The sequence below is a fragment of the Arachis hypogaea genome, chromosome 5, assembly GCF_003086295.3.
Source record: "Arachis hypogaea cultivar Tifrunner chromosome 5, arahy.Tifrunner.gnm2.J5K5, whole genome shotgun sequence".
Classification (NCBI taxonomy): domain Eukaryota; kingdom Viridiplantae; phylum Streptophyta; class Magnoliopsida; order Fabales; family Fabaceae; genus Arachis; species Arachis hypogaea.
In genome coordinates this window covers 78,937,251-79,009,339 of record NC_092040.1, presented here as the reverse complement: position 1 = coordinate 79,009,339, position 72,089 = coordinate 78,937,251, and positions in this window count along the sequence as shown.

Here is a 72,089-nt window from a genome sequence, read left to right as displayed (position 1 = left end):
CTAATCTTGCAAGATTGTCATCGAGTGATAAAGAATTTAGACATGTAAAACTAGGAGGTGAGTGATGGGGCAGAAATTGGTAAATTAAAAATTATTAAAATATATGCGTTGCAAGTATAGTTCTTAACTCACCAGAATTCCACTTAGCAATTTAGAAAGGTGTCACAGAAATTTAAAATTAAAATACTGGGAGTATGAATCCCAGGTCGTCTCCCAACGAGTTGCAAAAAAGTGTGCTATTTTATTAATCAGATGTTTTCAAAAAGGTTTGAGTTGAGTAAACAGGAAATAAAATTGGAGAATTTGAATAATGTAAATAAAAGCCTTGACTGGGAGTTGATTAGTTGGAAGTCCCGCTGTTGTTGGATTACTCTCTAGATTAATTGATAATTAAAGGTTATCCTGTTTAGTTATCTCTTACTAGGTAAGGGAAAGTCAAACAGGTTGGAATGCTATGTCCGTTCACAAGTTGCAACCCACTTAATTAAAAGGGGTTGGTGTTAGTGACTAGAGGGCAATCTAACAATAAACCCAATTACAATCTTTCTTTTAAGCCTTCCAACTTAATTGGTTCCTTTCAATCAACTCCCCATCAAGTTAGGGAACTACTCGCTCATTGTTAATGTAAAATTCATAACATATGAAAAGGAATTAAAGAAAGACATTGTAAATAAAAATCAAAATAATCAAATAAAAATAAAAGTAATCCTTGTATTAAATAAATCCTAATAATATTCCAATGGTAAAATTAACAAAGCAAAGGACATGGAAGAGTAAAGCCAAGTAAAGAAAACGAACTAGAATGACGAAGTCTTGATGAGGTAATAACTCTTCTCAATATCCCAATGCAAAAAGTGATAGAAAAATAAAAGCCTAAAAACTATGAATGTCTAGAGAGAAAAACCTAGAGGAGGAGTAAACATAGATCTAAAACTAAAACTGTGTAGAATGAATGTTGTCTCTGGTTTCTGCATGTTCTCTGGCTCTAGTCTGCTGTTCTGGGCCAAGAACTGGGTCAAAATAGGGCCCAAAATCACACCCCGCGAAATCTGCAGATTATGCAGATCGCGCACATCACGCGATCGCGTCACTTCTCGCTGGTTATCTCCTCAATTTCTTGTGTTCCTTCCATTTTTGCTAGCTTCTTTTCCAATCTCCAACTCATCCATGCCCTATAGAGCCTGAAACACTTAACACACAGATCACGGCATCGAATGGGATAAAGGAGAACTAAAATGCATAATTAAAAAGTCTCTAGGAAGCAGTTTTCAACCATGTAATAATTTCAGGAAGGAAATATAAATGCATGCTAAATTAATGAATAAGTGGGTAAGGATCATGATAAAACCACACAATTAAACACAATATAAACCATAAAATAGTGGTTTATCAGGAACCGTGTCTTGCTTTGAATTTTGAATGAATCTTGAATGCTTGAAGATTATGGAGGCAGTGATGAATGCGTATTTGATTGCGAGAAAACAGTGATTGAGAATGTTCATGGATTTGGAGATGTTTATTTTTCGAAAAGATTAATCCGTATGATTATCTATTTTAATGCATGCAAATATATTTTCACGAAAAATCATATATAATTGAATTCCAATTCCTTAGTAATTCAATTTCTCTTTAGTAACCGATTTTCAATTCCTTGGCTCCTTAGTATCTTAAGCATTAATTAGTCGTCAATTAATTAATCAAGAGATTAAGTACAAAAATTGATTTTAGATTCAAATAAGATTGAAATTAGTCCTTTGGTCGAATTATATATTACGTATTCAAGCTAGTCCTATTTATTTAAATCTAAAAAGAAAACATAATTTTCAAAAGTTATTCTAATCCGATGTATTCAAAATTAGAGTGATTGAGAATCATTTATATGTCGCACACTAATTGAACTAGTATTCCTAGCCAAATTCAAAGAGTCATGTGGAGGAGTTTTCAAACTTTAATTCAAATATCAAATTTTTCAATTATAATAAAAGAATTCAAAAGAGATTAGCATACCTTTCAATAATACTAAACCGAATGAAGAACATATAACTCAATCAGGAAATAGATCAATGCAAAACTTTAAAATAAAATAAACATAGATTAATAACCCATAGAAAACATAAAAGAACTCCTAACCCTTTGATAGAGAATTAGTTATCTATGGAAAAATTAAAGAAAAATAAGAAGAAATGATTACGGAGGAGCTGGATGTCCCTCCTTGTGAACAAGGTTCACGTATTTATATCTTAATTCTAGAATTCAGATTTCAAACTAAACTAATCTTATCCTTCGGAGAGGAAGATAAGATAGCTATCCTAATCTTATCAAAAGATAAGCTAACTAATTACTGACTTATGAATTCAAATTCAAAATAATAATTCAAATTCTAAAGGAACCAAATCCCTTATATTTCTAGAAAGAATTAATAACTAATTGATGAGCGGATCTTTTATACGCTTTTTGGTATCATTTTCATATAGTTTTTAGTATGTTTGTTTAAGTTTTATTAAGTTTTCATAGTTTCTAGTGCAAAACTCACATTTTTGGATTCTACTTTGAGTTTGTGTGTTTTTATGCAATTTCAGGTATTTTCTAGCTTAAATTGAGGAGCTCGAGCTAAAGTCTGATTCAGAGGAAGACAAAGCACTACAGATGCTGTTAGGATCTGACCTCTTTCCACTTAAAAAGAGCATTTCTGGAGCTTCATAAGTCCAAATGGAGCGTTCTCAATGACTATGGAAAGCTAACATCTAGTGCTTACCATAAATGTATAATAGTCCATACTTTGCTTCAGAATTGAAGGCCCAAAACTGGCGTTCAACACCAGCCAACAGCCTTATTCTGGCGTCCAACGCCCAAGGGAGAAGAGGCCAACGTCCAAACGCCCAAAAAGGACACCCTAGCCAGTGATCAACACCCTAAAGGCCTCCTAGCATGTGGATCTCAATCAAGCTAAGCCCAAACACTCACCAAGTGGGTCCCAAAAGTGAATTTTAGCACTAAAAGACTGTTTTACCCTTCTTATGTAATCCTTAGTCATTAGTCTAGTATTTATTTGAGAAATTTTATGCTTTTAGGGGATTCGAACACAGACCTTGGACACTTTACACGTTTACATTGCATTTCTATCAGTATGAGTTTCTAAACCTCCTAGGTTGAGGGGAGGAGCTCTGCTGAGTTTTATGGATTAATAAAGTATTACTATTTTATCTTCAATTCATGTTTGATTCTCTATTCTAAGATGTATCTTCATTCTTCATCCTTATGAATGCATTGAACTGGCATAAGGTTATCTCATTCTACATAGGTTTAGAGTGAGTCTTTTATCAGACAATGATGAACCACTAGCTTGATTATACATCTCTTAGACGGCTAATCCAAGACTTCATTAGGGATTTTTCGAGACATCAATTCAGACGAGGTATAGGGAGATTAGGGTATTTGTGGTAAAGGCTAGAACCAAAGGTACAACATTCTCTGATCCAGAAGATTCGACCTTGTCTGTGGCATTTTGAGTAGGATCACTAAGGGTAATGGACTGCAGAAGCTTCACCCTCAATCAGACTGGATCTGCACTAACCTTGGGGTTTAGATCTGGAGGAGCATTGGCGACTGATGCCTAGGCATCTTTGGCTAGTTTCACAAGCCATTTTCATTAGTTTTTACTTGGTTTCATGCATTTTCTTAGGCAATAAGCAAGCATTTGGATGAGTAATGTTTGCTTATCTTGATTCAATCAAACATTGTTAATTACAAACATTTTCATGAGATTGATGCAAGAATTACTTGATGCAATGAATGGTGCATTATCTTGTGATTATTGCAAAGCTTTGATGCATTTGTTTGGTTGATGATTGGTAAGGAGAAGCAAAGGAGAGGCAGAGAAGAAGCAGAGGTTGTGGCGTTAGTGGGCAAAGTTAGCCCACTAATGCCATGATTAATGTTGGCTCTACAAGGGGAAGCTGGAATTAGTGGCCAAGTTAGCCCACTAATGCCATTACTAACGTTGCCAAGGAAAAGAACCTGGCGTTAGTGGCCAAGTTAGCCCACAAACACTAGTGTTAATGCCATTCAAGAAGAGAGGCAATGTTAGTGGCCAAAGTTCGCTCACCAACGTGGGTCAAGGAAGAAGGAGGCAATGTTAGTAGCCTAAGTTAGCTCACTAACACTACCACTAATGTTGCCAAGGATGAAAGGTAGCATTGGTGGCCTAAGTTAGCTCACCAATTTTACTACACAAGGAGAGGTGCCAACGTTAGTGTGCTAACGCTACCTCAAGTTAGAACACTAACGTCTTCGACAAATTCACAAGTTGGAGCTGGAAAATTTGCTAGTGTGCGTACGCACAAGAGAAAAATTTGCTAGTGTGCGTATGCACGATGCAATATGCGTACGCACAACAAGCAAAACGTTAATGGCCCCATTAGTGTGCTAACGCCAGTGGCAACGCTTTGGTAGACTTTGGAAGCAACGTTAGTGCTTGGTGCACGAAATTGCAATCACACTTTTGCAACTCCGCACAACTAACCAGCAAGTGCACTGGGTCGTCCAAGTAATACCTTGCGTGAGCAAGGGTCGATCCCACGGAGATTGTTGGCTTGAAGCAAGCTATGGTTATCTTGTAAATCTTAGTCAGGATATCAGAAATTATCAGGATTGATTGTGAAAAGCAAAAGAACATGAAATGGTTACTTGTTTTGCAGTAATGGAGAATAGGTTGAGGTTTTGGAGATGCTCTGTCCTCTGAATCTCTGCTTTCCTACTGTCTTCTTCATCAAACACGCACAGTTCCTTCCATGGCAAGCTGTATGTAGGGTTTCACCGTTGTCAATGGCTACCTCCCATCCTCTCAGTGAAAATGTTCCTATGCTCTGTCACAGCATGGCTAATCATCTGTCAGTTCTCGGTCAGGCCGGAATAGAATCCAATGATTCTTTTGCGTCTGTCACTAACGCCCCGCCTGCTAGGAGTTTGAAGCACGTCACAGTCATCCAATCATTGAATCCTACTCAGAATACCACAGACAAGGTTTAGACCTTCCGGATTCTCTTGAATGCCGCCATCAGTTCTAGCTTATACCACGAAGATTCCGGTTAAAGAATCCAAGAGATATCTACTTAATCTAAGGTAGAACGGAGGTGGTTGTCAGGCACACGTTCATAGTTGAGAATGATGATGATTGTCACGGATCATCACATTCATCCGATTTAAGAACAAGTATTATCTTAGAATGGAAGCAAGCATAATTGAATGAGAAACAGTAGTAATTGCATTAATCCATCAAGACACAGCAGAGCTCCTCACCCCCAACCATGGGGTTTAGAGACTCATGCCGTGAAAAGTATACAAAGAAACGTGTAAAGTGTCATGAGGTCCAGATACAATGTCAAAAGATCCTATTAATAGTAAACTAGTAACCTAGGGTGTACAGAGATGAGTAAATGACTTAAAAATCCACTTCCGGGACCACTTGGTGTGTGCTTGGGTTGAGCAATGAAGCATTTTCGTGTAGAGACCTTTTCTGGAGTTAAACGCCAGCTTTCATGCCAGTTTGGGCGTTTAACTCCAAGTTTTATGCCAGTTCCAGCGTTAAACGCTGGAATTTCTGAGGCTGATTTGCCACGCCGGTTTGGGCCATCAAATCTTGGGCAAAGTATGGACTATTATATATTGCTGGAAATCCCAGGATGTCTACTTTCCAACGCCGTTGAGAGCGCGCCAATTAGGCTTCTGTAGCTCCAGAAAATCCACTTCGAGTGCAGGGAGGTCAGAATCCAACAGCATCTGCAGTCCTTTTTGGTCTCGGAATCAGATTTTTGCTCAGGACCCTCAATTTCAGCCAGAAAATACCTGAAATCACAGAAAAACACAGAAAATCATAGTAAAGTCCAGAAAAGTGAATTTTAGCTAAAAACTAATAAAAATATACTAAAAACTAACTAGATTATACCAAAAACATACTAAAAACAATGCCAAAAAGCGTATAAATTATCCACTCATCACAACACCAAACTTAAATTGTTGCTTGTCCCCAAGCAACTGAAAATCAAAATAGGATAAAAAGAAGAGAATATACTATAGACTCCAAAATATCAAGGAAACATAGCTCCAATTAGATGAGCGGGACTGGTAGCTTTTTGCCTCCGAACAGTTTTGGCACCTCACTCTATCCCTTGAAATTCAGAATGATTGGCATCTATAAGAACTCATAACTCAGATAGTGTTATTGATTCTCTTAGTTGAGTATAATGATTCTTGAACATAGCTAGTGTATGAGTCTTGGCTGTGGCCCAAAGCACTCTGTCTTCTAGTATTACCACCGGATACATACATGCCACAGACACATAATTGGGTGAACCTTTTCAGATTGTGACTCAGCTTTGCTAAAGTCCCCAATTAGAGGTGTCCAGGGTTCTTAAGCACACTCTTGTTGCCTTGGATCACAACTTTATTTCTTTCTTTTTTCTTTTTCTTTTCTACTTTTTTTTTCGAAAATTTTTTTTTTGTGTCCACTGCTTTTTCTTGCTTCAAGAATCAGTCTAATGATTTTTTAGATCCTCAATAACAGTTCTCTTTTTCCTCATTCTTTCAAGAGCCAACAATTTTAACATTCTCAAAACAACAAATTCAAAAGACATATGCACTGTTCAAGCATTCATCCAGAAAACAAAAAGTATTGTCACCACATCAAGCTAATTCAACTAGTTTCAAGGATAATTTTCGAAATCCTGTACTTCTTGTTCTTTTGTGATTAAAGCATTTTTCATTTAAGAGAGGTGATGGATTCATAGGATATTCATAGCTTTAAGGCAGAAAATTTCAATTTTATTAATTATGAATTAAGAGCAAGACTCAAAGATAGATATAGGATGAGACTAATAAAAATAGAAAACAAAACAAAAGAACAAAAACGCAAAAAATAGGCTCCTAATGATAGAGGTTTTCACAGAGTTAGGACTCAACAACCTTGATTTTGAGAAGTGGATGCTCCCTCAACTTGAGAAGAGAGCTTTTGGCGTTTCAACTCTTGGAGTTCACGCCCCTGCTTCTCTTGTTCCTTCAGCAATTTGCAGAGCATGCAGTTCTGATTCTGCTGTTCTTCCTTCAGTTGCTCCATAGTCTCTTGCAACTTGGTGATAGATGCTTCTAGGCTGGTCCAGTAGTCAATTCTTGGGAATTCAGGGAGGAATTCCTGCGCCCTCCTCTTGATAGAGTTGTCTTGCATTTGTCCTTCCATTGACTTCTTGGTGATTGGGTGTTCAATGGGTATGAACTCATCTACTCCCATCTTCACCCCAGCCTCTTTACAGAGCAAGGAGATCAAGCTTGGGTAAGCCAATTTGGCTTCAGTGGAATTCTTATTTGCAATTGTGTAGATCTCACAAGCAATCACATGATGAACCTCCACTTCTTTTCCAAGCATAATGCAATGAATCATCACTGCTCTCTTGATGGTGACCTCAGAACAGTTGCTAGTGCGCAATATGGAACGCCCAATAAAGTCTAGCCAACCTCTTGCAATTGGTTTGAGGTCTCCCCTCTTGAGTTGGTTTGGGACACCCTTTGAATTGGTTATCCACTTAGTTCCAGGGAGGCATATGTCCTCTAGAACTTGATCCAACCCTTTATCTGCTCTCACCATCCTCCTATTGAAGGAATCAGGATCATCTTGCAGTTGAGGTAGTTTGAAGATTTCTCTTATTTTGTCCAGATGGAAGTACATAACTTTCCCTCTGACCATGGTTCTGTAGGTATGGTAAGCAGTTCCAGTCATTCTCTGCTTATCTGTTAGCCACAGATTAGAGTAGAATTCTTGAACCATGTTCCTTCCAACCTTTATTTCAGGATTGGTCAGAACTTCCCATCCTCTGTTTCGAATTTGCTCTTGGATCCCCGGATATTCATCTTCTTTCAGATCAAATTTAACTTTTGGGATCACTGACCTCAGACCCATTATTTTGTGATAATGGTCTTCATGTTCTTTGGTTAAGAACTTCTCTTGATTCCAAAGATTTTTTGGATTATTCTCTTTCTTTCCTCTTGAATTGGTTTGTTTTCCCTTAGGAGCCATGATCTTGATGAATATTGGCTTAGTGATCACGGAAAAGCACACCAAACTTAGAGGTTTGCTTGTCCTCAAGCAAAAGAAAGGAAAGAAGAGAGAGAGAGGAAGAGGAAATTCGAATGGTGTGATGGGAAGAGGGAGCCAAACGTGTATTTATAAGGTGGGGAAGGGAGTTTTCGAAAAAAAGAAATTTTGAAAAGAGATTTGAGAAGATATGGAAAGAAATTGAGAGAAAGGTGAGTTTTTTTTTTGAACAAAATTTGGGACTGATTTGAAAGATTTGAAGAATGATTTTAGATATTTGAAAATTTGAAAGTGAATGATGAGAGATTGAAATGTATTTTTGTGGAAAAATATGGGTGAGAAAAGGAAAGTTTGAAAAAATCTGATTTGAAAACAAAATTGTGGTCCCCCCACCTTACTGGCGTTAAACGCCCAGAATGGCACCCATTCTAGCGTTTAACGCCCATTGGATGCCCCTTTTGGGCGTTTAACGCCCAGCCAGGTGCCCTGGCTGGCGTTAAACGCCGAAATCCTTTATCACTGGGCGTTTTTTCGAACGCCCAGGATGCTGCACACCTGGCGTTAAACGCCCAGAATGGTGCCCATTCTGGCGTTTAACGCCCAAAATGGCACCATTCCTGGCGTTAAACGCCCAGAATGGTACCCATTCTGGCGTTTAACGCCAAAAATGCCCCTTACTGGCGTTTTTTCGCCAGTAAGCTCTTTTTCTCTGCTTTTTGAGCTGAATCCTTCTGTAACTCTGTGAATCCCTTCATTTTTGATACTTGCCTCTGTAAAATCAAAACATATAACCTCCTAATGACTGGGTTGCCTCCCAGCAAGCGCTTCTTTACTGTCTTTAGCTGGACCTTCACTGAGAATCATTCAAGTCTCAGTTTTGAGCATTCCTGCTCAAAATTGCCTTCAAGATAATGCTTGATTCTCTGTCCATTAACAATGAACCTTTTGTCAGAATCAATATCCTGAAGCTCAACATATCCATATGGTGATACTCCTGTAATCACATACGGACCCCTCCACCGGGATTTAAGTTTTCCTGGAAACAGTCTGAGCCTAGAGTTGAAGAGCAGGACTTTTTGTCCTGGCTCAAAGACTCTGGTTGACAACTTCTTGTCATGCCATTTCTTTGCCTTTTCCTTATAAATTTTTGCATTTTCAAAGGCATTGAGTCTGAACTCCTCTAGCTCATTTAGCTGGAGCAGTCTTTTTTCACCAGCTAACTGTGCATCCATGTTTAGGAATCTGGTTGCCCAGTAGGCTTTATGTTCCAGTTCCACAGGCAGATGACAGGCCTTCCCATACACCAGTTGGTATGGAGAGGTTCCTATAGGAGTCTTGAATGCTGTTCTGTATGCCCACAGAGCATCATCCAAGCTCTTTGCCCAATCCTTTCTTCGGGCCATTACAGTCCGTTCCAGGATTCTTTTTAGTTCTCTGTTAGAGACCTCAGCTTGCCCATTTGTCTGTGGATGATACGGAGTCGCCACCTTGTGGCTAATTCCATATCTAACCATAGCAGAGTATAGCTGTCTATTGCAGAAATGAGTGCCTCCGTCACTGATTAGTACTCTGGGAATACCAAATCTGCTGAAGATGTGTTTCTGGAGGAATTTCAGCACGGTCTTGGTATCATTAGTGGGTGTAGCAATTGCTTCTACCCACTTAGATACATAGTCCACTGCCACCAGAAGTAAGTGTTTGAGTATGATGGTGGGAATGGCCCCATGAAGTCAATTCCCCATACATCAAACAATTCAATCTCTAATATCCCTTGTTGAGGCATGGCATATCCATGAGGTAGGTTACCAGCTCTTTGGCAACTGTCACAGTTACGCACAAACTCTTAGGAATCTTTATAGAGAGTAGGCCAGTAGAAGCCACATTGGAGGACTTTAGTGGCTGTTCGCTCACTTCCAAAATGTCCTCCATACTGTGATCCATGGCAATGCCATAGGATCCTTTGTGCTTCTTCTCTGGGTACACATCTGCGGATCACTCCGTCAGCACATCTCTTAAAGAGATATGGTTCATCCCAGAGGTAGTACTTGGCATCTGAAATTAATTTCTTTCTTTGCACTCTACTGTACTCCTTGGGTATGAACCTCACAGCTTTATAATTTGCAATATCTGCAAACCATGGAGCTTCTTGAATGGCAAAGAGTTGCTCATCTGGGAAAGTCTCAGAGATCTCAGTAGAAGGGAGGGACGCCCCAGCTACTGGTTCTATTCGGGACAGATGATCAGCTACTTGGTTCTCTGTCCCTTTTCTGTCTCTTATTTCTATATCAAACTCTTGCAGAAGCAACACCCATCTTATAAGCCTGGGTTTTGAATCCTGCTTTGTGAGTAAGTATTTAAGAGCAGCATGGTCAGTGTACACAATCACTTTGGATCCCACTAGATAGGATCTAAACTTGTCAATGGCATAGACCACTGCAAGTAACTCTTTTTCTGTGGTTGTGTAATTCTTCTGTGCGTCATTTAGAACACGGCTGGCATAATAAATGACGTGCAGAAGCTTGTTATGCCTCTGTCCCAATACTGCACCAATGGCATGGTCACTAGCATCACACATTAATTCAAATGGCAATGTCCAATCTGGTGCAGAGATGACTGGTGCTGTGACCAGCTTAGCTTTCAGGGTCTCAAATGCCTGCATACACTGTGTGTCAAACACAAATGGTGTGTCAGCAGCTAGCAGGTTACTCAGAGGTTTTGCAATTTTTGAAAAATCCTTTATGAACCTTCTGTAGAATCCTGCATGCCCCAGAAAGCTTCTGATTGCCTTAACATTGGCAGGTGGTGGTTTTTCAATTACCTCTACCTTTGCCTTATCCACCTCTATTCCCCTGCTTGAAATTTTGTGCCCAAGGACAATTCCTTCAGTCACCATAAAATGACATTTCTCCCAGTTTAAAACCAGGTTAGTCTCTTGGCATCTTTTCAGGACAAGTGCTAGGTGATTAAGACAGGAGCTAAATGAATCTCCATATACTGAAAAGTCATCCATGAAGACTTCCAGAAATTTCTCTACCATATCTGAGAAGATAGAGAGCATGCACCTCTGAAAGGTTGCAGGTGCATTGCACAGACCAAAAGGCATCCTCCTATAGGCAAACACGCCAGAAGGGCAAGTGAATGCTGTTTTCTCTTGGTCCTGAGGATCTACTGCAATTTGGTTATAGCCTGAATAGCCATCCAAAAAGCAGTAATAGTCATGCCCAGCTAGTCTTTCTAGCATTTGGTCTATGAATGGTAAAGGAAAATGATCCTTTTTGGTGGCTGTATTGAGCCTTCTGTAGTCAATACACATACGCCACCCTGTGACTGTTCTTGTAGGAACCAGTTCATTTTTTTCATTATGAACCACTGTCATGCCTCCCTTTTTGGGAACAACTTGGACAGGGCTCACCCAGGGGCTATCAGAAATAGGATAAATAATCCCAGCCTCTAGTAATTTAGTGACCTCTTTCTGCACCACCTCCTTCATGGCTGGATTTAGCCTCCTCTGTGGTTGGACCACTGGTTTGGCATTATCCTCCAATAGGATCTTGTGCATGCATCTAGCTGGGCTAATGCCCTTAAGGTCACTTATGGACCACCCAAGAGCTGTCTTGTGTGTCCTTAGCACTTGAATCAGTGCTTCCTCTTCCTGTGGATTTAAAGCAGAGCTTATAATCACTGGAAAAGTTTCACCCCCTCCCAGAAATGCATATTTCAGGGATGGTGGTAGTGGTTTGAGTTCAGGTTTGGGAGGCTTATCCTCCTCCTGAGGAATTTTCGAAAATTCCTTTACTTCCTCTGGTTCTCCTTGATCAGGTTGAGCATCTTTGAAGATGTCCTCAAGCTCTGATTCTAGGCTTTCAGCCATATTGATCTCTTCTACCAGAGAGTCAATAATGTCAGCGCCTATGCAGTCATTGGGTGTGTCTGGATGCTGCATGGCTTTTACAGCATTTAACTTGAACTCATCCTCATTGACTCTCAAGGTTACTTCCCCTTTTTGTACATCAATGAGAGTTCGTCCAGTTGCTAGGAAAGGTCTTCCTAGAATGAGAGTTGCACTCTTGTGCTCCTCCATTTCCAGCACCACAAAGTCAGTTGGAAAGGCGAATGGCCCAACCTTGACAATCATATCCTCTATTATGCCTGATGGATATTTAATGGAGCCATCAGCAAGTTGGAGGCATATCCGGGTTGGTTTGACTTCTCCAGTCAACCCAAGCTTTCTGATAGTAGATGCAGGTATTAGATTGATGCTTGCTCCAAGATCACATAGAGCTGTCTTGGTGCAAGCACCTTCTAATGTGCATGGTATCATAAAGCTTCCTGGATCTTGAAGCTTTTCTGGTAAGCTTTTTAATATGACTGCACTGCATTCTTTAGTGAGAAACACTTTTTCAGTTTCTCTCCAATCCTTCTTATGACTTAAGATTTCTTTCATGAACTTAGCATAAGAAGGTATTTGCTCAAGTGCCTCTGCAAACGGAATCTTTATTTCAAGAGTCCTTAGATAGTCTACAAAGCGGGCAAATTGCTTATCCTGCTCCGCTTGGCGAAGTCTTTGAGGATAAGGCATCTTGGATTTATATTCTTCAACCTTAGATGCTGCAGGTTTATTCCTTACAGAAGTGGTTGAAGAAGCCTTGTTAGAGGGATTACTGTCAGCACTTTCAGGTGTCTGATCATCCCTTGGCGTATGAACGCCAATAACATTCCTCTCTGGGCTCTTACTGTCCTCAGAGGGATTTTGCACAGTGGTTTGGTTGTCCTCTGTCAATTGTTCCTTGTTTGGCTTTTTGCTCTTCTGAGCAGTGTTATTCAGTGTCTTCCCACTCCTCAGTTGAACTGCTTGACATTCCTCTATTATCTGTTTAGATATTTGCTGTTTTGCTTGATTCAACTGCAGTTCTATGCTCTTGTTAGCAACTTTAGTTTCATGGAGCATCTCTTTAAAGTCTGCTAACTGTTCTGTCATTAGGAGCAATTGTTGATTAAGCTCAATTATCTGTTCTTGAGGATTAGGGTCATTGACTACTGCCATGACTTCCTCTTTTGGAGAGAACTCATTGCTAGAGTACAAATATTGGTTTCTAGCAACAGTGTCTATAAGCTCTTGAGCTTCTTCAATTGTCTTCCTCATGTGTATAGATCCACCAGCTGAGTGGTCTAAAGACATCTGAGCTTTTTCTGTAAGCCCATAGTAGAAAATTTCTAACTATACCCACTCTGAAAACATTTCAGAGGGACATTTCCTTAGCATACCTCTATACCTCTCCCAGGCATTGTAAAGGGATTCATTATCCTCTTGTTTAAAGCCTTGGATGTCCAGCCTTAGCTGTGTCATCCTCTTTGGAGGGTAAAAATGATTCAGGAATTTGTCTGACAACTGTTTCCATGTCTTTATGCTTGCTGTAGGTTGGTTATTCAACCACCTCTTAGCTTGATCTTTTACAGCAAATGGAAACAGTAATAGTCTGTAGACATCCTGATCCACCTCTTTATCATGTACTGTGTCAGCAATTTGTAAAAATTGTGCCAGAAACTCAGTAGGTTCTTCCTGTGGAAGACCGGAATACTGGCAATTTTGCTGCACTATGATAATGAGTTGAGGATTTAGCTCAAAGCTGCTTGCTTTGATGGGAGGTGTACATATGCTACTCCCATATGCAGCTGTAATGGGGTTAGCATATGACCCCAGAGTCCTTTTGGACTGATCAATCCCACTTAGATCCATAATGGGTTGCATATAGATATATTTTGTTGTTTTTTTTTTGGATTAAACGAAAAAATAAAACAAAATAAAAGAAAATTAAAGTGAAAATTCGAAAATGAAAAAGAAAATAAGATCAAAGCAAATTGAGAACTGAATCAATTAGTTGATTAAAAAAATTTTGAAAACAGCAATTAGAAAGATATGATTGAAAAATTTTTTATGAAGAAGATTTGATTTTTGAAAAGAGGAAAGAGAAAAACAGCAAAAAGACACCAAACTTAAAATTTTTAGAAAATCAAACACTAATTTTCGAAAATTTTTAAGGGAAAAACACAAAGAGGACACCAAACTTAGAATTTTTATGAATCAAAAAGGAACTAAGAACATGCAAAATCGAAAATTAAAAGAAAAACAAAAGCATGCAATTAACACCAAACTTAAAATATGAAACTAGACTCAACTAAAAGACTCTAAACCAACAAAAATAAAACGGTCCTAATCTAAGCAACAAGATAAGCCGTCAGTTGTCCAAACTCGAACAATCCCCGGCAACGGCGCCAAAAACTTGGTGCACAAAATTGAAATCACACTTTTGCAACTCCGCACAACTAACCAGCAAGTGCACTAGGTCGTCCAAGTAATACCTTGCGTGAGCAAGGGTCGATCCCACGGAGATTGTCGGCTTGAAGCAAGCTATGGTTATCTTGTAAATCTTAGTCAGGATATCAGAAATTATCAGGATTGATTGTGAAAAGCAAAAGAACATGAAATGGTTACTTGTTTTGCAGTAATGGAGAATAGGTTGAGGTTTTGGAGATGCTCTGTCCTCTGAATCTCTGCTTTCCTACTGTCTTCTTCATCAAACACGCACAGTTCCTTCCATGGCAAGCTGTATGTAGGGTTTCACCGTTGTCAATGGCTACCTCCCATCCTCTCAGTGAAAATGTTCCTATGCTCTGTCACAGCATGGCTAATCATCTGTCAGTTCTCGGTCAGGCCGGAATAGAATCCAATGATTCTTTTGCGTCTGTCACTAACGCCCCGCCTGCTAGGAGTTTGAAGCACGTCACAGTCATCCAATCATTGAATCCTACTCAGAATACCACAGACAAGGTTTAGACCTTCCGGATTCTCTTGAATGCCGCCATCAGTTCTAGCTTATACCACGAAGATTCCGGTTAAAGAATCCAAGAGATATCTACTTAATCTAAGGTAGAACGGAGGTGGTTGTCAGGCACACGTTCATAGTTGAGAATGATGATGATTGTCACGGATCATCACATTCATCCGATTTAAGAACAAGTATTATCTTAGAATGGAAGCAAACATAATTGAATGAGAAACAGTAGTAATTGCATTAATCCATCAAGACACAGCAGAGCTCCTCACCCCCAACCATGGGGTTTAGAGACTCATGCCGTGGAAAGTATACAAAGAAACGTGTAAAGTGTCATGAGGTCCAGATACAATGTCAAAAGATCCTATTAATAGTAAACTAGTAACCTAGGGTGTACATAGATGAGTAAATGACTTAAAAATCCACTTTCGGGCCCACTTGGTGTGTGCTTGGGTTGAGCAATGAAACATTTTCGTGTAGAGACCTTTTCTGGAGTTAAACGCCAGCTTTCATGCCAGTTTGGGCGTTTAACTCCAAGTTTTATGCCAGTTCCAGCGTTAAACGCTGGAATTTCTGAGGCTGATTTGCCACGCCGGTTTGGGCCATCAAATCTTGGGCAACGTATGGACTATCATATATTGCTGGAAAGCCCAGGATGTCTACTTTCCAACGCCTTTGAGAGCGCGCCAATTGAGCTTCTGTAGCTCCAGAAAATCCACTTCGAGTGCAGGGAGGTCAGAATCCAACAGCATCTGCAGTCCTTTTTGGTCTCGGAATCAGATTTTTGCTCAGGACCCTCAATTTCAGCCAGAAAATACCTGAAATCACAGAAAAACATTCAAACTCATAGTAAAGTCCAGAAAAGTAAATTTTAGCTAAAAACGAATAAAAATATACTAAAAACTAACTAGATTATACCAAAAACATACTAAAAACAATGCCAAAAAGCGTATAAATTATCCGCTCATCAGTGCTACCATTAGCGCACTAAAGGTGGTGTTAACGCCAGTTTGGAAGGAGAGTTATAGCGTTAGAAAGGCTGTTAACACCAATGACAACATCATTTCCAAGGTGCCTCATGCAAGTATGAGAACGTTAGTGAGTTAACGCCAGGGCTAACTTCACAAAGAGCCACTTCTAACTTGCTTCAACTAAGGCCAAAGCCCACATCCAAGTACTTGAAGACTGCTTCGAGGAGTGTATATATGGGAGAGTTTTTGAACTCAACAAAGGAAGGCTGGGAAGTAGGGGACCTAATTGGGAAACCCTGAATCATTTTCTTCTTTTCATACTTAGTTTTACTTTCATGTACTTTTCTGTTCTCTTTGAATTTTGTGAGGAATGATGAACTAAACCCCACATCATTAGGGGGAGGAGCTTTATTGTAATTCAAATAAATGAATAAAATTCTTCTTCTTCTCAATCTGCTTATTGTAGCTAAGAGATAACTTCCGTGTTTAATTGATCTATTCACTTCGAAAGGGGGTTTAGATCCATTGAATTTCTATGTGAGCCTTTGAAGAGGAATCATAGAAATTAGTTTGAATCTCTTTATCTCACAATTCTCTTTATCAATAAATTTTGGGTTTGAATGGAGATCTTAAGAACTTGTGTGGCTCATGGATAAGAGAATCGCACTTAACCTCTTCTCATGACAATTAGATCAAGAAATTGGCAAATTGATTGTATTAAGAGAAAGGGATAAGTATTGTTTTGGTCCCTCATGTTGAGGGTCGGAATCGAACTCGTCCCTGATCTAATTTTTGATTTAGAATCGTCCTTAATATTTTTTTCGTATTAAAATCGTCCTTTTTAATAAAATTTTTAATTTTATTCCTAAACTACCATTACTTTAATAAAATTAAAAAAATTAAAAAATATAAAACACGCGTGGGAGGGGGGAGGGGAGACGGGGCAGGGGTGGGGTTGGGGTGGGGGAGAGGAGGGGAGGCAGGAAGGGGAGACCGGGGGTGGGGTGGGGTTGGTGGTAGGGGAGTGGGAGGGGGACAGGGGAAGGGGAGAGGGAGACCGGGGGTGGGTGTGGGTGGGGGTGGCGGGAAGCGGGAGGCGGGAAGGGGAGACGGGGAGGGGAGAGGGGAAGGAGAGGAGGAGGGGGAGGGGGAAGGGGAGACCAGGGGTGGGGTGTGGTTAGGGGTGGGGGGAGGGGAGGGGGAGGCGGGAAGGGGAGACCGGGTGTGGGGGTGGGGGAGGGAAAAGGGGAAAGGGGAAAGGAGGAGGGTATTTTTGTCCAAAAAAATAAAAAGGACGATTTTAATACGAAAAAACATGTTAAGGACGATTCTAAATCGAAAATTAGATTAGGGACAGGTTCGATTCCAATCCTCAACGTGAGAGACCAAAACAATACTTATCCCAAAGAGAAATTGAGTTGCCAAGGAATTGGGACTCAATTAATTACAATCCGCCAAAGATCTACTTCATATGATTAAGAACAAAGTTGAGACCCATTAAGTCATGATGGATTATGATATCTCCAACCCCTAATGAATCTCTCCCATTGTTATTCTTCACATTAATTGCTTTGAGTTTCTTGCTTTTTTTGATTCCTAGCTCCCAAAACCCATTTACATTTCATGCAATTTACCTTTCATTGTCATTTACATTCTTGCCTTTACTTTCTTGTCATTTAAGTTCAGATCTTTTACTTTTTTTCCATTTAATTTTCAGTTCCTTTACTTTCTTGCCATTTAAGTTTCTGACATTTACATTCAACAATTTAATTTCCAACAATTTACACTCTGTTAATTTAATTTCACTCAAATCAACTATTAGCTTGACTAGATAAATCACCTAACTAAAGTTGCTTAATCCATCAATCCTTGTGGGATTGACCTCACTCAAAAGTGAGTTATTAGTTGATGATTCGGTATACTTGTCGAAGGGATTTGTGTTGTACAAATTCTCACACATCAAGTTTTTGGCGCTGTTGCCGGGGATTGATTCATATTAACAATGGTTAATTGGGTGATAGTCTAGATTAGGCATTTTTCTTTGTTTTTGATTAAAGCATACTAACTGTTTGACACATTATGTCTACTAACTCTAACATCACTCTAGGGTGTTCTACTTTGCTTTTGGTTTGTCTTTGTGTTGTGTATGCTAGGGGGAAAAAGAGGTGTATCTACTTCCTATGATTCGGGACCCAAAAGAACCTTCCTGAGACTTAAAAGAGAGGCAAGAGGGAAGGGAGTGATTGGAGAAGAAGAGTTAGGCGAGGATTTGGACCAAGTTATGGAGAATGAGATACATGAGGAATGGGTGGATAACAACCATGCCCAACCTGCCAGAGGGTGCTAGCCTCCTATACCATCCCTGATCCTAGGAAATGCGGGAGTAGCATTCTTACTCCCAATGTAAATGTCAACAACTTTGAGCTTAAACTTCAGCTCATTAATCTGGTTCAAAATAACTATCAGTATGGAAGAAGTGCTTCGGAGGACCCAAATCAACACTTATCCGTCTTTCTAAGGATATGTGACACTGTCAAAACTAATGGAGTACACCCTGACATCTACAAGCTACTGTTGTTTCCCTTCTCTTTAAGGGACAAAGCTACTCAATGGTTGGAAACCTTCCCAAAGGAGAGCATTGCAAACTGGGATGACTTAGTTAGCAAATTCTTGGCCAAGTTCTATCCCCCTCAAAGAATAATCAAACTCAAGACTGATGTGCAAACTTTTAGATAATTAAAGAGAGAGTCACTATATGAAGCTTGTGAGAGGTATAACGCACTAATCAGAAGATGTCCTCCAGATATGTTTAGTGAATGGGTGAAGGTCCAGATCTTCTATGAGGGCCTCTCTATGAAAGCAAGAAAAGCATTGGATTACTTTTCAGGAGGGTCACTTCAAATGATAAAAACTTCACAGGAGGCACATGATCTCATAGATATGGTGGCTAACAATCAGTATTTTTACTCCTCGGAGAGACAAGCAAATCCAAAGAGAGTTGTCTATGAGCATGATGGTGTGGATGCTATCCTAGCCTAGAACAAGCTAATGCATCAACAACTTTAGTAGCAGATGGAAATAATGTCAAAAAGAATGGATGGATTGCAATTGGCTGCAGTCAGCACAACAAGCCAACCTCCAAATATGTGGGGCCAAAATAAAGAAAGCTATGAGGCATACAACAATGAGCAGCAGCTTGAACAAGTCCAGTATATGCACAACCCAAGTTCTTCTAAAATGACTTTCATGGGGATACATACAACTCCTCATGGAGGAACCATCCCAACTTGAAATGGGGAGAAAACCAAAACCAATGGTAGAGGAACTCTAACCCCAATAACTTTCGCAACACAAGCAATCAAAACCACCATCCCACTAATAACAATCCATACAGAAAACTACAAAATAATGTCTCCACATCCGCATTCCACCCACAAAGTAACGCTTTAAACACCCCAACCAACTTCCATCAACCACTAACCTCTCATCCACAACCACAACCACATCAAGCGTCTCAAAGAATCTCTAATTTAGAGATGATGATGGAAAAACTCATGAAGAACCAAGAGATGGCAAGCAAGAACTATGAAGCATCAATGAAGAACCTTGAAAGACAGATAGGGCAACTGTCTAAGCAACTTGATGAGAGACCATTCAATATTTTTCCAAGTGACACCATTCTAAATCCAAAGGAGGAGTGCAAAGCCATACAGCTTAGGAGCCGCAAAACATTGGGAAAAGACAGCAAGGAAGAGACAGAGGCTGAGAAAAATGACAAGCAGGATCCCAGGAATGATGATGAACCACAAGCTCCAAGGAAAGGCAAGCAAATCTCAGAGACACAAACACAATAGAAGAAGGAGGAAGTGAAACCATATGTTCTTCCATTACCTTACCCTCAGAGATTGTCAAGGAGATGAAGGATCAACAATTCCCTAAGTTCTTAGAGATTTTCAAGAAATTGGAGATCAACATTCCACTAGCTGAAGGCTTAGAACAAATGACACTCTATGCAAAGTTTTTCAAGGACCTCATCAACAAGAAAAGGAGCTGGAAAGAGAAGGAAAATGTGGTCCTCACCCAGGAATGTAGTGTTGTGATCCAGAAGGGTTTGCCATCCAAACTCAAAGATCCAGGAAGCTTTTTCATACCATGCACCATTGGGAACATACCAATTGACAAAGCATTATGTGACTCGGGAACAAGCATCAATTTCATGCCACTTTCTATAATGAAGAAGCTGTCATTAGAGGAGGTTAATCCCACCAGAATGTCATTACAACTAGCTGACAGATCCTTCATAATACCCGATGGAGTGCTGGAGAACCTTCTAGTTAAGGTTGGAAAATTCATCTTCCCTGCGAATTTTGTGATTCTGGACATAGATGAGGAATGAAGTGATTCAATTATTCTTGGAACACCATTTCTGGCCACAGCAAGGGCAATTATTGATGCTGAAAAGGGTGAAATAATTCTGAGAGCACATGATGAACAGATAACCCTCAATGTTTTTAAAGTAATACAATACCCTGCTGAAAAGAAAAACTACATGAGGATTGAGGATGAGGACTTAAATCGGAAGGAGAAGCCCAAAGAATATGGTGCACGAAATTGTGATCATCAATAATGGCGCCAATAGACTTGGAGCTCCCAAACGTGAATCACACTTTGTCACAAATTCGCACAACTAACCAGCAAGTGCACTGGGTCATCCAAGTAATACCTTACGTGAGTAAGGGTCGATCTCACGGAGATTGTTGGTATGAAGCAAGTTGTGGTCATCTTGTAAATCTCAGTTAGGCAGATTCAAATGGTTATAATGGTTTTCGAATATAAAGATAAATAAAGCATAAAATAGAGATAGAGATACTTATGTAAATCATTGGTGGGAATTTCAGATAAGTGTATGGAGATGCATTGTCCCTTCTGAATCTCTGCTTTCCTATTGTCTTCCTCCAATAATTCTTACTCCTTTCTATGGCAAGCTGTATGTTTGGTTTCACCATTGTCAATGGCTACCTCCCGTCCTCTCAGTGAAAATGGTCCAAATGCTCTGTCACAGCACGGCTAATCATCTGTCGGTTCTCGATCATGTCGGAATAGAATCCAATGATTCTTTTGCGTCTTTCACTACGCCCAACACTCGCGAGTTTGAAGCTCGTCACAGTCATTCAATCCTTGAATCCTACTCGGAATACCACATACAAGGTTTAGACTTTTCGGATTCTCAAGAATGCTGCCAATGGATTCTAGCTTATACCACGAAGATTCTGATTAAGGAATCCAAGAGATACACACTCTAGCTCTCGCTTGTAGAACGGAAGTGGTTGTCAGGCACGCGTTCATAAGGACGGATGATGATGAGTGTCACAGATCATCACATCCATCAGGTTGAAGTACGAGTGATATCTTAGAACAAGAATAAGCACGAATTGAATAGAAAATAGTAGTACTTTGCATTAAAACTCGAGGTACAGCAAAGCTCCAAACCTTAATCTAGTGTGTAGAAACTCCACCGTTGAAAATACATAAATGATGGTCCAGGCATGGTCGAAATGCCAGCCTCCCTAAAATGGCATATGAAATCAAAAATAAGGGAAAAGGACCCCTAGTACAATAGTAAAAAGTTCTATTTATACTAAACTAGCTACTAGGGTTTCAAAGATAAGTAATTGATGCAGAAATCCACTTCCGGGGCCCACTTTGGTGTGTGCTTGGGCTGAGCTTGAGCTTTACACATTCAGAGGCTTCTCTTGGGGTTAAACGCCAAGTTGTAACGTGTTTTTGGCGTTTAACTCTGGTTTGTGACATGTTTCTGGCGTTTTCCTCCAAAATGTAGCATGGAACTGGCGTTGAACGCCAGTTTGCGTCATCTAAACATAAACAAAGTATAAACTATTATATATTACTGGAAAGCCCTGGATGTCTACCTTCCAACGCAGTTAAGAGCGCGCCATTTGGAGTTCTGTAGCCCCAGAAAAGCCATCTCGAGTGCAGGGAGGTCAGAATCCAACAGCATCAGCAGTACTTTGTCAACCTCCTATCAGATTTTTGCTCAGGTCCCTCAATTTCAGCCAGAAAATACTTGAAATCATAGAAAAACACACAAATTCATAGTAAAGTCTAGAAATGTGAATTTTGCATAAAAACTAATAAAAACATCCCTAAACGTAGCTAGATCCTACTAAAAACTACCTAAAAATAATGCCAAAAAGCGTATAAATTATCCGCTCATCAGAATCATCTCTAGGATTTATAAACTCACCCTTGGGGGAGAAGGATGAAACTGAAAAGAAGTAAAAGGTTCAAGAGGACAGAAAAGCTGAAGAAGAGCTAAAAGAAAAGACACCAGAGGTGACAACTAAGAAGAAAACTCCGGACAGAACTCACAAAGAAGGAGGAGTCATCAAAAAAAGGGAAGAAAAGCAAGAAAAAAGTGCCTAAGGGATGGAGGTACAAGAAGATTCCAACTGAAGGATTCTCACCAGGAGACAAAGTGAAGCTAATTTACAAAAGTTGGAATCACCTCCACACCCTTCTGGATACTACACTGTTAGCAAGATCCTTTCACTAGAGCAGATGGAAATCATCAAACAATACACTGGAAGGAAGCTCACAGTGAGAGGAGACAAATTAAGGCACTATGATCATCAACCTCCCAAACAGAGAACAACCATCAAGCTAATGATGATAAAAGAGCGCTTCATGGGAGGCGATCCATGTTTAGTATTCCTTAATTTCTGCTCTAGTGAAAATAAATAATGGTTTTCCATCATGACTTCAAACTTTTATAAACAATTTGATAGCTGTATTAAGCATTTTCATGAAGCATATGATCAACTTCTAAGTTTGGTGTGCCTAGAGGCACCCTAAGATGATTTCATGCATGATGAACATATAGACATCTTAGGATATTTACTTAAGCATTTTCTTGAAGTATATATCCAAACACTAAGTTTGGTGTTCCACATATGCTACAAGTATGCTTGATGAGAATCAAATTGTTTTAATGTTTTGATTTTCATGGGAGGTAACCATCCTCTGCATCTTTTTGAGTGTATACTTTGATAGTGGATAATAAAGTAACCCTCATAATGATCAAATCAAAAGTGATAAGGATTTAATTGAACTCCAGCATGAAACATATAGTGGACAACAAGTTCAGTGTACAAGGCACCTAGGATGATGCATAAGGCTCATAATATGTATATCCTAGGAATTTAATCAATTTCTTTGTACCACATGACCAAACACTAAGTTTGGTGTTCACAAATGTCACATGTACACTTACAAGGAGTCGCGTTGGTTTTTGATTAATGAGGAACACTTAGTTTTGGTCAATTTATGAAAATTCAAAAGTTTGTTGTTACATGTCATTTTTGCCACCATCAATTTGATTCAATTTTTTGTTTTGTTGTTTTGAATAGGAATATGGAGGAGGAGATTGATGGACATGACAATTCAAGGAGGGGTTCGGCTACTATATAGAGTCACATGTCCTTGAAAATTGCTCATTGGAAAGCACAACCTTGCACACATTGTTTAGTTAGGTGTGTCATAAGAACACCTTAATGGCTGAACCTACCAACCTCATAAAGAAGCAATACATGTCTCCATTCAATCTTGCATGCACACCCTTCATTTCCACCATATTAAATGAATCCTCACCATCCATTTCTTCACCACCTTTCATTATAAATAACCTTGGTTCGAGCCTCACACTCAAAGATATACTTCCTTGCATCCACAATTCACCTGTTGTGTTCCTTTGACTCCAAGTCTCACCTTTACACTTCTTCATTCAACCATTTCTTGTTTTACTTAATCAATCACTTATCTTCACTCTCAAGCTACACTCAAAACCGATAGATTGAAAAGCACAACACTCCTAACGTAAACGAACAGTTAGAGAGTAAGATAAAGCGAAGAGATATACAAAAGAGTGCCAAAAATACATATATCAAGACCCAGGACTCGGTTTGCAAAGATAACCGGTCCAAGCATACAGTATACATAGATATATAGTAAGGAAATCCCAAAAGAATCCAACAGACGAAATACAAAACCTGTTTCTCCAAAATAACCTCAAAGAGGAGTAAATACAAAATATACATATACAGTAGAGAATATAAGTATCTAAACAAGTATATAATAATCAAAATAATATCCCCAAAGCTAAGGATCTTTGCCAAAAAGGAAATCTCCAACATGCGTAAGCTATCTCTGATTTTTTAAACTTGCTCGGTAGTATCAGCTATCAATTCCGGCCCTAACAAACTTTTCTCCCCAACCTCATACCAGCATAGTAGAGACTGGCATTTCCTCCCATACAGAGCCTCATACGGAGCAATTCCGATGCTCGCATGGTAGCTATTATTGTACGCAAACTCCACTAGCGGCATATACCGATCCCAGCTCGCTGGTTGATCCAGAACACAAGCCCTCAACATATCTTCTAGGGTTTGGATTGTCCTCTCAGATTGACCATCTGTTTGAGGATGGTAAGCTGTACTTAAGCTTAAACGTGTTCCAAAAGCTCTCTGAAATGCACCCCAGAAACTTGAAGTGAAACGGGAATTTTTGTCAGAAATTATAGTCGTAGGCACACCATGAAGTCTCACAATCTCCTTGATATACAGGCATGATAACTCCTCAAGAGTATAGTTCATCCAAATGGGTAGGAAGTGAGCCAATTTCGTCAGCTGGTCCACAATCACCCAGACAGCGTCAAAACCGGTTCTAGACTTCGGCAATCCTGACATAAAATCCATCGCAATGCTCTCTCACTTCCATTGCGGAATCTCTAAGGGTTGCAACATCCCAGACGATTTCTGATGTTCAATCTTCACCTTTTGACAAGTTAAGCACTTTGAGACATATTCCGCCACATCATTCTTCATACCAGGCCACCAGAACATAGCCTTCAGATCGTGGTACATCTTAGTATTCCCAAGGTGAATAGAAAATCCACTCTTGTGTGCCTCCTTCAGGATATCTTGTTGCAAAGTCCCAACATCAGGCACAATGATTCTACCCTTGAACCTCCATAGCCCATCTTGATCCTCTGACACTCTCCACTGCTTCCCTTGTTAAATAGTTGGCAACACCTTCGGTAACACGTTATCGTTCTGATAAGCTTTAGGAGTTCGGATTTAAAATCACTTGGGATCTGTAATTGGCTCAAACACAGAGTTCTAGACACTCCCTGAACACCGATCTTCAAACTCTCAAATGCCTTGAATAACTCTTCTTCTCAAAGCATCATCCAAGAAGCATACAGCGATTTTTGACTTAGCGCATCTGCCACAACGTTCGCTTTTCCCGGAAGGTAGTACAACTCAAAGTCGTAGTCCTTCAATAACTCCATCCACCTCCTCTGCAACATATTAAGCTCTTTCTAATCAAAGAGGTATTTCAAGCTCTTGTGATCAGAGAAAACTCGGAACTTAACTCCATAGAGATAATGCCTCCACACCTTTAGCACAAACACAACCGCAGTGAACTCCAGGTCGTGTGTTGGGTAATTTACTTCGTGAGGTCTTAACTGCCATGAGGCATATGCCACTACATTCCGGTGCTGCATCAGCACTAACCCCAGACCCTTTAGTGAGGCATCACAATACACCTCATATGGTTCATTTGGTTTGGGTAATACCAACACAGGAGCGGTAGTCAACTTTTGCTTCAATGCTTGGAAGCTCTCTTCACACTCAGGAGTCCAAACAAACAGAGTGTCCTTGTGGGTTAACTTGGTCAATGGAAAAGCTATCTGCGAGAAGCCCTTGATGAGCCTCCTATAGTAGTCAGCTAAGTCCAGAAAACTCCTTATCTCAGTAACTGAGGTTAGTTGCTTCCACTCCATCACTGCATCCACCTTGGCAAGATCTACTGCTATCCCCTGTTTACTCACTACGTGACCCAAAAACTTCACCTCACATTTCCAAAACTCACATTTAGATAAATTGTCATACAATTTCCTCTCTTTTAAGATTTGTAGCACGGTTCGCAAGTGGTCGGCATGTTCTTCTTCGGTCTTAGAATAAATTAGTATGTCATCAATGAAGACGACAACAAACTTATCCAAGAATGGGCAGAAGATTCTGTTCATATACTCCATAAACATTGCAGGAGCGTTTGTCAACCCAAAAGACATTACAGTGTACTCGTAATTACCATAACGAGTCCTGAAAGCGGTCTTAGGAATGTCCTCCTTTGTCATCCTTATATGGTGATAACCAGATCGTAAATCAATCTTGGAGAAAACTCCAGCTCATTGTAACTGATCCATGAGATCGTCAATCCTCGGCAATGGGTACTTATTCTTTATTGTGACCTTGTTCAGTTGTCTGTAGTCCACACAAAGCCGCATACTCCCGTCTTTCTTCTTTTCCAACAACACCGGTGCTCCCTACGGAGAAACACTAGGGCAAATAAAGCGCTTGCTCATTAGGTCTTCCAACTAAGTCTTAAGCTCAGCCATTTCCAAAGGCGACATTCTATAAGGGGCAATCGAGATTGGCCCAGTTCCCGGCACCAACTCAATTGCAAATTCAACTTTTCGGCTAGAAGGGAATTCCTCAATGTCATCAGAAAATACTTCAGGAAACTTACACACAACCAAAATTTTCTCCATGGTTTGATCATCACCTGAGACACCTGCAGTCAACAACAAAATACCCTGATATTTGGCCCCAGAACAATTCACTACCACATGATTCAAGTAATAGCTATTTACCATCACTGACCCTTCTGTATCTTCTGGCATATCTTCAGCACTTCTTCTTTAGGAACACATCTACGGATTACTCCGTCTGCACATCTCTTAAAGAGATACGGCTCATCCCAAAGATAATACTTTGCATCCATGATCAGCTTCTTTGATTGCTGCCTACTGTATTCTTTGGGTATGAATCTCACTGCCTTGTAGTTTGTAATGTCTGTAAACCATGGCACTTCCTGGATGGCAAAGAGTTGCTCATCCGAAAAGTTTTCAGAGATCTCAGTAAGAGGGATGGATGCCCCTTCTACTGGTTCTATTTGGGACAGGTGGTCTACTACCTGATTCTCTGTCCCTTTTCTGTCTCTTATTTCTATATCAAACTCTTGCAGAAGCAACACCCATCTTATAAGTCTGGGTTTTGAATCCTACTTTGTGAGTAGATATTTAAGAGCAGCATGATCAGTGTACACAATCACTTTTGATCCTACTAAATAGGATCTGAATTTGTCAATGGCGTAAACCACTGCAAGTAGCTCTTTTTCTGTAGTTGTGTAATTCTTTGTGCGTTATTTAAAACATGACTGGCATAGTAAATGACGTGCAGAAGCTTGTCATGCCTCTATCCCAACACTGCACCAATGCATGGTCACTGGCATCACACATTAGTTCAAATGGCAATGTCCAGTTTGGTGCAGAGATGATTAGTGCTGTGACCAATTTAGCTTTCAGAGTCTCAAATGCCTGCAGACACTCTTTATCAAAGATAAATGGTGTGTCAGCAGCTAGCAGGTTGCTCAGAGGTTTGGCGATTTTTGAAAAATCCTTTATAAACCTCCTATAGAATCCTGCATGCCCCAGAAAGTTTCTGATTGCCTTAACATTGGCAGGTGGTGGTAATTTTTCAGTTACCTCTACCTTAGCTTGATCCACCTCTATTCCCTTGTTCGAAATTTTTTGCCCAAGGACAATTCCTTCAGTTACCATAAAGTGACACTTCTCCCAGTTTAAAACCAGGTTAGTCTCTTGGCATCTCTTTAGAACAAGTGCTAGATGGTCAAGACAGGAGCTGAATGAGTCTCCAAATACTGAAAAGTCATCCATGAAGACTTCCAAAAATTTTTCCACCATATGAGAGAAAATTGAGAGCATGCACCTCTGAAAGGTTGCAGGTGCATTGCACAGGCCAAATGGCATCCTTCTGTATGCAAATACTCCAGATGGACATGTAAATGCTGTTTTCTCTTGATCTTGGGGATCTACTGCAATTTGATTATAACCTGAATATCCATCCAGGATGTAGTAGTATTCATGACATGCTAGTCTTTCCAGCATCTAGTCTATGAATGGTAAAGGAAAATGATCCTTTCTGGTGACTGTATTGAGCCTTGTATAATCAATACACATACGCCACCCTGTAACTGTTCTTGTAGGAACCAGTTCATTTTTTTCATTATGAACCACTATCATGCCTCCTTTCTTAGGGATGACTTAGACAGGGCTTACCCAAGGGCTGTCAGAAATAGGATAAATAATCCCAGCCTCTAGTAATTTAGTGACCTCCTTCTGCAATACTTCCTTCATGGCTGGATTTAGCCGCCTTTGTGGTTGGACCACTGGCTTGGCGTCACCCTCCAATAAGATCTTGTGCATGTATCTGGCTGGGCTAATGCCCTTAAGATCACTGATGGACCACCCAAGAGCTGTCTTGTGTGTTCTTAGCACTTAAATTAGTGCTTCCTCTTCCTGTGGCTCTAAGGTAGAGCTTATGATTACAAGAAAGGTATCATCTTCTCCCAGAAATGCATATTTTAGGGATGGTGGTAATGGTTTGAGCTCGGGTTTGGGAGGTTTCTCCTCTTCCTGAGGGATTTTCGGAGGTTCTATTATTCTCTCTGATTCCTCTAAATCAGGCTAAACATCTTTAAAGATGTCCTCTAGCTCTGATTCGAGACTCTCAGCCATATTAACCTCTTTTACCAGAGAGTCAATGATATCAACACTCATGCAGTCATTTGGGGTGTCTGGATGTTGCATGGCTTTGACAACATTCAACTTGAACTCCTCCTCATTGACTCTCAGGGTTACTTCCCCTTTTTGGACGTCAATGAGGGTTCGACCATTTGCTAGGAAAGGTCTTCCTAGAATGAGAATTGCACTCTTGTGTTCCTCCATTTCCAGCATCACAAAGTCAGTAGGAAAGGCAAATGGCCCAACCTTGACAATCATGTCTTCAATCACGCCTGATGGGTATTTAATGGAGCCATCAGCAAGTTGAAGACATATCCGGGTTGGTTTGACATCTTCAGTCAAACCAGCTTTGTGATAATAGATGCAGGTATTAAGTTGATACTTGCCCCAAGATCACATAGAGCCTGCTTGGTACAAGTACCCTCTAATGTGCATGGTATCATAAAGCTTCTGGGATCCTTAAGCTTCTCAGGTAAGCTTTTTGGGATAACTGCACTGCATTCTTCAGTGAGGTAAACTTTTTCAGTTTCCCTCCAATCCTTCTTATGACTTAAGATCTTTTTCATGAACTTGGCATAAGAGGGTATTTGCTCAAGTGCTTCTGCAAACGGAATCTTTATTTCAAGAGCCCTGAGATAGTCTGCAAAGCGGGCAAATTGCTTATCCTATTCCGCCTGGCGGAGTTTTTGAGGATGAGGCATTTTGGCCTTGTATTCCTCAACCTTAGTTGCTGCAGGTTTATTACCTGTAGAAGTGGGTTGGGAAGCCTTTTTAGAAGGGTTGTTATCAGCACTTGTATGTGACTGATCCCCCACTGGCGTTTGAATGCCAGGGGTGGAAGCTGGAGTGGCGTTAGACGCCAACTCCTTATCTGTTACTGGCGTCTGAACGCCAGAACTGTGCTCCCCTTGGGCGTTCAACGCCGGATTCATGCTTGTTTCTGGCGTTGAACGCCAGGAATGAGCATGGTCTGAGCGTTCAACGCCAGCCTTATTCCTCTCTGGGCTCTGATTGTCCTCAGAGGGATTTTGAGTAGCCATTTGTTCATTTCTTGGCTTCCTGCAGCTTTGAAGTGAGGTATTTAATGTTTTCCCACTTCTTAATTGAACTGCTTGGCATTCTTCTGTTATTTGTTTTGACAGTTGCTTTTCTATTTGCTTTAACTGTACTTCCATATTCCTGTTAGCCATTCTTGTTTCCTGTAGTATTTCCTTGAATTCGGCTAGCTGTTGAGTTAGAAAGTCTAATTGCTGATTGAATTCATTAGCCGAATCTACAGGACTGAGTTCAGTAGTTACTATTTTAGCTTCTTCTTTCATGGAAGATTCACTGCTTATGTACAGATGCTGATTTCTGGCAACTGTATCAATAAGCTCTTGAGCTTCTTCAATTGTTTTTCTCATATGTATAGATCCACCAGCTGAGTGATCTAGAGAAATCTGAGCTTTTTCTGTAAGCCCATAGTAGAAGATGTCTAATTGCACCCACTCTGAAAACATCTCAGAGGGGCATTTTCTTAGCATCTCTCTGTATCTCTCCCAGGCATCATAAAGGGATTCATTATCTCCTTGTTTGAAGCCTTGGATGCTTAGCCTTAGCTGTGTCATCCGTTTTGGAGGAAAATAGTGATTTAGGAATTTTTCTGACAGCTGCTTCTATGTCTTTATGCTGTTCTTAGGTTGGTTATTTAACCACCTCTTAGCTTGATCTTTTACAGCAAATGGAAACAGTAGTAATCTATAGACATCCTGATCTACTTCCTTATCATGCACTGTGTTAGTAATTTGTAAAAATTGTGCCAGAAACTCTGTAGGTTCTTCATGTGGAAGACTGGAATACTGGCAGCTTTGCTACACCATGATAATGAGCTGAGGATTCAACTCAAAGCTACTAACTCCAATGAAGGGTATACAGATACTACTCCCATATGAAGCAGTAGTGGGGTTAGCATATGACCCCAGAGTCCTCCTGGACCGTTCATTTCCACGTAGTTCCATGATGGAGCAAGGGAGATGGTATAGATGTTGATATTGTCTATTTTATTTAATTTATTATATAAAGAAAATTGATTTTCGAAATAATAAAATAAAATAAAATAAAAAATTGAAATAAAAATAAAATAAATAAAGAAAGAAAATTAAAAATTAAAAATTTGAAAACTTTTATGAAGATTTTCGAAAATTTGAGGAGAGAGAAAGTGGTTAGGATATTTTTGAAAAAGATATATATATATATATATATATATATATATATATTTTTTTTGAATTTTGAATTTTATGATGAAAAAGAAAAACACACAAAAGACACAAGACTTAAAATTTTTAGATCTAATGCTCCTTATTTTCGAAAATTTTGGAGGGAAAACACCAAGGAACACCAAACTTAAAAATTTTAAGATCAAAACACAAGAAAGACTCAAGAACACCTTGAAGATTCACAAGAACACCAAGAACAAAAGAAAGACCACCAAACTTAAAATTTTTAGAAAACCAAGATAAATTTTTGAAAATTAAAGAAAGATCAACAAGAAAACACCAAACTTAAAGTTTGGCACAAGATTAAATCAAGAAAAATTATTTTTGAAGAAAAGATTTTAAAAAGAAGATACCCAATTGCCAAGAACATAAGCCAACGCTCTAACCAACTGAGCTAAAAATGTAACGTATTTTAAAGATGTATTATTTTTATAGATAAGAATAAATTTTTTTGAAAACTAATGTTTTGAAAAAGCACAAGAAAAACAAGAAAAGACACAGAACAAGTAACCAAAGATCAAACAAGAAAAATTGACAAGAACAATTTGAAGATCAAGGAAGAACAAGAACATGCAATTCGAAAAATTAAAAGACAAGGAAAAACATGCAATTGACACCAAACTTAGAACAAGACACTAAACTCACAAAAATTAGAAATTGATAAAGAAAAATAATATATTTTTGAAAATTTTTTGAAAAGGGAATAAAGGACTCAGAATTTAATGACTCTATAACAACAAAAATAAATTATTCCTAATCTAAGCAACAAAATAAACCTTTAGTTGTTCAAACTCGAATAATCCCCGGCAACGGCACCAAAAACTTGGTGCACGGATTTGTAATCCGTACAACTAACCAGCAAGTGCACTGGGTCGTCCAAGTAATACCTTACGTGAGTTAGGGTCGATCCCACGGAGATTATTGGTTTGAAGCAAGCTATGTTTATTTTATTAATCTTAGTCAGGATGCCAATAAGATTATTTGGATTTAATTGTAAGAAGTAAAAGTGTTTGGAATAAGTAATTGTTACTTTATTAATGGAGGATATGTTGGAGTTTTGGAGATGCTTTGTCCTCTGAATTTCTGTAATGTAATATTCAACTCAATTGTTTGTAAAGTTCCATCCATGGCAAGCTGTATGTAGGGTGTCACCATTGTCAGTAGCTACTTCCCATCCTCTCAGTGAAAACGGTCCAGATGCTCTATCACAGCACGGCTAATCAGCTGTTGGCTCTCGATCATGTTGGAATAGGATCCATTGATCCGTTTGCGTTTGTCATCACGCCCAGCAATCGCGAGTTTGAAGTTCGTCACAGCCATTCAATCCTTGAATCCTACTCGGAATACCACAGACAAGGTTTAGACTTTCCGGATCCTCAAGAGTGGCCGCCATCAGTTCTAGCTTATACCATGAAGATTCTGATTAAGGAAGCTAAGAGATGCTCATTCAATCTGATGTAAAATGGAGGTGTTTGTCAGGCACATGTTCATGGATTGAAGAAGGTGATGAGTGTCACGGATCATCACCTCCTTCACAATTAAGCGCGAATGAACATCTTAGATAGGAACACACACACGTTTGAATGGAGAAATAGAAACAATTGCATTAATTCATTGAGACGCTGCAGAGCTCCTCACCCCCAACAATGGAGTTTAGAGACTCATGCCGTCAAAGTGTATAAAATTCAGATCTGAAAATGTCATGAGATACAAATTAAGTCTCTAAAAGATGTTTAAATAGTAAACTAATAACCTAGGTTTACAGAAAATGAGTAAACTATGATAGATAGTGCAGAAATCCATTTCTGGGGCCCACTTGGTGTGTGCTGGGGATGAGACTTAAGCTTCTCACGTGCCTGGGCTATTTTGGGCGTTCAACGCCAGGTTGTAACCTGTTTCTGGCGTTAAACTCTAACTTGTAACTTGTTTCTGGCGATGGACGCCAGACTGCAACATGGAATTAGCGTTGAACGCCAGTTTACGTCGTCTATCTTCGTGCAAAGTATAGACTATTATATATTTCTAGAAAGCCCTGGATGTCTACTTTCCAACCCAGTTGAGAGCGCGTCAATTGGACTCCTGTAGCTCAAAAAATTCCATTCCGAGTTCAGGGAGGTCAGGATCCAACAGCATCAGCAGTCCTTTTTCAGCCAAACTCAGATTTTTGCTCAGCTCCCTCAATTTCAGCCAGAAAATACCTGAAATCACAAAAAAAACACACAAACTCATAGTAAAGTCCCGAAATATGATTTTTGCCAAAAACTAATAATATTCTACTAAAAACTAATTAAAACATGTGAAAATCTACATGAAATTACCCCCAAAAAGCGTATAAAATATCCGCTCATCACTTTTCTGTGAAATTTTTGATGTATGGGGCATTGACTTCATGGGTCCATTTCCAAATTCTAGTGGATATTTTTATATACTGTTAGCTATAGATTATGTGTCCAAATGGGTGGAAGCAATTCCTACCCGCACTGATGATGCTAACACTGTTGTTTCCTTTGTGAGAAACCATATTATATGCCATTTTGGATCACCACGAGCGATCGTGAGCGATCAAGGCACCCATTTTTGTAACAGGAGACTAACAGGATTGATGGAAAAGCATGGGATAATCCATAAAGTTGCAACAGCTTACCATCCTCAAACTAATGGGCAAGCCGAGGTGTCGAATAGAGAAATTAAGCGTATCTTGCAAAAGATAGTAAAGCCTCACAGGAAAGACTGGAGCACCAGGCTACAAGATGCACTATGGGCGTATAGAACCGCATACAAGACACCCATTGGGATGAGTCCCTTTCGCTTGGTTTATGGAAAAGCTTGCCATCTCCCAGTTGAAATCGAACACAGAGCCTTCTGGGCAGTTAAAGAGTGCAACATGGGAATTGAGAATGCTGGAGCTGAAAGGAAGTTGCAACTGCAGGAACTGGAGAACCTTTGCCTAGAATCTTATGAGAATTCCAGAATTTGCAAGGAAAGAATGAAAGCTGTGCATGATCAAAACATCAAGAAGAAAGAGTTTCAACTTGGAGATTTTGTTCTCCTTTACAAATCTAGACTAAGGCTAATGCCCGATAAGTTAAGATCAAAAATGGGAAGGTCCATACAGAGTAGAGAAGGCTGAACCGTACGGAGTTTATCACCTAAGCCATCCTTCAAGCTCTGAACTTATTAAGGTCAATGGACACCGCTTGAAGCTGTACCTTGGTGAGAAGGTGCAGAAAAACAAGGAGCTCGAGATCTTCCGCTTGGAAGATCCCCACATAGCAGCAGATTGAGCTAATGAAGCGTCCAACTTACGGACGTTAAAGCAAAGTGCTTGGTGGGAGACAACCCACCGCGGTATGATCGTTCTTTTCTTCACTTTTAGTTTTTTTCTTCTTCAATGACTCTTCTGTTTATTAATACTTTCATGTTTTTACACTTACATATCCTTATTTAAAAAAAATAATTTCGCCGCGCGACACGGTCGCATCAGCGACGCGTCCGCGTGGCAGGGAGAGTAAAGAAAAATAAAAATGAACAGAAAATTATGCAGGAGCCGCACTGGAGGCGTGCCAATGGCACAAATTACCTCACGCGACCACGTCGCATGGAAATCATGGCCTCCCACGCGGTCGCGTGCCCCATGCGGCCGCGTGCCCTGAGTTTTCGACGTAAAAGGGTGCATGATGAGCGGATAATTTGTATGCTTTTTGGCATTGTTTTTAGTATGTTTTTGTTATGATCTAGTTAGTTTTTAGTATATTTTTATTAGTTTTTAGCTAAAATTCACTTTTCTGGACTTTACTATGAGTTTGTGTGTTTTTCTGTAATTTCAGGTATTTTCTGGCTGAAATTGAGGGTTCTGAGCAAAAATCTGATTCCGAGACCAAAAAGGACTGCAGATGCTGTTGGATTCTGACCTCCCTGCACTCGAAGTGGATTTTCTGGAGCTACAGAAGCCCAATTGGCGCGCTCTCAACGGCATTGGAAAGTAGACATCCTGGGCTTTCCAGCAATATATGATAGTCCATACTTTGCCCAAGATTTGATGGCCCAAACCGGCGTGGCAAAACAGCCTCAGAAATTCCAGCGTTAAACGCCGGAACTGGCATAAAATTTGGAGTTAAACGCCCAAACTGGCATGAGAACTGGCGTTTAACTCCAGAAAACGTCTCTACACATAAAAGCTTCATTGCTCAGCCCAAGCACACACCAAGTGGACCCAGAAGTGGATTTTTACGTCATTTACTCATTTCTGTATACCCTAGGATACTAGTTTACTATTAATAGGATCTTTTGACATTGTATCAGCACCTTATGACCTCATGACACTTTACACCTTTCTTTGTGTACTTTCCACGGCATGAGTCTCTAAACCCCATGGTTGGGGGTGAGGAGCTCTGCTGTGTCTTGATGGATTAATGCAATTACTACTGTTTCTCATTCAATCATGCTTGCTTCCATTCTAAGATAATACTTGTTCTTAATCCGGATGAATGTGATGATCCGTGACAATCATCATCATTCTCAACTATGAACGTGTGCTTGACAACCACCTCCGTTCTACCTTAGATTAAGTAGTTATCTCTTGGGTTCTTTAATCGGAATCTTCGTGGTATAAGCTAGACTGATGGCGGCATTCAAGAGAATCCGGAAGGTCCAAACCTTGTCTGTGGTATTCTGAGTAGAATTCAATGACTGAATGACTGTGACGTGCTTCAAACTCCTGAAGGCGGGGCGTTAGTGACAGACGCAAAAGAATCACTGGATTCTATTCCGGCCTGATTGAGAACCGACAGATGAATTCCGCTATGCTGTGACAGAGCATATGCAATCGCTTTCACTGAGAGGATGGGAGGTAGCCATTGACAACGGTGAAACCCTGCATACAGCTTGCCATGGAAGGAGACTTGCGTGTTTGAAGAAGAAGACAGTAGGAAAGCAGAGATTCAGAAGATGGAGCATCTCCAAACCTCAACCTATTCTCCATTACTGCGAAACAAGTAATCATTTCATGTTCTTTTGCTTTTCACAATCAATCCTGATAATTTCTGATATCCTGACTAAGATTTACAAGATAACCATAGCTTGCTTCAAGCCGACAATCTCTGTGGGATCGACCCTTGCTCACGCAAGGTATTACTTGGACGACCCAGTACACTTGCTGGTTAGTTGTGCGGAGTTGCAAAAGTGTGATTGCAATTTCGTGCACCAAGTTTTTGGCGCCGTTGCCGGGGATTGTTGAGTTTGGACAACTGACGGCTTATCTTGTTGCTTAGATTAGGACTGTTTTATTTTTGTTGGTTTAGAGTCTTTTAGTTGAGTCTAGTTTCATATTCTAAGTTTGGTGTCAATTGCATGCTTTTGTTTTTCTTTTAATTTTCGAATTTTGCATGTTCCTAGTCCCTTTTTGATTCATAAAAATTCTAAGTTTGGTGTCCTCTTTGTGTTTTTCCCTTAAAAATTTTCGAAAACTGTGTGTTTGATCTTCTAAAAATTTTAAGTTTGGTGTCTTTTTGTGTTTTTCTCTTTCCTCTTTTCAAAATCAAATCTTTTTCATAAAAATTTTTCAATCAGATCTTTTTAATTGCTGATTTCAAAATCTTTTTGATTAACTAATTGATTCAGTTTTCAATCTGCTTTGATCTTATTTTCTTTTTGATTTTTGAAATTTTATTTTAATTTTATTTTGTTTTATTTTATTTTTTCGTTTATTCAAAAAAAAATTTATCTCTTTGCAATCATTATCATTTCCCTTTTGTCCATTATGGACTTAAGTGGGATCAATCAGTCCAAAAGGACTCTGGGGTCATATGCTAACCCCATTACAGCTGCATATGGGAGTAGCATCTGTACACCTCCCATCAAAGCAAGCAGCTTTGAACTAAATCCTCAACTCATTATCATAGTGCAGCAAAACTGCCAGTATTCCGGTCTTCCACAGGAAGAACCTACTGAGTTTCTGGCACAGTTTTTACAAATTGCTGACACAGTACATGATAAAGAGGTAGATCAGGATGTCTACAGACTATTACTGTTTCCATTTGCTGTAAAAGATCAAGCTAAAAGGTGGTTGAATAACCAACCTACAGCAAGCATAAAGACATGGAAACAGTTGTCAGACAAATTCCTGAATCATTTTTACCCTCCAAAAAGGATGACACAGTTAAGGCTGGACATCCAAGGCTTTAAACAAGAGGATAATGAATCCCTTTACAATGCCTGGGAGAGGTATAGAGGTATGCTAAGAAAATGTCCCTCTGAAATGTTTTCAGAGTGGGTACAGTTAGACATTTTCTACTATGGGCTTATAGAAAAAGCTCAGATGTCTTTAGACCACTCAGCTGGTAGATCTATACATATGAGGAAGACAATTGAAGAAGCTCAGGAGCTTATAGACACTGTTGCTAGAAACCAATATCTGTACTCTAGCAATGAGTTCTCTCCAAAAGAGGAAGTCATGGCTGTAGTCACTGACCCTAGTCCTCAAGAACAGATAACTGAGCTTAATCAACAATTGCTCCTAATGACAGAACAGTTAGCAGACTTTAAAGAGATGCTCCATGAAACTAAAGTTGCTAACAAGAGCATAGAACTGCAGTTGAATCAAGCAAAACAGCAATTATCTAAACAGATAACAGAGGAATGTCAAGCAGTTCAATTGAGGAGTGGGAAGACCCTGAATAACACTGCTCAGAAGACCAAAAAGCCAAACAAGGAACAACTAACAGAGGACAACCAAACCACTGTGCAAAATCCCTCTGAGGACAGAAAGAGCCCAGAGAGGAATGTCATTGGCGTTCAAACGCCAGAAAGGGAAGGAAAGCTGGCGTTAAACGCCCATTCCTTGCCCAGTTCTGGCGTTCAAACGCCAGAAAAGGGGGAAAAGTTGGCGTTAAACGCCCAATTTCCTCCCAATCCTGGCGTTCAGACGCCTAGGGAGAATCAGACACCTGAGAGTGCTGACAGTAATCCCTCTAACAAGGCTTCTTCAACCACTTCTGTAAGGAATAAACCTGCAGCATCTAAGGTTGAAGAATATAAAGCCAAGATGCCTTATCCTCAAAAACTCCGCCAAGCGGAACAGGATAAGCAATTTACCCGCTTTGCAGACTATCTAAGGACTCTTGAAATAAAGATTCCGTTTGCAGAGGCACTTGAGCAAATACCTTCTTATGCTAAGTTCATGAAAGAAATCTTAAGCCATAAGAAGGATTGGAGAGAAACTGAAAAAGTGTTTCTCACTGAAGAATGCAGTGCAGTCATATTAAAAAGCTTACCAGAAAAGCTTCAAGATCCAGGAAGCTTTATGATACCATGCACATTGGAAGGTGCCTGCACCAAGATAGCCCTATGTGATCTTGGAGCAAGCATCAATCTAATACCTGCATCCACTATCAGAAAGCTTGGGTTGACTGGAGAAGTCAAACCAAACCGGATATGCCTCCAACTTGCTGATGGCTCCATTAAATACCCATCAGGCATAATTGAGGACATGATTGTCAAGGTTGGGCCATTTGCCTTTCCAACTGACTTTGTGGTGCTGGAAATGGAGGAGCACAAGAGTGTAACTCTCATTCTAGGAAGACCTTTCCTAGCAACTGGACGAACTCTCATTGATGTACAAAAAGGGGAAGTAACCTTGAGAGTCAATGAGGATGAGTTCAATTTGAATGCTGTAAAAGCTATGCAGCATCCAGACACACCAAATGACTGCATGGGCGCTGACATTATTGACTCTCTGGTAGAAGAGATCAATATGGCTGAAAGCCTGGAATCAGAGCTTGAGGACATCTTCAAAGATGCTCAACCTGATCAAGAAGAACTAGAGGAGGCAAAGGAATTTTCGAAAATTCCTCAGGAGGAGGATAAGCCTCCCAAGCCTGAACTCAAACCACTACCACCATCCCTGAAATATGCATTTCTGGGAGAGGGTGACACTTTTCCAGTGATTATAAGCTCTGCTTTAAATCCACAGGAAGAGGAAGCACTGATTCAAGTGCTAAGGACACACAAGACAGCTCTTGGGTGGTCCATAAGTGATCTTAAGGGCATTAGCCCAGCTAGATGCATGCACAAGATCCTATTGGAGGATAATGCCAAACCAGTGGTCCAACCACAGAGGAGGCTAAATCCTGCCATGAAGGAGGTGGTGCAGAAAGAGGTCACTAAATTACTGGAGGCTGGGATTATTTATCCGATTTCTGATAGCCCCTGGGTGAGCCCTGTCCAAGTTGTTCCCAAAAAGGGAGGCATGACAGTGGTTCATAATGAAAAAAATGAACTGGTTCCTACAAGGACAGTCACAGGGTGGCGCATGTGTATTGACTACAGAAGGCTCAATACAGCCACCAGAAAGGATCATTTTCCTTTACCATTCATAGACCAAATGCTAGAAAGACTAGCTGGCCATGATTATTACTGCTTTTTGGATGGCTATTCAGGCTACAACCAAATTGCAGTAGACCCTCAGGACCAAGAGAAAATAGCATTCACTTGCCCTTCTGGCGTGTTTGCCTATAGGAGGATGCCTTTTGGTCTGTGCAATGCACCTGCAACCTTTCAGAGGTGCATGCTCTCTATCTTTTCAGACATGGTAGAGAAATTTCTGGAAGTCTTCATGGATGACTTTTCAGTATATGGAGACTCGTTTAGCTCCTGTCTTAATCACCTAGCACTTGTCTTGAAAAGATGCCAAGAGACTAACCTGGTTTTAAACTGGGAGAAATGTCACTTTATGGTGACTGAAGGAATTGTCCTTGGGCACAAAATTTCAAGCAAGGGAATAGAGGTGGATAAGGCAAAGGTAGAGGTAATTGAAAAATTACCACCACCTGCCAATGTTAAGGCAATCAGAAGCTTTCTGGGGCATGCAGGATTCTACAGAAGGTTTATAAAGGATTTTTCGAAAATTGCAAAACCTCTGAGTAACCTGTTAGCTGCTGACACACCATTTGTGTTTGACACACAGTGTCTGCAGGCATTTGAGACCCTGAAAGCTAAGCTGGTCACAGCACCAGTCATCTCTGCACCAGATTGGACATTGCCATTTGAACTAATGTGTGATGCCAGTGACCATGCCATTGGTGCAGTGTTGGGACAGAGGCATGACAAGCTTCTGCACGTCATTTACTATGCCAGCCGTGTTCTAAATGACGCACAGAAGAACTACACAACCACAGAAAAAGAGTTACTTGCAGTGGTCTATGCCATTGACAAGTTTAGATCCTATCTAGTGGGATCCAAAGTGGTTGTGTACACTGACCATGCTGCTCTTAAATATCTACTCACAAAGCAGGATTCAAAACCCAGGCTCATCAGATGGGTGTTGCTTCTGCAAGAGTTTGATATAGAAATAAGAGATAGAAAAGGGACAGAGAACCAAGTAGCTGATCATCTGTCCCGAATAGAACCAGTAGCTGGGGCGTCCCTCCCTTCTACTGAGATTTCTGAGACTTTCCCAGATGAGCAACTATTTGCCATTCAGGAAGCTCCATGGTTTGCAGATATTGCAAATTTTAAAGCTGTGAGGTTCATTCCCAAAGAGTACAGCTACGTGCAGAGAAAGAAATTAATTTCAGATGCCAAGTACTACCTCTGGGATGAACCATATCTCTTTAAGAGATGTGCTGACGGAGTGATCCGCAGGTGTGTACCCAGAGAAGAAGCACAAAGGATCCTATGGCACTGCCATGGATCACAGTATGGAGGACATTTTGGAAGTGAGCGAACAGCCACTAAAGTCCTCCAATGTGGCTTCTACTGGCCTACTCTCTATAAAGATTCCCGAGAGTTTGTGCGTAACTGTGACAGTTGCCAAAGAGCTGGTAACCTGCCTCATGGATATGCCATGCCTCAACAAGGGATATTAGAGATAGAACTATTTGATGTATGGGGAATTGACTTCATGGGGCCATTCCCACCATCATACTCAAACACTTACATTCTGGTGGCAGTGGACTATGTATCTAAGTGGGTAGAAGCAATTGCTACACCCACTAATGATACAAAGACCGTACTGAAATTCCTCCAGAAAAACATTTTCAGCAGGTTTGGCGTCCCCAGAGTGCTAATCAGTGACGGGGGCACTCATTTCTGCAATAAACAGCTACACCTTGCTATGGTTAGATATGGAATTAGCCACAAAGTGGCAACTCCGTATCATCCACAGACAAATGGGCAAGCTGAAGTCTCTAACAGAGAACTAAAAAGAATCCTAGAACGGACTGTGATAGCCCGAAGAAAGGATTGGGCAAAGAGCTTGGATGATGCTCTGTGGGCATACAGAACAGCATTCAAGACTCCTATAGGAACCTCCCCATACCAACTGGTGTATGGGAAGGCCTGTCATTTGCCTGTGGAACTGGAACATAAAGCCTACTGGGCAACCAGATTCCTAAACATGGATGCACAGTTAGCTGGTGAAAAAAGACTGCTCCAGCTAAATGAGCTAGAGGAATTCAGACTCAATGCCTTTGAAAATGCAAAAATTTATAAGGAAAAGGCAAAGAAATGGCATGACAAGAAGTTGTCAACCAGAGTCTTTGAGCCATGACAAAAAGTTCTGCTCTTCAACTCTAGGCTCAGACTGTTTCCAGGAAAACTCAAATCCCGTTGGAGGGGTCCGTGTGTGATTACAGGAGTGTCACCATATGGATATGTTGAGCTTCAGGATATTGATTCTGACAAGAAGTTCATTGTTAATGGACAGAGAATCAAACATTATCTTGAAGGCAATTTTGAGCAGGAATGCTCAAAACTGAGACTTGAGTGATTCTCAGTGAAGGTCCAGCTAAAGACAGTAAAGAAGCGCTTGCTGGGAGGCAACCCAGTCATTAGTAGGGTGTATGATTAGTTCTTACAGAGGCAAATATCAAAAATGAAGGAATTCACAGAGTTACAGAAGGATTCAGCTCAAAAAGCAGAGAAAATGAGCTTACTGGCGAAAAAACGCCAGTAAGGGGCATTTTGGGCGTTAAACGCCAGAATGGGTACCATTCTGGGCGTTTAACGCCAGGTGTGCAGCATCCTGGGCGTTTTGAAAAACGCCCAGTGATAAAGGCTTTCTGGCGTTTAACGCCAGCCAGGGCACCTGGCTGGGCGTTAAACGCCCAAAAGGGGTGCCAATTGGGCGTTAAACGCCAGAATGAGTGTCATTCTGGGCGTTTAACGCCAGAAAGGTGGGGGGACCACATTTTTGTTTTCAACTCAAATTTTTTCAAACTTTCCTCTTTTTACCCATACTCTTCTACATAAATGCACTTCAACCTTTCATCATTCACTTTCAAATCTTCACAAATCAAAACCATTCTTCAAATCTATTTCAAATTAATCCCAAATCTTCTTCAAAAACTCACCCTTTTCTCAATTTCTTTCCATATCTTCTCAAATCTCCTTTCAAATCTCTCTTTTTTTTCGAAAAAACTCCCCCCTCACCTTATAAATTCGTGTTTGGCTTCCTCTTTCCACCACACCATTCGAATTTCCTCTTCCCCTCTCTCTCTCTTCGCTTCTTTCTTCTCTTTTTGCTTGAGGACAAGCAAAACCTCTAAGTTTGGTGTGCTTTTCCGTGATCACTAAGCCAAGATTCATCAAGATCATGGCTCCTAAGGGAAAACAAACCAACTCAAGAGGAAAGAAAGAGACTAATCCAAAGAATCTTTGGAATCAAGAAAAGTTCTTAACCAAAGAACATGAAGACCATTATCACAAAATAATGGGTCTGAGGTCAGTGATCCCGGAAGTTAAATTTGATCTGAAAGAAGATGAATATCCGGAGATCCAAGAGCAAATTCGAAACAGAGGATGGGAAGTTCTGACCAATCCTGAAATAAAGGTTGGAAGGAACATGGTTCAGGAATTCTACTCTAATCTGTGGCTAACAGATAAGCAGAGAATGACTGGAACTGCTTACCATACCTACAGAACCATGGTCAGAGGGAAAGTTATGTACTTCCATCTGGACAAAATAAGAGAAATCTTCAAACTACCTCAACTGCAAGATGATCCTGACTCCTTCAATAGGAGGATGGTGAGAGTAGATAAAGGGTTGGATCAAGTTCTAGAGGACATATGCCTCCCTGGGACTAAGTGGATAACCAATTCAAAGGGTGTCCCAAACCAACTCAAGAGGGGAGACCTCAAGCCAATTGCAAGAGGTTGGCTAGACTTTATTGGGCGTTCCATATTGCCCACTAGCAACCGTTCTGAGGTCACCATCAAGAGGGCAGTGATGATTCATTGCATTATGCTTGGAAAAGAAGTGGAGGTTCATCATGTGATTGCTTGTGAGATCTATACAATTGCAAATAAGAATTCCACTGAAGCCAAACTGGCTTACCCAAGCTTGATTTCCTTGCTCTGTAAAGAGGCTGGGGTGAAGATGGGAGTAGATGAGTTCATACCCATTGAACACCCAATCACCAAGAAGTCAATGGAAGGACAAGTGCAAGACAACTCTATCAAGAGGAGGGCGCAGGAATTCCTCCCTGAGTTCCCAAGAATTGACTACTGGACCAGCCTAGAAGCATCTATTAACAAGCTGCAAGAGACTATGGAGCAACTGAAGGAAGAACAGCAGAATCAGAACTGCATGCTCTGCAAATTGCTGAAGGAACAAGAGAAGCAGGGGCGTGAACTCCAAGAATTGAAACGCCAAAAGTTCTCCTCTCAAGCTGAGGGAGCATCCACTTCTCAAAATCAAGGTTGTTGAGTCCTAACTCTGTGAAAACCTCTATCATTAGGAGCCTATGTTTGCGTTTTTTTTTCCTTTGTTTTGTTTTTATTTTTCGTTTTTTTTAGTTTCATTTTATATCTATTTTTTTGAGTCTTGTTTTAATTCATAATTAATAAAATTGAAATTTTATGCCTTAAAGATATGAATGTCCTATGAATCCATCACCTCTCTTAAATGAAAAATGCTTTAATCACAAAAGAACAAGAAGTACAGGATTTCATAATTTATCATTGAAACTAGTTGAATTAGTTTGATGTGGTGACAATACTTTTTGCTTTCTGAATGAATGCTTGAACAGTGCATATGTCTCTTGAATTTGTTGTTTTGAGAATGTTAAAATTATTGGCTCTTGAAAGAAGGAGGAAAAAGAGAACTGTTATTGAGGATCTAAAAATTATTAGACTGATTCTTGAAGCAAGAAAAAGCAGTGGATACAAAAAAAAATTTGAAAAAAAAAAGAAAAGAGAAGAAGAAAAGAAAAAGAAAAAGAAAGAAATAAAGTTGTGATTCAAGGCAACAAGAGTGTGCTTAAGAACCTTGGACACCTCTAATTGGGGACTTTAGCAAAGCTGAGTCACAATCTGAAAAGGTTCACCCAATTATGTGTCTGTGGCATGTATGTATCCGGTGGTAATACTGGAAGACAGAGTGCTTTAGGCCACAGCCAAGACTCATACACTAGCTATGTTCAAGAATCATTATGCTCAACTAAGAGAATCAATAACACTATCTGAGTTCTGAGTTCTTATAGATGCCAATCATTCTGAACTTCAAGGGATAGAGTGAGATGCCAAAACTGTTCGGAGGCAAAAAGCTACTAGTCCCGCTCATCTAATTGGAACTATGTTTCCTTGATATTTTGGAGTCTATAGTATATTCTCTTCTTTTTATCCTATTTTGATTTTCAGTTTCTTGGGGACAAGCAACAATTTAAGTTTGGTGTTGTGATGAGCGGATAATTTGTATGCTTTTTGGCATTGTTTTTAGTATGTTTTTGTTATGATCTAGTTAGTTTTTAGTATATTTTTATTAGTTTTTAGCTAAAATTCACTTTTCTGGACTTTACTATGAGTTTGTGTGTTTTTCTGTAATTTCAGGTATTTTCTGGCTGAAATTGAGGGTTCTGAGCAAAAATCTGATTCCGACACCAAAAAGGACTGCAGATGCTGTTGGATTCTGACCTCCCTGCACTCGAAGTGGATTTTCTGGAGCTACAGAAGCCCAATTGGCGCGCTCTCAACGGCATTGGAAAGAAGACATCCTGGGCTTTCCAGCAATATATGATAGTCTATACTTTGCCCAAGATTTGATGTCCCAAACCGGCGTGACAAAACAGCCTCAGAAATTCCAGCGTTAAACGCCGGAACTGGCATAAAATTTGGAGTTAAACGCCCAAACTGGCATGAGAACTGGCGTTTAACTCCAGAAAACGTCTCTACACATAAAAGCTTCATTGCTCAGCCCAAGCACACACCAAGTGGACCCAGAAGTGGATTTTTACGTCATTTACTCATTTCTGTATACCCTAGGATACTAGTTTACTATTAATAGGATCTTTTGACATTGTATCAGCACCTTATGACCTCATGACACTTTACACCTTTCTTTGTGTACTTTCCACGGCATGAGTCTCTAAACCCCATGGTTGGGGGTGAGGAGCTCTGCTGTGTCTTGATGGATTAATGCAATTACTACTGTTTCTCATTCAATCATGCTTGCTTCCATTCTACGATAATACTTGTTCTTAATCCGGATGAATGTGATGATCCGTGACAATCATCATCATTCTCAACTATGAACGTGTGCTTGACAACCACCTCCGTTCTACCTTAGATTAAGTAGTTATCTCTTGGGTTCTTTAATCGGAATCTTCGTGGTATAAGCTAGACTAATGGCGGCATTCAAGAGAATCCGGAAGGTCTAAACCTTGTCTGTGGTATTCTGAGTAGAATTCAATGACTGAATGACTGTGACGTGCTTCAAACTCCTGAAGGCGGGGCGTTAGTGACAGACGCAAAAGAATCACTGGATTCTATTCCGGCCTGATTGAGAACCGACAGATGAATTCCGCTATGCTGTGACAGAGCATATGCAATCGCTTTCACTGAGAGGATGGGAGGTAGCCATTGACAACGGTGAAACCCTGCATACAGCTTGCCATGGAAGGAGACTTGCGTGTTTGAAGAAGAAGACAGTAGGAAAGCAGAGATTCAGAAGATGGAGCATCTCCAAACCTCAACCTATTCTCCATTACTGCGAAACAAGTAATCATTTCATGTTCTTTTGCTTTTCACAATCAATCCTGATAATTTCTGATATCCTGACTAAGATTTACAAGATAACCATAGCTTGCTTCAAGCCGACAATCTCTGTGGGATCGACCATTGCTCACGCAAGGTATTACTTGGACGACCCAGTACACTTGCTGGTTAGTTGTGCGGAGTTGCAAAAGTGTGATTGCAATTTCGTGCACCAGTGCACAGTCACATTCTGTGCGAGAGTGATGCTGGATTTGTGCTGGAAGCACAATCCATGTCACGCGATCGCGTCGGTGACACGGCCGCGTCGGTGACGCGGCCGCGTCGTTCATTTTATAATACACACTCATGCGATCACGTGACCCACGCAATCGCATCACCCGATTTCGGCAATTAACATAAATTTAACAGAGAGTTGTGCTGGAGCGAGGCTGCACTTGTGCCAGCAGCGCAATATAGGTCACACGACCGCATGACCGACGCGATCGCGTCGCCCTACCTGGAGCACACTCATGCGAGCGCATGCCCTCCGCGTCGCATGCGCCGCACAGCTCAACCTAAGTTGCCAAATTATCTTATCTTCCTATCTCCCAAATCCTAATTTTTCTTTTCCCTCCTTCTTTCTTCTTTCTCCCTTCCCCTTTCTATCTCACCTTTCATTCTCTATCTCTCTCACCCCTATTAACAAGGTTTTTCTTTTCTTCTTCCCCACTTTTCTACTATTCTTCTTATTTTCATATGCTATCTTCTTTTCTTTTCTTCATTATTCTTATTTTCTTTTCTTTTCTTTTCCTTTTTACTTGGTGTTATCTATTTATGTGAGTCATTATTTATCATTATATGCTTATGGTTTGTTGTAAATTTGTTTGACAATCATATATATTACTTTTTAAGGGAATGCTTTCATGTTTAAATTCATACTTTCAAGAGCTTATTCTACTTGCATGCTATGTGTTTGTGAAAAAGGCCATATGGCATTATGCACTTATTTACATTATTCTACTCTAATATGCAATGCTTGCTTTTCACAAATTCCCTTTCATATTTTATTAATTAAATTTAATTGTCAATACAAACGTGATGGCTAGTTTGTTACAAATGGTAATCTAATTTGGACATTGAATGCTTGATATATGCTACTCATGCCTTTGCCTGCATGCCAATAAACCTCTCGCATTCCATTGTCCTACATGCACTTGCTATATTTCTATTGATGAGCTTTTCACATGTAATCCAGACCATGTGTTACTGCTATTTATCCTTATTGTGCATTGATTATCACTTACACTATCCTCTTCTTTGCTCTATCTCTTTGCATTTAATTTCCTTTCTCTTTCCTTCTTTCAGGATGGCCACTAAGAAAGGAAAGGAGAAAGCTACTTCCAAACCACCAGCAAGAAGAGGAACTAAAAGAGCATTAGTGGCAGAGCCTTCTTCTACCACAGTCAAGCCCTCAACAAAAAGAGTTAAGAGGATAATAAAGGTTGACGAAAAGGAGAAAGCCTTTCCAGCAAAGGACGCTGCGCGATTTCCCAATCGCTACTGTGAGCAGATGTTCCCTGTCCTAGCAGAAAGGAACTATAACAATGAATACCTTCTAATCCTCCCGTCCAATATTGCCACCTTTGTTAAGCCACAAATTGAACGAAGACAATGGGGTTTCTTACGGAGACAGCCGAGGTAGGTCAATCTCTCTTGGGTAGTTGAGTTCTACTCCAACTTCTACATACCAACCCTGCAGTCTGTTTATGTCCGTCAGAAGCAAGTGCCCATTATAGAAGAGCCCATCCAGCAAGCTCTGAGTCTTCCCCCTTTTCCAGCAGGAATGGACGCTTTTCAAGAAGCCACCCTTCAGCGCCAGAGATACCAACTTGACTGGGACTCCGTCCTCGGAGTCATTGCATTACCTGGCAGCCGTTAGATCTACAGATACCACCGTACCCACCCTAAGGGAATCTTGGCTTCCGCACTTACCTTGGAGGCTCCTGTATGGGCACAGATCATTTCCCATTATGTCTTTCCGAGAACTCATGAGTCCTCCTTCACTGCAGACATGGCTGTTCTACTGTGGTGCATCCTTACAGACCAACCTTTGAATCTCTCAAGACACATCTGGAATACTATAGAGCATGTGCAAATCGCGGGCAACCTACCTTTTCCCTCCCTGGTCTCAGATCTTGTTTCAGCCGCCGGAGTCTCCTACAAAGTTGGGGACACCAAAGCCATGATTCCACGGGATGATCAATATGTCCCTAACGTGAAATACCTCAGACTTTCAGCAGCCACTACAAGCCAGCATACTGAGCCAGTTGAAGATATTCCTTCTTCAACACCACAAGCATCTACAACTGAGAAATTGCTCCAGCAGATTCTTGAAAAATTGGATCGGCATGAACTGAAAGCTAAGATGAGAGAGCGCCGTAACAAGCGCCGATTCACATACCTCAAGGAGCTGATCATGGGCAAATTCAAGGACTCAGACACTCCGGACTCCACTTCTTTTACCAGCACTGGGAGCCATGATAGTCCCGACTGTGGAGATACTGCTACCAGCACACCCCTGTTCCTAACAGATGGCACCGAGGATGGTGCAAAGCCTTAAGTGTGGGGAGGTCGGTCAGTACCTGACTTCCGGAGGTAATTTCTCTTCTCTGTACACCAATAATTAGGATATTTTAGTTAGATTTTCTTCCCTTTATAGAATAGAATAAATTGCAGAGGTTAGAATAGTTGCATGCATGTTCTACTTAATTGAAAAGACAATAAGTTCCTTTTAAAAATCTATCTTTGGAATAAAGTTTCACTAATTTTTCAGAAAATTTTTATGATAAATCTGCTTGAGTTGTATTTGGAACATGACGTTTGAGCTAAAGAACACACAACCTGTGAAAGATTTGAGCCTTTATGTATGGTTACATTATTTAACCATAATTATTTTATTCTTGTGTGTTTACTTCTCTATGATTGTAATCTATATTTTGTTTTATCTTATATGTCCAATATTTATTATATTTACATGCTTGCACATGATTGAGGCCATTATTTGTTTAAACTCACTTATCCAAATCAAGCCTACCCTTTTCAATTACCCTTGTTAACCACTTTGAGCCTTTAAAAACCCCATTTGTTCTATATTTTACCACATTACTAACCTTAAGCTGAAAAACAATTGCATATCCCAAATTGAATCTTTGGTTAGCTTAAGATAGAATTGTGTGGCTAGTTAAGTATGTGAAATTGTGGGAACAAAAGTTGTTAAGGGAATGTGTCATGAAAATTTAAAGGGAATTTGGATACCTACTCATGTGAAACTATAAGAATTGAAAAAAAAAATCTATGTGCATTGATAAGCTTTATTTATTTCAATTCAGAAAAAAAATGATGATAAATAAATAAATAAGGGGACAAAATTACCCCAATGTTAAATTCAGAATTCAAAAATCAATTCTCGTATGATAGAATCAAAATACAAAGTTGAAACATGAGTATGGGTTGAAAAAGGGAATTATGGGTAGCTAGGCATGAATTTAAAGTATATAGAGTATATGTATATTAGGTGAGAGCTTAGGTTAATTAAAGATTCAATTTATAAAGCTCACTTAACCATATGTATACCCTTACCTGCACCTTGGCCCCATTACAACCCTGGAAAGACCTCATGATGTTTGCATTGGTATATTAACTGTTGTTGATTGGTTAGGAGAAAAACAAAAGTTAGAAAACATGACTAGAGAAGAATAGAGTGATCACCCTATACACTAAAGATCAGCGCGTACATACATTATCAGTGAGGGTTCGATGCTTGAATTTTCATGTTTCCTGCTTTCATAAGCTATCTTCTTACACTTTTGTCTGTTTTATTGTATAATGATAGAATTAGTGGAATTTGATTTGTAATTGTTTTGAAGGGCTTATTTACTTTTGATCAAGTGGACAATAATCATATAGTTGCATTTATTTATATATGTAGGATTGCATTGCATTTCATGAGTTTCTACATGTTCATACTTATTTCCTTGTCTCCTTCAATTTAGCATGAGGACATGATAATGATTAAGTGTGGTGAGGTTGATAAACCACTATTTTATGGTTTATATTGTGTTTAATTGTGTGATTTTGTCATGATCCTTACCCACTTATTCATTAATTTAGCATGCATTTAGATTTCCTTCCTAAATTTAGTACATGTTTGAAAATTGCTCCCTAGAGACCTTAATTATTTAATTTCAATTCTCCATTATTCCATTCGATGCCATGATCCTTGTGTCAAGTGTTTCAGGCTTTATAGGGCATGAATGAGTTGGAGATTGGAAAGGAAGCTAGCAAAAATGGAAGGAACACAAGAGTTTGAGGAGATAACCAGCGAGAAGTGACGCGGTCGCATGGCTCACGCGACCGCGCGAAGGAGCGCAAATCGCAGTGACGCGGCCTCACGGATTGGAAAGCGCAAGCGACGCGGTAGCGTGGACGACGCGAACGCGTGGCGAGGAAAAAGCGCAAGCGACGCGTCCGCATGGATGACGCAATCGCGTGACATGTGCGATCTGCATAATCTGCAGAATTCGCTGGGGGGCGATTTTGGACCTTATTTCGGCCCAGTTTTCGGCCCGAAACAGCAGACTAGAGTCAGAGACTATGCAGAAACAACATACATTCATTCAGTAGTTTGGAGATCTAGTTTTCTCTCTTAGGTTTTTCTCTCTAGTTTTAATTTTAATCTTTAATTGATCTTAGCATTGGAACATTGAGAAGAGTTATTTCCTCATCAAGACTTCATCACTCTAGTTTGTCTTCTTAACTTGGTTCTATTCTTCCATGTTCCTTGTTTTTGTTCAATTTTGTCATTCAGATACTCTTACGATTATTTAATGCAAGGATTATTTCTTTTTCATTCAATTTCAATTTCAATAACTATGTCTTTTTTTATTCCCTTTCATGTTTTATGGATTTATTATTTACAATGCGTGAGTAGTTTTATTACTTGATGGGGAATTGATTAAAAAGGAACTCTTGAGTTGGAAGGATTGAAAGAAAATTTGTAATTGGGTTAACTGTTGAATTACCATCCTATCACCGACGCCAATCCCTTTAAACTAAGTGGGTTGTAACTTGTGAACAGATCCAGTAATTCAACTTGTTTGACTTTCCCTTAATTATAAATCAAGGAATTGGCAAGATAGCACATAATAAGATAGCACACTTCTCTGCAACTCGTTGGGAGACAACCTGGGACTTAAAACTCCCAGTAATTTTAATTTAAACTCTTTGTGACATATTTCTGAATTAATAGGCAGATTTTTGGTGAATTAAGAACTATACTTGCAACATAATCATTTTAATAATTTTTAATTCACCAGCTTCTGCTTCCCATTATGTGGCTTATGGATGAGAGAATGTGCTCTAACTCTCCTCATGACAATTAAATCAAGGAATTGGCAAGATTGATTGTGATTAGAGAAATTGGATTGCCAAGGAATTGGGATCTAATCAATTTCAATCTGCTATAGATCTACCCATATAATTGAGAAAGGAGTTGAAACCTAATTGATTCATGATGGATTATGATATCTCCAATCCCTGATGAATCATTTCCTTTGAATTTTTTCAATTTGTATCTCTCTGAGTTTACTTTAATCTGCAATTATTCACTACTGTTTTGATCTCAATAGCCAATTCCCTTTATAATTCATGCAATTTAAGTTTCCCTGCAATTTAGATTCTGTAATTTCACTTTCTTGCACTCTAAGATTCAGTTATTTACATTTCTTGCAATTTAAGTTTCAGCTCTTTTAGTTTCTTGTTGTTTATGTTTCAGCAACTTATTTTCCCAATCATTTATGTTTCAAGCAGTTTACATTCAGCACTTTCAATTCCTTGCAATTTACATTCTGTTAATTAATTTTCACTCAAATCACCAACTGTCACCTTAACTAAATTGATCACCCAACTAAAATTGCTTGATCCATCAATCCCTGTGGGATCGATCTCACTTTTGTGATTTTTACTACTTGATGTGACCCGGTACACTTGCTGGCTAGTTTGTGCAAAATCAAATTTCCACAATCAGGTAATCTAGGACCGCCTCTGGCATTCCCAAGACCTTATATCTTATATGCATGGAACCTTTATGATGTTGAGAACCTCATACAATGTTGTTATTTTTCAGATGCAGGTTGAGAGACACCTTGCTAAGCGTCTGGACTTCTGATGCGGAGTGGTATCTGGGTTTCATTTTGATGTATAGTTATGTATATATGTACTTAGCTTCCTCTCCAAATGACTTATTTATTTTGATCATCTTAGTGGTTTATGGAGAGCTAGGATTTTGGCTATGCATTTTGGGTTTTGGGATATGTATATGTATATATATATATATGTGTGTGTAAATATTCTCCGGCCAGCCTTAGCTACGCAGGCTAAGTTAGGAGCTTGTTATTTTGTACTTGTGGCCTTCTATTCCCACTTTCTGTTTATTTATACCTATGATCTTTAGTTTTCTTCGCATGCAAATAATCTCGTTTCCTAAGTGTTGCGCTTTTATTTTCGCGATTTTAGTTTCACCTATTTTTCAAGGCTCCTAGTTTATTATATTCTTTCTACTATTATATGTATATATTTTATTTGAGAGGTCGTAATACCACACCACCTCAGTTTTACGGCTTAAGCGTAAAGCTCTGTATGATAGGGTGTTACAACATGCTTGTCAATTTTTTGTGGTTATTGTTGTAATTTAATAATATATTTATTATTATTATTTATTAATTAATCTATTGTTGGATCTTCCATTTTTTCTATCTTGGAGTGCATTTGGCTCCATGTTAATATGTGGATAAAAATTACTGTAAACTAAAGGAAAGGAAACTCAAATAGGGACATTTGAAATTATAGTAGTTCATAATTTGTGGTGCACTATCTGTTTCATTTGTAATTGGAAATGTACTATCAAGAAAGACTTTAGCTTTAATTGGTTAGTTTAATTCCCAATTTGAATGTTAATTCCGAGAAGATTAGAAATTGAAACTTAAGATACTATGTTGGAAGACTCAACAGGTTAGTGTTTGCTCTTTGTTGCATGTTTCATACCCACTTTTGTGTTGCTTTTGAGTCTTTTTATCATTCCAGAGTCTCCTATATGGCAGGTAAGAAACAAATTCTTAGTTACATTGTCATTCAAAAGTGGAAACACAAGAGAATACGGACCAAAAATTAACTACAGGTGAACAAAGACCAAGGAAAAGAATTTGAGCTAGCATTGAGAAAACTTACCGAAAAAGATGCTGATATATCTTAAGAGACAAAGGATGTAAATTAATTATATATTTTCATAGCAAGTAATCATATTTTAAAGAAAATTACTTAATATAATTATTTTATTTTGCAAGTGTCTTAATTCATTTGGTTTTGCTAATTTATGGATATGATTTATTCCTAATTGTCACGTAAACCTTCCTCTTTTCTTTACTTAATGCATTTGTGCAAGTTAAAATTGTCTTCTTACATGCTTATACTCTATAATGTACAGTTTTGACGCTTTGCGAATAGGTCAGTCTCCTATTTTCCTCTTATTCTTCTAGCATTTCAGCACACCAATTTCCTAAATTAGATTTTGATGAGCTGGAAATTCACTGTATCACCACAATAAACCCCTCTTGGCAAGTATACCAAATTATCGTCAAGTAAAAACTCACAATGAGTGAGGCCGAATCCCACAGGGATTGATTGATTATGCAACTTTAGTTAGCAGGGTACTTAGTCAAGCTAATCAAGAATAAGTGTTGAGTGCAAAAAATTAAATGACAGAATCATAAATGACTTAAAGATAAAAGAAAGCAATAAACTGCAGGAATGTAAAGAGCATAAAGATAAATTGCTGAAATGTAAATGGCAGAATTGAAAATGGAATGGGTTGATGAACAAAAATTAAAGAAAGCTATAAAGAATGGGGAAGATAAGAATGGAAAAGATTCATTGGAGTTGGGAGATGTTTCTCTCTTTGGATCAAATTCAGATCATCTCATCTTCAATCATGAAACACATTGACATCTTAGCAATCATGATTGATTGAACCCCAATTTCTTAGTGATTCAATCTCTCAATTCTTGATAATTAGCCAATTCCTTGGTCTAATTGCTCATGAAGAGAGATAAACTTGGCCCCTGATTTTACCACACATCCTCATATATCCAAGTAGTGGGTAGATTTCATGTCACCATACTCAATCCCATAATCTAGATCTACTCAATGTGAGAAGGGATTTCAAGCATGATTCCATATTTCCTTTTCCAAGGTTCCCATGAAACCAAATTTGCATTCAATCTCTTTTCCAAGATAATTGAACACTAAGCATGAAGAACGAAATTCCTTCTAGCAAATCAAAGAGAGTGAAAAGAAGAAGAAATTCACTATCATTTAATCCATCAAGTACAATAGAGCTCCCTCTCCCAATGAAAGAGAGTTTAGTTGCCATAGCTTAGAGAAAAGTATAAGAAATGGAAGAAGATGAAGTGAGGTAAAAGTTCCAAGCCCCCTTTCAATACTCTTCAAGGGGTATTTATACTACTCCTATTCTAGAAATGAAAAATTACAAAAAGAAACGAAAATTACAATTGAAAACTAAAGAAAATAACAATTCATTAGAGACATGTGACTGGCGTGTGAGTGGCGTGCCATGCCTAGAACATTTGCTTGGCTTGGCGTGCCACACCCAAATCTCACGTGGCACGCCCTACGGTGAGATTGGCTTGGCGTGCCATGCCCAAATCTCAAGTGGCATGCCCATGATGAAAGTTGAATTGGTGTGCCACACCCAACGTCCAAAGAGGCACGCCCATGTTAAGACCTTTAAGCTCCTCTTCTGGAAAATTGACCTCGCGTGCCACGCCCAGCAGTGGCGTGCCATGCCCTTGTTAGGATCTTCAATCTTCTCGTCTGGTAATTTGAACTGGCGTGCCACGCCCAGGTCTGGCATCCCACACCCATGTTGGTGCATAAGCATTCCCTTCTAGTCCAGTGAGCTGGCGTGCCATGCCATGGACTCAAGTGGCACGCCCATTGATAGTTAGCTTCGCATGCCACGCCTAAAGTTTCAAGTGACATGCCTTCGATGAGGTCTTGACCCTTCTCTCCGGAGAATTTGTACTGGCGTGTGATGCACGAAATTGCAATCACACTTTTGCAACTCCGCACAACTAACCAGCAAGTACACTGGGTCGTCCAAGTAATACCTTACGTGAGTAAGGGTCGATCCCACAGAGATTGCCGGCTTGAAGCAAGATATGGTTATCTTATTATTCCCAGTCAGGATATCAATAACCATTCTTAGTTTTATTTGTAAAAAGTAAAAGAACATGAAATAAATAATACTTGTTATGCAGTAATGGAGAACAGGTTGAGGTTTCGGAGATGCTCTACCCTCTGAGTTTCTACTTTCCTATTGCCTTCTTCTTCAAACACGCTTAGCTCATTCTATGGCAAGCTTTATGTTGGTGGATCACCGTTGTCAATGGCTACCATCCGTCCTCTAAGTGAAAACATGTCTGCTACGGTTTTCCGCATGGCTAATCATCTGTCGATTCTCACTTGTGTCGGAATAAGATCCATTGATCTTTTTGCAAACTGTTACTATGCCCAACAGTCACGAGTTTGAAACTCGTCACAGTCATCCCTTCCTAGATCCTACTCAAAATACCACAGACAAGGTTTAGAATTTTTGGATCTTAGAAATGTTACCAATTGATTCTAGCCTATACCATGAAGGTTCTGATCTCACGGAATTGAATGCTCTGTTGTCAGGGGAGACAATCAAGCTATTGCAGGTAGAACATAAGTAGTTGTCAGGCACGTGTTCATAAGTTGAGAATGGTGATGAGTGTCATGGATTATCACATTCATCACATTGAAGTACGAGTGAATATCTTAGAATAGAAGCAAGCACGATTGAATAGAAAATAATAGTAATTGCATTAATTCATCGAGACATACGTACAATAAGGAATGTAAAAATGTCATGAGGTACAAAATGAATCTCTAAAAGTAGTTTTTATACTCAACTAGTAACCTAGGTTTGTAGAAAATAAGTAACTAAGTGCAGATAGTGCAGAAATCTACTTCTGGGGCCCACTTGGTGTGTTCTTGTGCTGAGCATTGAAGCTTCCACGTGCATAGGCCATTCTTGGAGTTAAACGCCAACTTTGGTGCCAGTTTGGGCGTTTAACTCCAGTTTTGGTGCCAGTTCTGGCGTTTTATGCCAGAAAAAGGTCTCATACCAGCGTTTGGACACCAGTTTCGGCAATCAAATCTCAGAGAAAGGATTGACTATTATACATTTCTGGAAAGCCCAAGATGTCTACTTTCCAACGCAATTGAGAGCGCGCCAATTGAGCTTCTGAAGCTCCAGAAAATCCACTTCGAGTGCAAGAGGGTTAGAATCCAACAGAATCTGCAGTCCGTTCTCAGGTCCCTCAATTTCAGCCAGAAAATACCTGAAATTACAGAAAAACACACAAACTCATAGTAAAGTCTAGAACTGTGATTTTTGCATAAAAACTAATAAAAATATTATAAAAAGTAACTATAACATACTAAAAGCTATGTAAAAACAATGCCAAAAAGCGTATAAATTATCCGCTCATCACAACACCAAACTTAAATTGTTGCTTGTCCCCAAGCAACTGAAAACAAAATAGGATAAAAAGAAGAGAATATACAATAAATTCCAAAACATCAATGAAGCTTAGTTCTACTTAGATGAGCGGGGCTGGTAGCTTTTTGCTTCTGAACAGTTTTGGCATCTCACTTTAACCTTTGAAGTTCAGAATGATTGGCATATATAGGAACTCAGAATTCAGATAGTGTTATTGATTCTCCTAGTTCAGTATGATGATTCTTGAACACAGCTACTTATGAGTCTTGGCCGTGACCCTAAGCATCTTGTTTTCCAGTATTACCACCGGATACATAAATGCCACAGACACATGACTAGGTGAACCTTTTCAGATTATGACTCAGCCCTGCTAGAGTCCCCAGTTAGAGGTGTCCAGAGTTCTTAAGCACACTCTTTTGCTTTGGATCACGAATTTAACCACTCAGTCTCAAGCTTTTCACTTGGACCTTCATGACACAAGAACATGGTTAGGAAAAGCTTGATTTAGCCACTTAGGCCAGGATTTTATTCCCTTGGGCCCTCCTATCCATTAATGCTCAAAGCCTTGGATCCTTTTTACCCTTGCCTTTTGGTTTAAAGGGCTATTGGCTTTTTCTGCTTGCTTTTTTTCTTTTTCTTTCTTTATTTCTTTATTTTTTTCGCCATTTTTTCCGCAAGCTTTTTCCTTTTCACTACTTTTTCTTGCTTCAAGAATCAATTTTATGATTTTTCAGATTATCAATAACATTTCTCTTTGTTCATCATTCTTTCAGGAGCCAATAATTTTAAAATTCATAAACTTCACTATAAAAAATTGCACTGTTCAAGCATTCATTCAGAAAACAAAAAGTATTGCCACCACATCAAAATAATTAAACTAATTTCAAGATAGAATTCTAAATGCATGTACTTCTTGTTCTTTTGCAATTAGAAATATTTTTCATTTAAGAAAGGTGAAGGATTTATGGGACATTCATAGCTTCAAGGCAAAGACACTAGACACTAAAGATCATGTAATAAAGACAAAAACATTGACAAACATAAAGCATAGGAAACCGAAAAACAGAAAGATAAGAGCAAGGAAATTAAAGAACGGGTCCACCTCAGTATGGCGGCTAGTTCTTCCTCTTGTAGATCTTATGGAGTGCTTGAGCTCCTCAATATCTCTTCCTTGCCATTGTTGCTCCTCCCTCATAGCTTTTTGGTCCTCTCTGATTTCATGGAGGATAATGGAGTGCTTTTGGTGCTCCATCCTTAGTGCTTTTGGTGCTCCTATCCTTAGTTGCCCCCAATAGTTGTGTGGAGGAAAGTGCATCCCTTGAGGCATGATGATTGGATTTCTATCGGTAAAGAAATTCACAATATAATCGCGTTGTAAGTATAGTTTCTAAACCAACAGAGAATCCTTTCGCACAAAAGTTTGGTTGACACAAGTAACAAAACCCAATAAAATTTATAACTGAAGTATTTAAACCTCATGTCGTCTTCTCAAGGAATTGCAGGGAGGTATGATTTATTATTGGTTATGGAAAAAAGTTATGAAAATCAGTATTTTTTGGTTTTTGAAAGGTTTAAACAAGAGAAATAAATTACAGAAATTAATAAATCAATAGCTAAGAAAACTCTTGGCAAGGTATAAAAATTAGAAGTCCTATCCTAGTTATCCTTATCAATTGTGATGAGAATTGCTCGTTGCTCCACTAAGTTAACCTCTAACTATGAAGGTAAGTCAAGTGGATAAATTAATATGAATCCTCAAGTCCTAGTCAATTCCCAAAGAAAGACTAGAGTTAGTGGAATTCAAGTCAATCAGCAACTTCCAATTATCAATCAACAAAAGAGTTTGATAACTCAAGAGTCTCTAATTACTCAACCAAAGCCAAGAATATAGAAAGCTAAATAAAAATCATATATCTGAAATACCTCAAATTACATTAATAAAAGAAATCAAATCTAACATGGAAAAGTTCATAAGCCAATTTGACAACATAAGTCATTAATAAATAAAAGCATTATAGTATCTAAAAGTAGAAGAGAAATCAAAATAAAGGAATATTGAACCTGGTATAAATGAAACAATCCTAATAACTAAAAGAAATCCTAATCCTAAAACCTAAGAGAGAGGATAGAACCTCTCTCTAGAAACTACATATAATCCTAAACTACATATAAGCCAGTTCACAAACTTGCAAGACAATTAATAATTAAACATGGATATATGGGAATGAGCTATTGAACCCTCACTGGATTTGTGTTTACTCTCCAATCACTCAGTGTTTAGGGTTAGTCACTCTATTCTTTTATAGTAATGCTTTCTAAAACTTTATTCTTTATCTAATCAATCAACAAATATCTAATGTATACATACAAACATCATGAGATCTTTTTTCAAGGTTGTAACGGGTCTAAGGTAATGGTGAGGGTGTATATATAAGGCTAAGTAATCTAATAAAGTGAATCCTTGACTAGTCTAAGATCTCACCTAATATATACATACTCTATTTTAAAAATCATGCCTAGCTACCCAAATTTTCCCACTTGTGTTACATATTCATGCACCACTTATATTTTTGATTTTATCCCATGTGCATTGATTCTTCTATTTTGCATTGGGGTACTATCGTCCCCTTATTTAATTACTTAATAATAAATACTTTTTTATTTTTTTATTTTTTTTATATATAAAAATAATATATTAATGCACATGGTGTTTTAATTATTTTGATTTCACATGAGTATGCTCCCAAATTTCAAATAATTTTATTAATTAATATTTTTTCTATCATCCCATGTTCCCATAAATGTCCCCACACTTACTTGATACACAATTTCTATCTTAAGCTAACCAAGGATTCAACTTAGAATTTTTAATTTATTTTTCTACTTAAGGCTAGTAATGTGGTTATATAACAGAAGGGGATTAAAAGGCTCAAGGGAGCTAACAAGGGTGACGTAAAAGGTAGGTTTATTTGGGATAAGTGAGAAAAAATTTAAATAATGGCCTCAATCATATGTTGGTATGTATCTATATTCTATATCAGACATATAGACTAAAACAAATTAAAGATTGCAAGCATAGAAAATAAGTGCGAAACACACATGAATGAAATTTATGGTTGAATGTAACCATACAATTAAGCTCAAAATTCACGGGTTGTGTGTTCTTTGGCTCATAAACCATATATCAGTTATGTATATCATGCAAGTAGAAATTAAGAGTTTCTATTCAACTCAATGTGAATCATAGAATGGCTCTTATAAAAATAGGTATTTTCCTTGAAAAATATTATCAACTAACCAACATGTATTGCTATATATATACAACGTGTGTGGATTATTTTGATTCTGTTACACTAAAGCTTCTAGTTTACTCATTTTATTTGTAATTAAACCAACTTATCATATGCTAAAAGGGTAAACTATACTAATTAATCCACATATTCTATAACTAATAATCTAAAAGTGCAAATTAAGCTAAATATCTAAGATATATACAACCCAAAGTGCAAAATACAAAAATAAAATAAAAATACAACAAAAGAAAAACAAAAATGTGCAAGTACTAAAAGACAAAATAAGATAAGAGAAAAAAATAAAATAAAATACAGAAAAATAAACAAAATAAGATAGAAGAGTCTGTAGTGGTTCACTAAAAAGATTCGCCAGAGATGGCGACCTCCCCACACTTAAATTATAGCATCGTCTTCGATGCTCAATCAAGCTGGGTGAGAAGTAGTGTCATCTTCGGAAGGATGTGCTGCTGGGGGCTCGGTGGTAAGCTGAGGGTCTGTAGTCTCCAAGAGTGTCAGAGGAGCTGCCTACTGAAGCGGAGGCTCTGTCTGTAGGGGAGCCGCTGGATCTGCGGGCTATATTTGATGTGGCTCCTATGATGTGGTGCAGCCTGCTCAGGTCCTCCCTGCCCAGTCTCTGCATGTGCCTCCTCGTCATGATCGTCCGCCTCCGCATTAGATGGCTCTGTTGGTGTGTCAGGCTCGGAGGGGATTTCACTGCCGGATCGGATCATCAACTTTAAGTGCTCATAGCGGCGCTTGCTATGACGCTCAGTCCTCTCGTATTGCCACTGGTTGCGGTACTCCATCTGGTCGAGGTGCTCGAATAGGCGGTGCATAAGGTGGTAGACGGGCTCTGAAGCAGGTGGATGTGCTGTGGTAGTGGCTAATGCCGTAGGTGCTGAAGGGGCAGTAGAAGATGTGGCCGCCTCAGCGGGGGTAGTGAGGAAAGGCGGCCTGTAGCCCAAAACTTGGAACTTCCTGTTGTGATGGATAATTTTCATGCAGTCGGCGACAGTTGCCTTCTCATCTGCGAGCTCCCAAGGTACCTCAGCTCAGCGGCCTAGCTGAGTGATCAGATATGGAAAGGGCAGAGTGCCTTTGACATGGACCCTGGCCATGTAATACCGGATGAAGCGGGGAAGATAAAGGTCCTTACCTTCTATCACACACCAGATGAGGGTGATCATGGCAGTTGGCACCTCTGTCTCATGAGTGCTCGGTATCACGTAGTTACTCAGAATCTGTTGCCAAAGTCGAGCCTCATCATTCAGATAGATAAGCTTTATTCCCTTTGGCACCACTGTGGACTTGCCCATGACCCATGGGACAGTAAGATCAAGAGCTATAGTCTGCTTTACTGTGTCCCAGTTAAATCTCAGGAATCTCATATCCTCTTCAGCCTTTTGGTAACCATCTGGTTGATCTGACTTAGGCTAGAGTTGGAGGATGTCTTCAATAGCTTCCTCAGTAATCAAGCTCTGCTTCCCTCTGAGGTGCACTGCATCCAGGGAAGTTTTGAAGTAGTTGCAGTAGAATTCCCTGACCCAGGATGCATTGACCTCAGTCAAGTTCCTCTCCAGGAAGAACTAGCCTCTTTGTTTTATCTGACCTGAGGTGTATTGCTGTAGTTCTTCCAGAATTTTGTGGGTCCTTTCCAGGTATAGGTTCCTAGAAGTGGCAAAAACCAGATACCTAAGTTCACAGTATCTATTGGTAAACTTGACTTGGTCTGTGGCAGGCAACAACTGATCTGTCTTTTCCTGCGGGGTAAAATGCTTTTCCCACCAGGAATCGTCATGGAGGATATCTAGGATAGTGGTGGAGGATTCTCCTTATTTCTGTTTGCTTGTAGTTGCGTTACCTTTTCCCTTACTTTTGGGATCAGACATCCTAAAGAGCAGAAGTTGTAGGATACAGGTGAAGAACTAATGCAGGAAAACAGGTAGGAAAATAGGATTTATCAATATAAGCATAAAGGCAAAAGAGCAACTGAAGCATGAAATGAGTTAAATATAAGTAAATTTTGGACTGTATGCGAGTTAAAAGTCTGAGAGTAAAAAAAATCACAATCCAAAATATAAGATAAGTGGAATTCATGTGAATTAGGAAAAACATTAATCATGCCTTGAGTTAGAAAGTTAAAGTAGTTAGGTAAAAACCAAAAGAGAAGTTAGAAAGTTAAAATGATTAGGAGTTAAAAAGGAAGTTAACGTAAGTGGCATGATAATGGATTTCCTTGTAAACAATAAATTCACAAACTTTAAGAACAATCTACTCAAATTCAAGCAAATATTGCAGTTTATTAATGATGAAACATATAAATAACAGAATTGCAAAATGAAACTAAAATCATCAATAATGCAGTTTATTAATCAGGGAACCAGAAAGAGTAAGAAAGCTAGCCCATGCATCCATGAATTGGTTTGGTTATAGCCAATTAGTGCAAAATTCTAAATTACCAAAACCAATGCATGAATGGGAGTTGAGGGAAACAAAATTCTTGAAAAAAAATTGGGCAGCATTCTGGCTAAAATTGGATGTTCCCGAGGAATAAACAACAACCAATTCAGTTCATATGACATTAAATTAATTCTAAAAAGAGTAACAAATAGCAAGAACATTAAAGAACAGTGTAATAGCAGCATCAAACATTAAAGAACAGCATATGAACAGCATCATCATCACAGCAAATTCAAAATTGTGAATAAGAGAAAAACAGGTAACAAGAACGGCGTAATTATTAGGCCTAAATCCACTAACGACATCCTAGCTACCTAACCACCTAAAATCCACTACAATCATGCATCTCTAACTATCATAATTTGAACAAATTTTGAAAAATATGCAACTAACTAACGAACTGATAGAGGAATCGATGTTCGGTGGATCCTAATGTGTAGAGGAACAAAAGTATGGATCAGAGAGATGGTAGGAGTGTGGTGGTAGTGGCGGCAACACGGCGGCTCTGGTAGGCAGTGCGGCAGCGGTCTGTGGTGGAGGCAGGGGCGGTTCGGTGGTTGGATTAGGGTTATGGAGGGGAAGGAGAGAAGAAGGGGGTGAGGGGTTGGGGGTGGTGGGTTGTGGTGGCTGGCGGTAGTGGGTGAAAGGGGGAGAAGAGGTGGGGGAAAAGGAGAAGAGAAAGAAAAAAAGAGGGGGTTGTCGCGATGATTTCGAGGTGGTGCGGCGGCAAGGGCGCGACGCGATGGTTCTAGTGGTTGGTCGGTGGTGGTGGGTTGGAGATGAGGGAGGAGAGAGTGCAGAAGAGGACGGAAGAAGAGAACGGGTTGACGTGAGGGGGGTTAGGGGTTCGCGTAGGTTGTTTTAGTTGATTCAAATCCACGCAAACGCGTGGAGCACGCGATCGCGTGATTTGGGGTGGAAAGGGAATGACGCGGACGCGTTATTGAGGCGATCGCGTGAGTGAGGTATAATGTAAGTAACGCAAACGCATCAAACATGCAAACGCGTCGCTTGTAATTGTGCTAAACGCACAATTCCAACGTCATTTTGGTGTACCTCTCTGTTTCCCTTTAGGGGGCCATAATATCCACGCGACACATACGCATCGCCCACGCTTTCGCGTGGTGTGTGTGTCGTGTAAGTGACGTGATCGCATCACTAACGCGAACGCGTGGCCCAATTTGTGCCTAACACACACCAGCCGCACGATTCCAGCCTAACTCGACGCCCGCACGTGGCCTGTGCACTCGCGTGGGGTGATTGCTTTTTTTTATGCAATATGCAAAATGCAATGCTGATGTGTATGTTATGCAGAATTTCAAGTTCAATAAAATAGAATAAAATAAAACTTAAAAACAAACAAAACGAAATAAAACTGAAATTGAAAAAGGAACGATCATACCATGGTGGGTTGTCTCCCACCTAGCACTTTTAGTTAAAGCCCTTAAGTTGGACATTCTGGGGAGCTTCTTGTTATGGTGGCTTGTGTTTGAATTCATCCAGAAATCTCCACCATTGGTTGGAATGCCAACAGCCTCTGGTGTCCCAAATAAGGCATGTAAAGCCCTTGAGTAAGTTCAAACAGGCTTCAAGGCTCCCGGGGTGTGGAATGTCAGAATAGATTCCAGGATCACAAACCTTACTTTTACACCCATTTTTGTCTTGATCTGCATTTTGCCAGCTGGGTGGTGAGCAATCTGAATTCTCACTGAAACGACCAAACAGCTTCCGAGACCCATTCAATCAAACTTGAAACCAATCCTTGCACTTCAGATTGAGGCGTGGACTCTTATTGGATCTTGCATACCAGCTCTGAGTACAAACCATTTTCCTCTTACCCTTAAAGCTGCAGAGAGCTCTAAGATGGCCATCTATTTCAAGCAAACCATATTCAGGTGGAAAAGTAAAGATAAAGGTTAAGGATTTTACCCACTTGAAGTTGGAATTGGGTGGTACTGAACTTGGAATAAGATCCATTGAACTTTTTGCACACTGTCACTGTGCCCAACAGTCACGAGTTTGAAGCTCGTCACAATCATCCCTTCCTAGATCCTACTCAGAATACCACAGACAAGGTTTAGACTTTTCGGATCTCAGGAATGCCGCTAATTGATTCTAGCCTATACCACGAAGGTTTTGATCTCACGGAATTAAATGCTCTGTTGTCAGGAGAGACAATTAAACTCATGAATCAGGAGCCCAAGAGATACACACTCAAGCTGTTGCAGGTAGAATGGAAGTGGTTGTCAGGCACGCGTTCATAAGTTGAGAATGGTGATGAGTGTCACGGATCATCACATTCATCACATTGAAGTATGAGTGAGCGATTGAATAGAAAACAGTAGTAATTGCATTAATTCATCGAGACACAACAGAGATCCTCACCCCCAACCTTGGGGTTTACAGACTCATGACGTCAAAGGTACAATAAGGAATGTAAAAATGTCATGAGGTACAAAATAAATCTCTAAAAGTAGTTTTTATACTCAACTAGTAACCTAGGTTTACAGAAAATAAGTAACTAAGTGCAGATAGTGTAGAAATCTACATCCGGGGCTCACCTGGTGTGTGCTTGGGCTGAGCATTGAAGCTTCCACATGCATAGGTGACGAACTGATTTTCTATCGGTAAAGAAATTCACAAATATAATCGCGTTGTAAGTATAGCTTCTAAACCAACAGAAAATCATTTCGTACAAACGTTTGGTTGTCACAAGTAACAAACCCAATAAAATTTATAAACCAAAATATTCAAACCTTGGGTCGTCTTCTCAAGGAATTACAGGGAAGTATGATTTATTATTGGTTATGGAAAACAGTATTTTTGGGTTTTGAAGAGGTTTGAACAAGAGAAATAGATTACAGGAATTAATAAATCAATAACTAATAAAACTCTTGGCAAGGTATGAAAACTGGAAGTCCTATCCTACTTATCCTTATCAGTGGTGATGAGAATTATATTTTGCTCCCACTCAGTCAACCTCTAACTATGAAGGTAAGTCAAGTGGGTAAATCAATTCAACTCCTAAAGTCCTAGTCAACTCCTAAGGAAAGACTAGAGTTATAGGAATCTAAATCAATCAGCAAAGATATTAATTATCAATCACGATGAGTTTGACAATTCAAGAGTTACCAATTAATCAACCAAAGCCAATAGTAATACATCTAAATTATAAATAAGAAAAAGCAATAATAATTCTGAAATACCTTTAATTGTATTAATAAAAGAAAATCAATCCAACATGGAAAAGTTCATAAATCAAATTGGAAAAATAAATAAAAAGAACATTGGACCTGTAATTGAAGAAGATGAAAATATTCCTAATTCCTTTAAGAGGAATCCTAATCCTAAATCCTAAGAGAGAGGAGAGAACCTCTCTCTCTAAAAACTATATCTAAATTATGAAAAGTGATTAAGAGTGTTGTATGAAGTATTTATGAATGGATGCATTCCCTCACTTTATAGCCTCTAATCTGTGTCTTCTGGGCCAAACACTTGGTCAAAAATAGCCTAGAAATCGCTGCTGGTTTGTACATGTTGCGGCAAAGTGACAACGCGTTTGCGTGGATTGAAATTTGCAGATGCGACGCGTGCGCGTCATCCACGCGTCCGCGTCGCCTAAATTCGAAGCAGCTATAGAAAATTATATATCGTTACGAAGCCCCAAATTTTAGATTTCCAACGCAACTGGAACCGCGTCATTTGGACTTTTGTAGCTTAAGTTATGGTCGATTTAGTACCAAGAGGTCAGGCTGGACAGCTTTAGCAGTTCCTCAGTTCCTTGTATTCCTTCCAGTTTTGCATGCTTCCTTTCCATCCTCTAAGCCATTCCTGCCCTGTAATCTCTAAAATCACTTAACACACATATCAAGGTATCAAATGATAATAAGAGAGGATTAAACATAGCAAAATTATGACTAAAGAAGCATGTTTTCAATCATAGCACAGAATCAAGAAGGAGAATGTAAAACATGCAAATCATATGAATAAGTGGGTAAAGAGTTGATAAAAACCACTCAATTGAGCACAAGATTAACCATAAAATAGTGGTTTATCAATAGGCCATTCTTGGAGTTAAACGCCAGAGTTGGTGCCAGTTTGGGTGTTTAACTCCAGTTTTGGTGACAGTTCTGGCGTTTTACGCCAGAAAAAGGTCTCTGACAAGCGTTTGGACACCAGTTTAAGCCATCAAATCTCGAGCAAAGTATGGACTATTATACATTGCGAGAAATCCCAATATGTCTACTTTCCAAAGCAAGTGAGAGCGTGCGAATTGGGCTACTGTAGCTGTAAAAAAATACACTTCGAGTGCAGGAGGGTCAGAATCCAACAGCATATGCAGTCCGTTCTCAGCCTCTGAATATGATTTTTGCTCAGGTCCCTTAATTTCGGCCAGAAAATACCTGAAATTACAGAAAAACACACAAACTTATAGTAAAGTCCAGAAATGTGATTTTTGCATAAAAATTAATAAAAATATTATAAAAAGTAACTAAAACATAATAAAAGCCATGTAAAAACAATGCCAAAAAGCGTATAAATTATCCGCTCATCATCGTGCCACGCCTTCAACCTGGCACGCCATGCCTTTCACCTGGTGTGCCATGCCCTTGTTGGAGGCTTCATTCTTTCTTTCTGGTTAAGTGGACTGGTGTTCCATGCCCAGGACTCAAGTGGAATGCACATGATGGTGATGGGGGATTACATGCTTGGCATGCCACGCCCCTAGTACCAAGTGGCTCGCCCATTGAAGTTGCTCCTTCCCTTCTCATCTGGACCATTGTATTGGTGTGCCACGCCTTCGACCTAGCGTGCCACGCTTAGCTTGGGGGATAGAACTGGCGTGGCACGCCCTTGATAACTCTTCAAAGATCCCTTCTTGGAAAACATTACTGGTGTGCCACGCCCAGCAATGGCATGCCACGCCCTTTGTTGATCTTAAAGCACCTTCTTCTGGAAAATATGCTTGGCGTGCGACGCCCAGCAGTGGCGTGCCATGCCCATGGTTGAGCTTGGAGTTCCTTCTTTGGACATCATAACTGACGTGCCATGCCCATGATAGATCTTCAACATCCTTCCTTAGAAAAGATAATTGGCGTGCCACGCCTGGCCTTGGCGTACCACGCCCATTGTAGTTCATCAAAGATCTTTTTCTGGAAATTATAACTGGTGTGCCACGCTTGGCCTTGGTGTGCCATGCCCATTGAAACTCTTCAACGACTCTCTCTGGAAGTATAACTGGCGTGCCACGCCCAATTGCTGGTGTGCCATGCCCAGTCGAAGATAGTGGCATTTGCCTGAAGTGGCATGCCCAAGACACATGCCTAAGACACACGCCCAGCTCCTTTGCTTGCTTTATTCATCTTTTGTTGCTCTTTTCACCTGAAATCCAAGCAAGACTCATTTCAAAGCAATGTCCCATAAATTCATCATATAGTTCTTGTAAATGCATCAAATGAATGAGAATTCACCAATTCTATGGTCATTTTAGATGAGAGAAAGAGGTAGATGATGCGAGTCATCACAACACCAAACTTAATTTTTGCTTGTCCTCAAGAAAATGAATGTGAATTGATCTAAATGATTGAAGCTTGATCCTTAAGAGAATGCAATCAACAATTAGAGACGATGACTAAGTATCAAGTTATGCATGAACTTTGTTATTGCTTTCTTATCATAATGAACCTTGAAGTAGTAAAGTTTGTTCTTTTTCTTTTGATTGCTCTTTTTCTTCTTTTATTATTCTTTTGTTTCCTTGATTGACAACTACTCTAAATGTTTTGTCTCAAGACCACCCTTTAAAGTAAGCTTTCAATTAGCACTCCCAAACCAGTTGGTTTTAGTGTACTAGGTGTTGAGATACCCCAAAGAATTTACTTGCTCAGGTCTCTCTTCTTGACACATATTCACCATAAGCATCTACTAGGATCTTGGCTCTTTGAGCTATTTATTTTTTCTTTTTTTCCTAGTAGTTGATGCTCAGAGCCTTGGGTCTTGCTTACTACTTCTTGGTTCTGTTGATATTCAAGGGTTATCCTTAGCATCTACTTGTTATGTCCTCTATGTCTAATGATCGGGGGAAAACTTGTCTCTCAACAAATTCCCATTCGGCAAGTGTACCGAATTTGTCGTCAAGTAAAAACTCACAATAGAGTGAGGTCGAATCCCACAGGGATTGATTGATCAAGCAATTTTAATTAGAGGAATGATCTAGTTGAGCGAATCCATGAATAGAGTTGATAATTGCAGAAATTAAAATGGCGAGAAAGTAAATGACTAAAAGTAAATAGCAGAATTGTAAATGGGAATGGGGGAATTGCTCAAAAAAGTAAAATTCAGAAATTAAAGAGAATGGGTAAGATCAGAAATGGGGAGTTCATTGGGCTTAGGAGATGTTGCATTCTCCGGATCAATTTCATTTTCATCTCTTCCTCAATCAATGCACTTATTGATCTCCTTGGCAATCTTAAGTGATTGAATCACAATTTCTTGCAATTCAATCTCTTAAATCTTGATCAACAGCCAATTCCTTGGTCAATTGCTCATGAGAAGAGATGAAGTGTGGTCACTGATTATACCACATGCACTTCCCAAATCAAATGCTTAGAGGGTTATAGCCACATACCCATTCACACTCAATTTGGTCCGGCATGAGAAAGCATTTTTAGCTAATCTCTTCATTCCTCTTTCAAGGATCCACAGAGATCCATGTTTGAATAGCTTCTTTTCCAAGATCACTATCCAATTGGATGAAGATCGAAGGCTTTCAAGTAAAATCAAAAGGAAAGATAGAAGAAGAATAAGAAAATTAGTATTGATCTATCAAATTACAACAGAGCTCCCTAACCCAATGAAAGGGGTTTAGTTGTTCATAGCTCTAGAACTCAAAATCAAAGATGGAGAATACATGATAAAGCTAGAAGTGCAAAGAAAGTAAATACAAAGAGTAGTTCTCTCTCTTCGCTCCTCTCAAAAAAACTCCTCTCTATTTCAAAACTACTCCTATATATACTACTCTTCTCAGCTTCTAGTTAGTTCTTCAAGTCTTGGGCCTCTGGATCTTTGAAGCAGTTCCTTTCTTCAATTGGGCTTGGCTTATTTGCAGAGAAAAAGTGTGAAGTGGGCAGAGACTTTAGCTCAAGACGTTAGGGGTGTTTAATATTTAATGAAAATACACGTTCGAGAACGTTAGTGACAGTTAACATTGTCACTAACGTTGCCATGCACCCCTTTACCTCACGTTAAAGCCCACGTTAACTGGGTTAACGTGGCTTTTAACTTTGCCTTGCTAGCCTTCGAGAACATTAGTGACACTCAACATTGTCACTAATGTTCAAGTGTGCCCCTTCTTGCTTCACGTTAAAGCTCACGTTAACTAGGTTAACGTGGCTTCTAACGTGGCTTTTGCCAACCTTCGAGAATGTTAGTGACACTCAACATTGTCACTAACGTTCAAGTGTGCCCCTAGGTCTCACGTTAGAGTCCAAGTTAACTGGGTTAACGTGGCTTCTAACGTGGCCATTCTTAGCCATCCCAACGTTAGTGACAATGTTGAGTGTCACTAACGTTGGCTCATTCTTCATTCCTCATCGTTAGCTTCCACGTTAACCAAGTTAACGTGGAGGTTAACGTGGCTCTTGGGGGTTGTGTGGTTGCTCCAATGTTAGTGACAATGTTGAGTGTCACTAACGTTGTCGACAACTCTCTATCTCTTACGTTAGCTCCCACGTTAACAAAGTTAACGTGGGAGTTAACATGGCTCTTTGCACCTTAGGCCAACGTTAGTGACAATGTTGAGTGTCACTAACGTTGGCTTCTCTTCCCCCTTTAACGTTAGAGGCCACGTTAACTGGGTTAACGTGGCTTCTAATGTGGCCATTTGTGAGCAATTGCCAACGTTAGTGATAATGTTAAGTGTCACTAACGTTGGCTCAACTTCTCTTCTCCACGTTAGAGTTCACCTTAACTTAGTTAACGTGACTCTTTAACGTGGGTATTGATGGCTTTTGAGAGTGTTTTTGGCAATTACTTTTCTCCTTAACTTTGCAAGTTACCTCCCATTCCTTGCTTCCTTTTGGTCCTGAAATCAAGCAATAGAGTGCATAAAAGTTCTAGTCCAAGTCATGGGTAATGCAATATACAATTTTGTCATTAAAATCATGCAAAATCCTCATGAAATAATGTAAAATGCACAATGTATGCTTGAATCAAGGTCTGAGTGAATATCTGCCCAAAACTAACTTATTTCCTAAGAAAATGCATGAAATTACCTAAAAACAGTAAAGAAACGGTTAGTGAAACTGGCCAAAATGCCCTGGCATCACAACACCAAACTTAAAACTTGCTTGTCCCTAAGCAAGTACTGGAACAAGAGAATGATGAATGGAATCTCCAGAGAAATGAGTTATTCTTGTGGAAGTCATATTACTGATTTTATGGTGGTTTCATGCATAGCAGCTTAGGTTCATTCCACTACTGGCTTTCAGACCTTTATCATCTCCTAAAAGACTCATTTTGTTATATCCCATGAGACCTTTATTTATTGATCCTTTTATTGTTATTTCAAGGGCTTATTTGTGTTTTTAGGCTAAGTGTTTTCTAAGGGGGCAACTCTTTAGGATAAGCTTTCAGCCAACACTCCCGAACCAGTTGGTTCAAGGTGCTAGGTATTGAAGCACCCCTAAGGACTTACTTGCTCAAGTCTCTCCCCCATACATACACACCACAGGCATATAGTTCATTTATTTTCTTTCCTTCAGACCTTGGTGTCCAGCACCTCTTTGGGTTACTAAATGCTCTGTGGTGAGGGTTACTCTTGATAATGGATTTTCAGCTGATAATCCCGGGTTAGTTAACCCAAGTTACCAGGTGATGAAGCACCCCAATGAGCTTATTCATCCAAGTAAATCCCTCACACAGGAGCACCACAGACACATGTCTTAGGGTAAACCATTGGTGCCTAGCCTTATTGCTTACTCTTTTTCTTTTGTTTTTCACTTCCCTTGTTCTTTCCCTTTTCTCTTATTAGGATCTTGTTGTTATCTTAGTCTCATGGGTATATCAAAAGTAAAGCATTCAGGATAGATAGATGTCATCCTAACCTTGTGGTTGAACTAACTTACCTAACTTATGCCTACCCCCAAAGATTCATGAATGCACTTCCACATTATGAACTCCTTTCTGGTCTTTTGTAAACATAGACATTCTCTTCTTCATACAAATAGACAAGCTTACAAGTAAATAAGGGAAAGATGCAGTGACACTCAAACCAGAATCACAGACCATGCTCAACAACAAGGTAGAGTTTTGAAAAAAAAAAACATGTTTAGGCCTCACTGGTAATCATTAATCAAGATTGCATTTGAGCTTCCAATGTTCGAACTGTAAATATATGGAATTAAGTAACAATACAACCTTCAGGTGACAACTTCTAATCGCCTTCTTTTCATTCTCCTCCTACTCTTTGCTTCCTTGAGTGAAGGGGCACCATAAGGTTCCTGTGAAGTTATTGGAAGTTGCTTGTTCCCAAAGCACTTGAGGAATAATTAGCTTGCATGTGCTTGTGTCTTATGAACTTGCTTTGGTGTGTGAACACCAAACTTAGTTCCTTGTTTAGCACACAATCTTGCATATATGCTGATAAACTCATATCTTGTTGTTAATAGAACAATTATTAACTAAAGTCTAACTACATCTAGATGATTACCCTCAATTGGTCAGAGCTAGCAATGTGTTTTTGGGAGCAGGTGTAATTCTAACCGAATGTCCTTTTGGTGGGACACCAAACTTAGAATTACACTGTCTCCTTTGACTGTCCTGGTGTGAAACACCAAACTTAGCTCCTTGCAATACAGGGGAAACAACTTGTGATCTTTATTG